The 72089-nt window shown below is 43.4% G+C and overlaps 2 protein-coding genes and 1 pseudogene across 2 annotated transcripts; all 3 read left to right on the top strand.

The window, feature by feature from the left end:
* The first annotated feature begins 33929 nt into the window (after positions 1-33929).
* LOC141146092 (dynein axonemal heavy chain 5-like) lies at positions 33930-34886 on the top strand. The gene is made up of 2 exons (XM_073632845.1): positions 33930-34136; positions 34687-34886. Exons 1-2 carry the CDS (start codon positions 33930-33932, stop codon positions 34849-34851), a joined length of 372 nt encoding a protein of 123 aa, XP_073488946.1. The 3' UTR covers positions 34852-34886.
* A 10045-nt stretch (positions 34887-44931) lies between these two features.
* LOC141146175 (uncharacterized) lies at positions 44932-47357 on the top strand. Its single transcript, XM_073632911.1, has 3 exons — positions 44932-45373; positions 46628-46786; positions 46867-47357. The coding sequence occupies exons 1-3, from the start codon at positions 45046-45048 to the stop codon at positions 47058-47060; spliced, it is 681 nt and encodes a 226-aa protein (XP_073489012.1). The 5' UTR covers positions 44932-45045; the 3' UTR covers positions 47061-47357.
* A 3922-nt stretch (positions 47358-51279) lies between these two features.
* Positions 51280-71543, top strand: LOC141146091 (TATA box-binding protein-like 1; annotated as a pseudogene).
* Positions 71544-72089: the final 546 nt, after the last annotated feature.

Genomic DNA, 72089 nt, shown 5'->3' with positions numbered 1-72089 from the left:
TGTAGCGGCCCTGGCTCTTGGGGGACGTGGCACTTCAGTGCTGGTAGTTGGAGTTCCTGTGCTGGCATTTGGGCGTGATGCTGCGGAAGTGCTGGTACTGGGCATTTCTTGTGGCCTTTCACTGGCGGCAGCTCTAGGACTGGGCCTTTGGTTTTGTGGTCTATCGCTGGCAGCAGCGCTAGTACTGGGATTTTGATCCTGGGGTATATTGCTGGTGGCTGCCTGGTTTCCAGAGCGCCGTGCTCTTTTAGGAGGGATCCAGGAAAGTACAAATACCCACAAAATGACCCTATTTTGGAAAGCAGACACCCCAACGCATAATCTAGGAGGCATAATGAGTGTTTTGAACGGTTCATTTTTTTCCAGAAGTTTTTGGAAAATGTGGAATAAAAATGAAAACGCATTTTTTTTTCCACAAAGTTGTCCATTTTTAAGATATTTCCAACACATAGCATGTACATAGCAAAAATGACACCCCAAAATACATTCTGCTACTCCTCCTGAGTATGGCGATACCACATGTGTCAGACTTTTACACAGCCTGACCACATACAGAGGCCCACCATTGAAGTAGCACCTTCAGGCATTCTACAAGCATAAATTACACATCTAATTTCCTGACAAACTACCAGGCAGGGATGTGCTTAGCAACAATACTAATTATCCAGGCAGCAGGCAGGAATATTGTCTATAGTCAGCACAAGGATATCGTCAGCACAGCCAAAGCATTTGTCCATAGAAATTGTCCAGGCAGAGACAGCCAACACAGCCATAATATTGGTCCTGGTACACCGTTACCTCCCTGCACTCATTATTTTACCGCTCACCAGCCCTTTATAAACATACTGCCTCTTGCTACAGCTAATTATTTCCATAGTCCAGGTAGCAGGCAGAGGTGTGGTCAGTTTATGCTGCAGGCAGGGGTATGGCGGCAGTAAGTCAGCAGCAGGCTTAGGGCCGCAATCAGGTAAGACCTGTGCACAGGGGTAGAGGCTTCGACCCACCCAAATCTCTATGAAGCCTCCGGACTCCAGACCCTAATCCAGAAATTACGAAACCCGGAGACAACAAAAAAAATTGTTTTCTCCATCGGAAAAACATTTCTGGAGCCCCTCACATGTGAGACCCCTGTGTCCTACAGTAGCAGGGCAACAGATCAGTCCAAGCGGTAGGCAAAAGCAAAGTCCATAAAACAGGCCAGGGTCAGATGACATGCAAGCAGTCCAAGTAGTAGGCAGAAGCGTAGTTGGTAAAACAGGCCATGATCAGTTCACATGTAAGCAGTCCAAACAGTAGGCAGAAGCATAGTTGGTAAAACAGGCCAGGGTCAGTTCACATGAAAGCAGTCCAAACAGTAGGCAGAAGCATAGTTGGTAAAACAGGCCAGGGTCGGTTCACATGTAAGCAGTCCAAACGGTTGGCAGAGGCATATTCAAAAAACAGACCAGGGTCAGTTCACATAGAAGGCAGTGGAATGGTTATTTGAGGAAGCATGGGAAATGGTCAGCACAAATCATGAAAATGGGGAAGTGGTTAAGAATATGGGCTAATATTTAAGGGATGTGTGATATAGTCTGAAGCATTCACCAATGCAAAGGCCGGGTTCAAGGGGACACTGGGGACAATGGTAGCTGGTATCTCTTCGAAATCCTTTACTGCTGCATACTCGATATCTTTTTTGGCGTCTTCGGCCTGCTTCAGATGGGGGAATGTGGTCCGGGAAGTGGCGTTCATGCAGTCGGCTTACAGCATCAGAGTGATGGTTTTCTGGGGGGGTCTTTGATGGTAGATGAGGAACGTGACAACTTCTTCAATGAATTTTAGGAAGTGGGCAGGGCTTTTGGTGGATTTGGTGTAAATTATGTAGGCATTATAAATGGCCAAATGAATTAAATAGAGTGCTACTTTCTTGTACCAGAAATGGGACCTCCTTATTGCTAAATAGGGCTGAAGCATTTGGTCGTTGAAATCCACCCGCCCCCATGTACAGATTGTAATCTTGTACACATTTTGGCTTTACAATGGGACCTCGTCTTCTCTGAACTTCAACTGTAGTGTCGTCATGGATGGTGGACATCATGTACACATTCCTGGTATCCTTCCACCTCAAGGCCAGCACTTCGTTGCATCTCAAAGTTGCTCTTTCTCCCCTTCGCAATTTCTTGTTTACTATGGCTTGTGGGAAGCCCTTTCTATTCTTTCTGGAGGTTCCACAGGCCAGGGTTTGTGCGAGGTATAGGTGTTTGAAAAGGGGCAGGCTGGTATAAAAGTTATCCAGGTATATGTGGTAACCTTTCTTCAGCAGTGGGTAGGCCAGGTCCCATACAATTTTACCAGTTGTGCCCATGTAGGCTGGGCACTCAGGGGGCTGGAGCTGGGAATCTCTTCCTTCATATATGCGGAACGCATACAGATATCCCGTGACTCTCTCGCAAAGCTTATAAAATTGCACTCTGTATTTGGCCCTTTTTCTAGGAATGTATTGTTTTATTCCTAGCCGGCCAGAAAAGGGTACCAGGGACTCATCTACACATATATGCTTATCGGGGACATAGAGTTCTGCAAAACGTTGGGAAAAGAAATTAATGAGTGGGCGAAGTTTATATAATTTATCGTAATTTGGATGATTGCGGGGAGGGCACTGGGTGTTGTCATTGAAATGAAGGAAGCGCATTATCATTTCGTATCGGGACCTGGGCATTACAGAAGAGAAAATGGGCATGTGGTGAATGGGGTGGGTGGACCAATAGGCATGTCCTTCATTTTTGTTGTAAGCCCCATGTTTATGGTGAGGCCCATAAACATTTTGAACTCCTCCAGAGTCAAATCCTTCCACTCGAATGGACGGGCGTAAGAAGATTGGGGGTTGTTGGAAATATGCTGCTGGGCATATAAATTGGTCTGGTCCACGATGAGTTGTAGCAAAGTGTTGGGCAAAAATAAATTAAAACAATCAATTTCAGAAAAATTTGGGGTATTGGCCTGCACACCTGGCTGTGCGGTGAAAGGGGGAATTCTTGCTGATCCTGAGTTGGAAGGCAGCCATGTTAGATTGGCAAGACCTTCTGGGAGATATGTAGCGGCCCTGGCTCTTGGGGGACGTGGCACTCCAGTGCTGGTAGTTGGAGTTCCTGTGCTGGCATTTGGGCGTGATGCTGCGGAAGTGCTGGTACTGGGCATTTCTTGTGGCCTTTCACTGGCGGCAGTTCTAGGACTGGGCCTTTGGTTTTGGGGTCTATCGCTGGCAGCAGCGCTAGTACTGGGAATTTGATCCTGGGGTATATTGCTGGTGGCTGCCTGGTTTCCAGAGCGCCGTGCTCTTTTAGGAGGGATCCAAGAAAGTACAAATACCCACAAAATGACTCCTTTTTTGAAAGCAGACACCCCAACGTATAATCTAGGAGGCATAATGAGTGTTTTGAATGGTTCATTTTTTTCCAGAAGTTTTTGGAAAATGTGGAATAAAAATGAAAACGCATTTTTTTCCACAAAGATGTCCATTTTTAAGATATTTTCAACACATAGCATGTACATAGCAAAAATGACACTCCAAAATACATTCTGCTACTCCTCCTAAATACAGCGATACCACATGTGTGAGACTTTTACACAGCCTGTCCACATACAGAGGCCCACCAGGGAAGAAGCATTTTCAGGCGTTCTACAAGCATAAATTACACATCTCATTTCTCAACCACCTATTACAGTTTTGAAGGCCCTGGAGCCCCAGGACAATGGAAACACCCACAAAATGACCCCATTTTGGAAAGCAGACACCCCAACGTATAATCTATGAGGCATAATGAGTCTTTTGAACTGTTCACTTTTTACCAGAAGTTTTTGGAAAATGTGGAAAAAAAATGAAAACGCATTTTTTTTCCCACAAAGTTGTTCATTTTTAAGATATTTCCAACGCATAGCATGTACATAGCAAAAATGACACCCCAAAATACATTCTGCTACTCCTCCTGAGTATGGCGATACATGTGTGAGACTTTTACACAGCCTGACCACATACAGAGGCCCACCATTGAAGTAGCACCTTCAGGCGTTCTACAAGCATAAATTACACATCTAATTTCCTGACAACCTATTATTTTTGAAGGCCCTTATATTTCTAACACATTGCATTTTCATACCAAAAATTACACTCCAAAATAAATTCTATTGAGGGAAGGGTAAAAAAAAGTGTTACCTGTGGTTTTAGTAGTGTCCCCAGAGGAGAGAATTGGTGCAGGCAGCAGGCAGGGATGTGCTTAGCAACAATAGTAATTATCCAGGCAGCAGGCAGGAATATTGTCTATAGTCAGCACAAGGATATCGTCAGCACAGCCAAAGCATTTGTCCATAGAAATTGTCCAGGCAGAGACAGCCAACACAGCCATAATATTGGTCCTGGTACACCGTTACCTCCCTGCACTCATTATTGTACCGCTCTCCAGCCCTTCATAAACATACTGCCTCTTGCTACAGCTAATTATTTCCATAGTCCAGGTAGCAGGCAGAGGTGTGGTCTGTTTATGCTGCAGGCAGGGGGATGGCGGCAGTAAGTCAGCAGCAGGCTGAGGGCCGCAATCAGGTAAGACCTGTGCACAGGGATAGAGGCTTCGAGCCACCCAAATCTCTATGAAGCCTCCGGACTCCAGACCCTAATCCGGAAATTACGAAACCCGGAGACAACAAAAAAAATTGTTTTCTCCGTCCGGAAAAACATTTCTGGAGCCCCTCACATGTGAGACCCCTGTGTCCTACAGTAGCAGGGCAACAGATCAGTCCAAGCGGTAGGCAAAAGCAAAGTCCATAAAACAGGCCAGGGTCAGATGACGTGCAAGCAGTCCAAGTGGTAGGCAGAAGCGTAGTTGGTAAAACAGGCCAGGGTCAGTTCACATGAAAGCAGTCCAAACAGTAGGCAGAAGCGTAGTTGGTAAAACAGGCCAGGGTCGGTTCACATGTAAGCAGTCCAAACGGTTGGCAGAGGCATAGTCAAAAAACAGGCCAGGGTCAGTTCACATAGAAGGCAGTGGAATGGTTATTTGAGGAAGCATGGGAAATGGTCAGCACAGATCATGAAAATGGGGAAGTGGTTAAGAATATGGGCTAATATTTAAGGGATGTGTGATATAGTCTGAAGCATTCACCAATGCAAAGGCCGGGTTCAAGGGGACACTGGGGACAATGGTAGCTGGTATCTCTTTGAAATCCTTTACTGCTGCATACTCGACATCTTTTTTGGCGTGTTCGGCCTGCTTCAGATGGGGGAATGTGGTCCGGGAAGTGGCGTTCATGCAGTCGGCTTACAGCATCAGAGCTAAGGTTTTCTGGGGGGGTCTTTGATGGTAGATGAGGGACGTGACAATTTCTTCAATTAATTTTAGGAAGTGGGCAGGGCTTTTGGTGGATTTGGTGTACATTATGTAGGCATTATAAATGGCCAAATGAATTAAATAGAGTGCTACTTTCTTGTACCAGAAACGGGACCTCCTTATTGCTAAATAGGGCTGAAGCATTTGGTCGTTGAAATCCACCCCCATGTACAGATTGTAATCTTGTACACATTTTGGCTTTACCATGGGACCTCGTCTTCTCTGAACTTCAACTGTAGTGTCGTCATGGATGGTGGACATCATGTACACATTCCTGGTATCCTTCCACCTCAAGGCCAGCACTTCGTTGTATCTGAAAGTTGCTCTTTCTCCCCTTCGCAGGCTGATATAAAAGTTATCCAGGTATATGTGGTAACCTTTCTTCAGCAGTGGGTAGGCCAGGTCCCATACAATTTTACCAGTTGTGCCCATGTAGGCCGGGCACTCAGGGGGCTGGAGCTGGGAATCTCTTCGTTCGTATATGCGGAACACATACAGATATCCCGTGACTCTCTCGCAAAGCTTATAAAATTTCACTCCGTATTTGGCCCTTTTGCTAGGAATGTAGTTTTATTCCTAGCCGGCCAGAAAAGGGTACCAGGGACTCATCTACACATATATGCTTATCGGGGACATAGAGTTCTGCAAATCGTTGGGAAAAGAAATTAATGAGTGGGCGAAATTTATATTATTTATTGTAATTTGGATGATTGCGGGGAGGGCACTGGGTGTTGTCATTGAAATAAAGGAAGCGCATTATCATTTCGTATTGGGACCTGGGCATTACAGAAGAGTAAATGGGCATGTGGTGAATGGGGTGGGTGGACCAATAGGCATGTCCTTCATTTTTTTTGTAAGCCCGATGTTTATGGTGAGGCCCATAAACATTTTGAACTCCTCCAGAGTCAAATCCTTCCACTCGAATGGACGGGCATAAGAAGATTGGGGGTTGTTGGCAATATGCTGCTGGGCATATAAATTGGTCTGGTCCACGATGAGTTGCAGCAAAGTGTTGGGCAAAAATAAATTAAAACAATCAATTTCAGAAAAATTTTGGGTATTGGCCTGCACACCTGGCTGTGCGGTGAAAGGGGGAATTCTTGCTGATCCTGAGTCGGAAGGCAGCCATGTTGGATTGGCAAGACCTTCTGGGAGATATGTAGCGGCCCTGGCTCTTGGGGGACGTGGCACTCCAGTGCTGGTAGTTGGAGTTCCTGTGCTGGCATTTGGGCGTGATGCTGCGGAAGTGCTGGTACTGGGCATTTCTTGTGGCCTTTCACTGGCGGCAGCTCTAGGACTGGGTCTTTGATTTTGTGGTCTATCGCTGGCAGCAGCGCTAGTACTGGGAATTTGATCCTGGGGTATATTGCTGGTGGCTGCCTGGTTTCCAGAGCGCCGTGCTCTTTTAGGAGGGATCCAGGAAAGTACAAATACCCACAAAATGACCCTATTTTGGAAAGCAGACACCCCAACGCATAATCTATGAGGCATAATGAGTCTTTTGAACTGTTCTTTCTTTTTGCAGAAGTTTTTGGAAAATGTGGGAAAAAAATGAAAACGTATTTTTTTTTCCACAAAGTTGTCCATTTTTAAGATATTTCCAACGCATAGCATGTACATAGTAAAAATGACACCCCAAAATACATTCTGCTACTCCTCCTGAGTATGGCGATACCACATGTGTGAGACTTTTACACAGCCTGGCCACATACAGAGGCCCGCCAGAGAAGTAGCACCTTCAGGCATTCTAGGAGCATAAATTATACATCTCATTTCTCAACCACCTCATTTCTCAACCACCTATTACAGTTTTAAAGGCCCTGGAGCCCCAGGACAATGGAAACGCCCACAAAATTACCCCATTTTGGAAAGCAGACACCCCAATGTATAATCTATGAGGCATAATGAGTCTTTTTAACAGTTCATTTTTTTCCAGAAGTTTTTGGAAAATGTGGAAAAAAAATGAAAATGCATTTTTTTCCCACAGAGTTGTCCATTTTTAAGATATTTCCAACACATAGCATGTACATAGCAAAAATGACACCCCAAAATACATTCTGCTACTCCTCCTGAGTATGGCGATACCACATGTGTCAGACTTTTACACAGCCTGACCACATACAGAGGCCCACTATTGAAGTAGCACCTTCAGGCATTCTACAAGCATAAATTACACATCTAATTTCCTGACAAACTACCAGGCAGGGATGTGCTTAGCAACAATAGTAATTATCCAGGCAGCAGGCAGGAATATTGTCTATAGTCAGCACAAGGATATCGTCAGCACAGCCAAAGCATTTGTCCATAGAAATTGTCCAGGCAGAGACAGCCAACACAGCCATAATATTGGTCCTGGTACACCGTTACCTCCCTGCACTCATTATTTTACCGCTCACCAGCCCTTCATAAACATACTGCCTCTTGCTACAGCTAATTATTTCCATAGTCCAGGTAGCAGGCAGAGGTGTGGTCAGTTTATGCTGCAGGCAGGGGGATGGCGGCAGTAAGTCAGCAGCAGGCTTAGGGCCGCAATCAGGTAAGACCTGTGCACAGGGGTAGAGGCTTCGACCCACCCAAATCTCTATGAAGCCTCCGGACTCCAGACCCTAATCCGGAAATTACGAAACCCGGAGACAACAAAAAAAATTGTTTTCTCCGTCTGGAAAAACATTTCTGGAGCCCCTCACATGTGAGACCCCTGTGTCCTACAGTAGCAGGGCAACAGATCAGTCCAAGCGGTAGGCAAAAGCAAAGTCCATAAAACAGGCCAGGGTCAGATGACGTGCAAGAAGTCCAAGTGGTAGGCAGAAGCGTAGTTGGTAAAACAGGCCATGGTCAGTTCACATGTAAGCAGTCCAAACAGTAGGCAGAAGCATAGTTGGTAAAACAGGCCAGGGTCAGTTCACATGAAAGCAGTCCAAACAGTAGGCAGAAGCGTAGTTGGTAAAACAGGCCAGGGTCGGTTCACATGTAAGCAGTCCAAACGGTTGGCAGAGGCATAGTCAAAAAACAGATCAGGGTCAGTTCACATAGAAGGCAGTGAAATGGTTATTTGAGGAAGCATGGGAAATGGTCAGCACAAATCATGAAAATGGGGAAGTGGTTAAGAATATGGGCTAATATTTAAAGGATGTGTGATATAGTCTGAAGCATTCACCAATGCAAAGGCCGGGTTCAAGGGGACACTGGGGACAATGGTAGCTGGTATCTCTTCGAAATCCTTTACTGCTGCATACTCAACATCTTTTTTGGCGTCTTCGGCCTGCTTCAGATGGGGGAATGTGGTCCGGGAAGTGGCGTTCATGCAGTCAGCTTACAGCATCAGAGTGAAGGTTTTCTGGGGGGGGTCTTTGATGGTAGATGAGGGACGTGACAACTTCTTCAATGAATTTTAGGAAGTGGGCAGGGCTTTTGGTGGATTTGGTGTAAATTATGTAGGCATTATAAATGGCCAAATGAATTAAATAGAGTGCTACTTTCTTGTACCAGAAATGGGACCTCCTTATTGCTAAATAGGGCTGAAGCATTTGGTCGTTGAAATCCACCCGCCCCCATGTACAGATTGTAATCTTGTACACATTTTGGCTTTACAATGGGACCTCGTCTTCTCTGAACTTCAACTGTAGTGTCGTCATGGATGGTGGACATCATGTACACATTCCTGGTATCCTTCTACCTCAAGGCCAGCACTTCGTTGCATCTCAAAGTTGCTCTTTCTCCCCTTCGCAATTTCTTGTTTACTATGGCTTGTGGGAAGCCCTTTCTATTCTTTCTGGAGGTTCCACAGGCCAGGGTTTGTGCGAGGTATAGGTGTTTGAAAAGGGGCAGGCTGGTATAAAAGTTATCCAGGTATATGTGGTAACCTTTCTTCAGCAGTGAGAAGGCCAGGTCCCATACAATTTTACCGGTTGTGCCCATGTAGGCCGGGCACTCAGGGGGCTGGAGCTGGGAATCTCTTCCTTCGTATATGCGGAACGCATACAGATATCCCGTGACTCTCTCACAAAGCCTATAAAATTTCACTCCGTATTTGGCCCTTTTGCTAGGAATGTATTGTTTTATTCCTAGCCGGCCAGAAAAGGGTACCAGGGACTCATCTACACATATATGCTTATCGGGGACATAGAGTTCTGCAAATCGTTGGGAAAAGAAATTAATGAGTGGGCGAAGTTTATATTATTTATCGTAATTTGGATGATTGCGGGGAGGGCACTGGGTGTTGTCATTGAAATGAAGGAAGCGCATTATCATTTCGTATCGGGACCTGGGCATTACAGAAGAGAAAATGGGCATGTGGTGAATGGGGTGGGTGGACCAATAGGCATGTCCTTCATTTTTTTTTGTACGCCCGATATTTATGGTGAGGCCCATAAACATTTTGAACTCCTCCAGAGTCAAATCCTTCCACTCGAATGGACAGGCGTAAGAAGATTGGGGGTTGTTGGCAATATGCTGCTGGGCATATAAATTGGTCTGGTCCACAATGAGTTGCAGCAAAGTGTTGGGCAAAAATAAATTAAAACAATCAATTTCAGAAAAATTTTGGGTATTGGCCTGCACACCTGGCTGTGCGGTGAAAGGGGGAATTTTTGCTGATCCTGAGTCGGAAGGCAGCCATGTTGGATTGGCAAGACCTTCTGGGAGATATGTAGCAGCCCTGGCTCTTGGGGGACGTGGCACTCCAGTGCTGGTAGTTGGAGTTCCTGTGCTGGCATTTGGGCGTGATGCTGCGGAAGTGCTGGTACTGGGCATTTCTTGTGGCCTTTCCCTGGCGGCAGCTCTAGGACTGGGCCTTTGGTTTTGTAGTCTATCGCTAGCAGCAGCGCTAGTACTGGGAATTTGATCCTGGGGTATATTGCTGGTGGCTGCCTGGTTTCCAGAGCGCCGTGCTCTTTTAGGAGGGATCCAGGAAAGTACAAATTCCCACAAAATGACCCTATTTTGGAAAGCAGACACCCCAACGCATAATCTAGGAGGCATAATGAGTGTTTTGAACGGTTCATTTTTTACCAGAAGTTTTTGGAAAATGTGGAATAAAAATGAAAACGCATTTTTTTTCCACAAAGTTGTCCATTTTTAAGATATTTCCAACACATAGCAAAAATGACACCCCAAAATACATTCTGCTACTCCTCCTGAGTATGGCGATACCACATGTGTGAGGCTTTTACACAGCCTGGCCACATACAGAGGCCCGCCAGCGAAGTAGCACCTTCAGGCGTTCTACTAGCATAAATTACACATCTCATTTCTCAACCACCTATTACAGTTTTGAAGGCCCTGGAGCCCCAGGACAATGGAAACGCCCACAAAATGACCCCATTTTGGAAAGCAGACACCCCAACGTATAATCTATGAGGCATAATGAGTCTTTTGAACTGTTCATTTTTTTTGCAGAAGTTTTTGGAAAATGTGGAAAAAAAATGAAAATGCATTTTTTTTCCACAAAGTTGTCCATTTTTAAGATATTTCCAAGCATAGCATGTACATAGCAAAAATGACACCCCAAAATACATTCTGCTACTCCTCTTTAGTATGGGGATACCACATGTGTGAGACTTTTACACAGCCTGGCCACATATAGAGGCCCGCCAGGCAAGTAGCACCTTCAGGCGTCCTACAAGCATAAATTACACATCTCATTTCTCAACCACCTATTACAGTTTTGAAGGCCCTGGAGCCCCAGGACAATGAAAACGCCCACAAAATGACCCCATTTTGGAAAGAAGACACCCCAATGTATAACCTATGAGGCATAATGAGTCTTTTGAACGGTTCATTTTTTTCCAGAAGTTTTTGGAAAATGTGGAAAAAAAATGAAAACGCATTTTTTTCCCACAAAGTTGTCCATTTTTAAGATATTTCCAACACATAGCAAAAATGACACCCCAAAATACATTCTGCTACTCCTCCTGAGTATGGCGATACCACATGTGTGAGACTTTTACACAGCCTGGCCACATACAGAGGCCTAACATCCAAGTAGCACATTCAGGCGTTCTACAAGCATAAATTACACATCTCATTTCTCAACCACCTATTACAGTTTTGAAGGCCCTGGAGCCCCAGGACAATGGAAACGCCCACAAAATTACCCCATTTTGGAAAGCAGACACCCCAATGTATAATCTATGAGGCATAATGAGTCTTTTTAACAGTTCATTTTTTTCCAGAAGTTTTTGGAAAATGTGGAAAAAAAATGAAAATGCATTTTTTCCCCACAAAGTTGTCCATTTTTAAGATATTTCCAACACATAGCATGTACATAGCAAAAATGACACCCCAAAATACATTCTGCTACTCCTCCTGAGTATGGCGATACCACATGTGTCAGACTTTTACACAGCCTGACCACATACAGAGGCCCACCATTGAAGTAGCACCTTCAGGCATTCTACAAGCATAAATTACACATCTAATTTCCTGACAACCTACCAGGCAGGGATGTGCTTAGCAACAATAGTAATTATCCAGGCAGCAGGCAGGAATATTGTCTATAGTCAGCACAAGGATATCGTCAGCACAGCCAAAGCATTTGTCCATAGAAATTGTCCAGGCAGAGACAGCCAACACAGCCATAATATTGGTCCTGGTACACCGTTACCTCCCTGCACTCATTATTGTACCGCTCACCAGCCCTTCATAAACATACTGCCTCTTGCTACAGCTAATTATTTCCATAGTCCAGGTAGCAGGCAGAGGTGTGGTCAATTTATGCTGCAGGCAGGGGGGTGGCGGCAGAAAGTCAGCAGCAGGCTGAGGGCCGCAATCAGGTAAGACCTGTGCACAGGGGTAGAGGCTTCGACCCACCCAAATCTCTATGAAGCCTCCGGACTCCAGACCCTAATCCGGAAATTACGAAACCCGGAGACAACAAAAAAAATTGTTTTCTCCATCGGAAAAACATTTCTGGAGCCCCTCACATGTGAGACCCCTGTGTCCTACAGTAGCAGGGCAACAGATCAGTCCAAGCGGTAGGCAAAAGCAAAGTCCATAAAACAGGCCAGGGTCAAATGACGTGCAAGCAGTCCAAGTGGTGGGCAGAAGCGTAATTGGTAAAACAGGCCATACTCAGTTCACATGTAAGCAGTCCAAACAGTAGGCAGAAGCATAGTTGGTAAAACAGGCCAGGGTCAGTTCACATGAAAGCAGTCCAAACAGTAGGCAGAAGCGTAGTTGGTAAAACAGGCCAGGGTCGGTTCACATGTAAGCAGTCCAAACGGTGGGCAGAGGCATAGTCAAAAAACAGGCCAAGGTCAGTTCACATAGAAGGCAGTGGAATGGTTATTTGAGGAAGCATGGGAAATGGTCAGCACAGATCATGAAAATGGGGAAGTGGTTAAGAATATGGGCTAATATTTAAGGGATGTGTGATATAGTCTGAAGCATTCACCAATGCAAAGGCCGGGTTCAAGGGGACACTGGGGACAATGGTAGCTGGTATCTTTTCGAAATCCTTTACTGCTGCATACTCGACATCTTTTTTGGCGTCTTCGGCCTGCTTCAGATGTAGGAATGTGGTCCGGGAAGTGGCGTTCATGCAGTCGGCTTACAGCATCAGAGCGAAGGTTTTCTGGGGGGGTCTTTGATGGTAGATGAGGGACGTGACAACTTCTTCAATGAATTTCAGGAAGTGGGCAGGGCTTTCGGTGGATTTGGTGTAAATTATGTAGGCATTATAAATGGCCAAATGAATTAAATAGAGTGCTACTTTCTTGTACCAGAAACGGGACCTCCTTATTGCTAAATGGGGCTGAAGCATTTGGTCGTTGAAATACACCCCACCATGTACAGATTGTAATCTTGTACACATTTTGGCTTTACAATGGGACCTCGTCTTCTCTGAACTTCAACTGTAGTGTCGTCATGGATGGTGGACATCATGTACACATTTCTGGTATCCTTCCACCTCAAGGCCAGCACTTCGTTGCATCTCAAAGTTGCTCTTTCTCCCCTTCGCAATTTCTTGTTTACTATGGCTTGTGGGAAGCCCTTTCTATTCTTTCTGGAGGTTCCACAGGCCAGGGTTTGTGCGAGGTATAGGTGTTTGAAAAGGGGCAGGCTGGTATAAAAGTTATCCAGGTATATGTGGTAACCTTTCTTCAGCAGTGGGTAGGCCAGGTCCCATACAATTTTACCAGTTGTGCCCATGTAGGCCGGGCACTCAGGGGGCTGGAGCTGGAAATCTCTTCCTTCGTATATGCGGAACGCATACAGATATCCCGTGATTCTCTCGCAAAGCTTATAAAATTTCACTCCGTATTTGGCCCTTTTGCTAGGAATGTAGTTTTATTCCTAGCCGGCCAGAAAAGGGTACCAGGGACTCATCTACACATATATGCTTATCGGGGACATAGAGTTCTGCAAATCGTTGGGAAAAGAAATTAATGAGTGGGCAAAGTTTATATAATTTATCATAATTTGGATGATTGCGGGGAGGGCACTGGGTGTTGTCATTGAAATGAAGGAAGTACATTATCATTTCGTATTGGGACCTGGGCATTACAGAACAGTAAATGGGCATGTGGTGAATGGGGTGGGTGGACCAATAGGGATGTCCTTCATTTTTTTTTGTAAGCCCCATGTTTATGGTGAGACCCATAAACATTTTGAACTCCTCCAGAGTCAAATCCTTCCACTCAAATGGACCGCGTAAGAAGATTGGGGGTTGTTGGCAATATGCTGCTGGGCATATAAATTGGTCTGGTCCACGATGAGTTGCAGCAAAGTGTTGGGCAAAAATAAATGAAAACAATCAATTTCAGAAAAATTTTGGGTATTGGCCTGCACACCTGGCTGTGCGGTGAAAGGGGGAATTCTTGCTGATCCTGAGTCGGAAGGCAGCCATGTTGGATTGGCAAGACCTTCTGGGAGATATGTAGCGGCCCTGGCTCTTGGGGGACGTGGCACTCCAGTGCTGGTAGTTGGAGTTCCTGTGCTGGCATTTGGGCGTGATGCTGCGGAAGTGCTGGTACTGGGCATTTCTTGTGGCCTTTCACTGGCAGCAGCTCTAGGACTGGGCCTTTGGTTTTGGGGTCTATCGCTGGCAGCAGCGCTAGTACTGGGAATTTGATCCTGGGGTATATTGCTGGTGGCTGCCTGGTTTCCAGAGCGCCGTGCTCTTTTAGGAGGGATCCAGGAAAGTACAAATTCCCACAAAATGACCCTATTTTGGAAAGCAGACACCCCAACGCATAATCTAGGAGGCATAATGAGTGTTTTGAACGGTTCATTTTTTACCAGAAGTTTTTGGAAAATGTGGAATAAAAATGAAAACGCATTTTTTTTCCACAAAGTTGTCCATTTTTAAGATATTTCCAACACATAGCAAAAATGACACCCCAAAATACATTCTGCTACTCCTCCTGAGTATGGCGATACCACATGTGTGAGGCTTTTACACAGCCTGGCCACATACAGAGGCCCGCCAGCGAAGTAGCACCTTCAGGCGTTCTACTAGCATAAATTACACATCTCATTTCTCAACCACCTATTACAGTTTTGAAGGCCCTGGAGCCCCAGGACAATGGAAACGCCCACAAAATGACCCCATTTTGGAAAGCAGACACCCCAACGTATAATCTATGAGGCATAATGAGTCTTTTGAACTGTTCATTTTTTTTGCAGAAGTTTTTGGAAAATGTGGAAAAAAAATGAAAATGCATTTTTTTTCCACAAAGTTGTCCATTTTTAAGATATTTCCAAGCATAGCATGTACATAGCAAAAATGACACCCCAAAATACATTCTGCTACTCCTCTTTAGTATGGCGATACCACATGTGTGAGACTTTTACACAGCCTGGCCACATATAGAGGCCCGCCAGGCAAGTAGCACCTTCAGGCGTCCTACAAGCATAAATTACACATCTCATTTCTCAACCACCTATTACAGTTTTGAAGGCCCTGGAGCCCCAGGACAATGAAAACGCCCACAAAATGACCCCATTTTGGAAAGAAGACACCCCAATGTATAACCTATGAGGCATAATGAGTCTTTTGAACGGTTCATTTTTTTCCAGAAGTTTTTGGAAAATGTGGAAAAAAAATGAAAACGCATTTTTTTCCCACAAAGTTGTCCATTTTTAAGATATTTCCAACACATAGCAAAAATGACACCCCAAAATACATTCTGCTACTCCTCCTGAGTATGGCGATACCACATGTGTGAGACTTTTACACAGCCTGGCCACATACAGAGGCCTAACATCCAAGTAGCACATTCAGGCGTTCTACAAGCATAAATTACACATCTCATTTCTCAACCACCTATTACAGTTTTGAAGGCCCTGGAGCCCCAGGACAATGGAAACGCCCACAAAATTACCCCATTTTGGAAAGCAGACACCCCAATGTATAATCTATGAGGCATAATGAGTCTTTTTAACAGTTCATTTTTTTCCAGAAGTTTTTGGAAAATGTGGAAAAAAAATGAAAATGCATTTTTTCCCCACAAAGTTGTCCATTTTTAAGATATTTCCAACACATAGCATGTACATAGCAAAAATGACACCCCAAAATACATTCTGCTACTCCTCCTGAGTATGGCGATACCACATGTGTCAGACTTTTACACAGCCTGACCACATACAGAGGCCCACCATTGAAGTAGCACCTTCAGGCATTCTACAAGCATAAATTACACATCTAATTTCCTGACAACCTACCAGGCAGGGATGTGCTTAGCAACAATAGTAATTATCCAGGCAGCAGGCAGGAATATTGTCTATAGTCAGCACAAGGATATCGTCAGCACAGCCAAAGCATTTGTCCATAGAAATTGTCCAGGCAGAGACAGCCAACACAGCCATAATATTGGTCCTGGTACACCGTTACCTCCCTGCACTCATTATTGTACCGCTCACCAGCCCTTCATAAACATACTGCCTCTTGCTACAGCTAATTATTTCCATAGTCCAGGTAGCAGGCAGAGGTGTGGTCAATTTATGCTGCAGGCAGGGGGGTGGCGGCAGAAAGTCAGCAGCAGGCTGAGGGCCGCAATCAGGTAAGACCTGTGCACAGGGGTAGAGGCTTCGACCCACCCAAATCTCTATGAAGCCTCCGGACTCCAGACCCTAATCCGGAAATTACGAAACCCGGAGACAACAAAAAAAATTGTTTTCTCCATCGGAAAAACATTTCTGGAGCCCCTCACATGTGAGACCCCTGTGTCCTACAGTAGCAGGGCAACAGATCAGTCCAAGCGGTAGGCAAAAGCAAAGTCCATAAAACAGGCCAGGGTCAAATGACGTGCAAGCAGTCCAAGTGGTGGGCAGAAGCGTAATTGGTAAAACAGGCCATACTCAGTTCACATGTAAGCAGTCCAAACAGTAGGCAGAAGCATAGTTGGTAAAACAGGCCAGGGTCAGTTCACATGAAAGCAGTCCAAACAGTAGGCAGAAGCGTAGTTGGTAAAACAGGCCAGGGTCGGTTCACATGTAAGCAGTCCAAACGGTGGGCAGAGGCATAGTCAAAAAACAGGCCAAGGTCAGTTCACATAGAAGGCAGTGGAATGGTTATTTGAGGAAGCATGGGAAATGGTCAGCACAGATCATGAAAATGGGGAAGTGGTTAAGAATATGGGCTAATATTTAAGGGATGTGTGATATAGTCTGAAGCATTCACCAATGCAAAGGCCGGGTTCAAGGGGACACTGGGGACAATGGTAGCTGGTATCTTTTCGAAATCCTTTACTGCTGCATACTCGACATCTTTTTTGGCGTCTTCGGCCTGCTTCAGATGTAGGAATGTGGTCCGGGAAGTGGCGTTCATGCAGTCGGCTTACAGCATCAGAGCGAAGGTTTTCTGGGGGGGTCTTTGATGGTAGATGAGGGACGTGACAACTTCTTCAATGAATTTCAGGAAGTGGGCAGGGCTTTCGGTGGATTTGGTGTAAATTATGTAGGCATTATAAATGGCCAAATGAATTAAATAGAGTGCTACTTTCTTGTACCAGAAACGGGACCTCCTTATTGCTAAATGGGGCTGAAGCATTTGGTCGTTGAAATACACCCCACCATGTACAGATTGTAATCTTGTACACATTTTGGCTTTACAATGGGACCTCGTCTTCTCTGAACTTCAACTGTAGTGTCGTCATGGATGGTGGACATCATGTACACATTTCTGGTATCCTTCCACCTCAAGGCCAGCACTTCGTTGCATCTCAAAGTTGCTCTTTCTCCCCTTCGCAATTTCTTGTTTACTATGGCTTGTGGGAAGCCCTTTCTATTCTTTCTGGAGGTTCCACAGGCCAGGGTTTGTGCGAGGTATAGGTGTTTGAAAAGGGGCAGGCTGGTATAAAAGTTATCCAGGTATATGTGGTAACCTTTCTTCAGCAGTGGGTAGGCCAGGTCCCATACAATTTTACCAGTTGTGCCCATGTAGGCCGGGCACTCAGGGGGCTGGAGCTGGAAATCTCTTCCTTCGTATATGCGGAACGCATACAGATATCCCGTGATTCTCTCGCAAAGCTTATAAAATTTCACTCCGTATTTGGCCCTTTTGCTAGGAATGTAGTTTTATTCCTAGCCGGCCAGAAAAGGGTACCAGGGACTCATCTACACATATATGCTTATCGGGGACATAGAGTTCTGCAAATCGTTGGGAAAAGAAATTAATGAGTGGGCAAAGTTTATATAATTTATCATAATTTGGATGATTGCGGGGAGGGCACTGGGTGTTGTCATTGAAATGAAGGAAGTACATTATCATTTCGTATTGGGACCTGGGCATTACAGAACAGTAAATGGGCATGTGGTGAATGGGGTGGGTGGACCAATAGGGATGTCCTTCATTTTTTTTTGTAAGCCCCATGTTTATGGTGAGACCCATAAACATTTTGAACTCCTCCAGAGTCAAATCCTTCCACTCAAATGGACCGCGTAAGAAGATTGGGGGTTGTTGGCAATATGCTGCTGGGCATATAAATTGGTCTGGTCCACGATGAGTTGCAGCAAAGTGTTGGGCAAAAATAAATGAAAACAATCAATTTCAGAAAAATTTTGGGTATTGGCCTGCACACCTGGCTGTGCGGTGAAAGGGGGAATTCTTGCTGATCCTGAGTCGGAAGGCAGCCATGTTGGATTGGCAAGACCTTCTGGGAGATATGTAGCGGCCCTGGCTCTTGGGGGACGTGGCACTCCAGTGCTGGTAGTTGGAGTTCCTGTGCTGGCATTTGGGCGTGATGCTGCGGAAGTGCTGGTACTGGGCATTTCTTGTGGCCTTTCACTGGCAGCAGCTCTAGGACTGGGCCTTTGGTTTTGGGGTCTATCGCTGGCAGCAGCGCTAGTACTGGGAATTTGATCCTGGGGTATATTGCTGGTGGCTGCCTGGTTTCCAGAGCGCCGTGCTCTTTTAGGAGGGATCCATTCTTCCTCTGAATCGTTTGCCGATCCACTACTTTCGATCGGTTCAAATGCTGAATTTGATTCACAATCGGAATTGGCATTTGAATCTGATGAGAGCTCCCCGCTGCTCTCATCAGTCATGGAGAGGATCTGGAACGCCTCCTCACTTGTATAAAATCTTTTGGACATTTTTTCTGATGGGCTGTGTGACAGGTGACAAATTACGGTTACTGATGGGCGACAGGTGATGGGTGACAGGTGACGGTCACAGATGGGTGACAGGTGATCGTTGACAGGTGACGGTCACTGATGGGTGACAGGTGATCGGTGACGTGCGACGGTCACTGGTGGGTGACAGGTGACAGGTAACGGTTGACATTCACTGATGGCAGTCTCTGATGGTGACTGGTGAACTTTATTGGACTGATAGGTGACAGATGAGGGTCACGGATATGTCACTGATGACGGTCACTGAAGGTTGACAGGTGCACTGCTGACGGCAGTCTCTGACGGTGACAGGTGCACTTTGTGGGCACTGATGGGTGACAGGTGCACTTTGTGGGCACTGACGGGTGAGAGGTGCATTTTGTGGGCACTGACGGGTGACAGGTGCACTTTGTGGGCACTGACGGGTGACAGGTGCACTTTGTGGGCACTGAAGGGTGACAGGTGCACTTTTATAAGTACTGATGTGGTGACTGTTGGGTGACAGCTGTAATTGGGGGGGGCGATGTGACAGGTTCTCTTTGTGGTGTTGGTGCAGTACACTACAGAACACACATAGATCGGTCACTCACTGCTCCTGGCTCTTCTCTCCTCACACTGGAAATGGTGTGTGAGGAGAGAAGAGCCGGTGACAGCTAGTAACCGGTCTATGTTTACAGTTAGTGATCGGCTGTGAATGGATCACAGCCGATCACGAAGTTAACAGCCATTGGCTGTTTACCCTTGTCGGTGACAAACAGTGTTCCTGGGAACACGCCGCCACCGACGTGACCGCGCTGCGCGCTCCCGATCGCGCGCGCGGTCTAAAGCGGGGAATACCCTTTGTGATCGGCCATGACGTAATCGCGGCTGATCACATGGTGAACAGCCATGCCCAATGACTGTTCACCCCTGTCGGTGATGCGCTGTGTCCCGGGGACACGGCGACACCAACAGAGCAGGGCTGCGTGCCTGCGATCGCGCGCATGCCCTGTGTAAACCAGCCGCCAGAAACCAGAAAAACCAGAAAAAGAGCCGCACCGCTCCGCCGTCATATGACGGTGGCCGGACGGCAACAGGTTAAAAATGTAATTTTGTGCAGGGACTGTTTTAAGCATGGGAAACATGCGCCCCTTTACAGGCATACTATAGACACCCCCCAGGTAAGATATTTAAAGGAATATTTCACTTTTATTTTTTCACTTTAAGCATCATTAAAATCACTGCTCCCGAAAAAACGGCCGTTTTTAAAACTTTCTTTTGCATTGATACATGTCCCCTGGGGCAGGACCCTGGTCCCCAAACCCTTTTTTAGGACAATAACTTGCATATTAGCCTTTAATATTCACACTTTTAATTTCTCACGTTCGAGTCCCATAGACTTTAACGGTGTTTAAATGTTCGCGTGAACTTTCGGTCTGTTCGGATGCGAACCGGGGGGTGTTCGACCCATCCCTATTTATGAGCTGAGAAGGAAGGATCATCTAACCTACAGCAAAAAATCACTGCAGCTTTGGGCTCCACTAATCCTCAAATGTTTTTTTCCCCTCACCGCCCAAAAAAACGCCAATAAATGTGCATGAACGGCCGTTAATTAGCGTTTGGCGTTTTTATGAAGTTGGAGCTTAAAAAAAAGTTACAGGAAATCCTGTGCATACAGGAAGCAACATTTGACCTCCCATCCACCCCTCTTGAGCAGATCACCTCCTCTCTTGCTGCACACACATCTGCCGAGTCGTCCTCCTGTGCATACAGGACAGGAAGCAAAATGGCAAAAGATGTTTCTCAATCGCAGCTCATTGCTGCAGTGCAAATGCACCCTGCAATTTGGGACTTGTCTCCCCCTCGACATGGGGACCGTGTTTCCAAAAGGAACAATTGGAATGAAATCTGCTAATCTAGCATGAAGAAAGATCGAAGAAGGTGCATATGTGTGCTTGAATATATTTTTTTTAATGTGTATATTGTATATAGTTTCAAAAATACTTAATGTACTTTTTTTTTTTTTGTCAGTTGCGGCTTTGCAGTCTCGATGGAAGTCACTAGTTGACAGAATAAGGAGGGAAGTTAAGGATAAGCTGCTTACGGAGCGCAGTGGAGCACCTTCAAATATTAGACCGCTGAAGAGCTTTCCTTCCTAAGATGCTCCATGGAGTCGATAGTGTAAGTAATTTGTATTGAAGTAAAGGGCCAGTGGGGTGATGTACCATTGTTATTGAGTATATTTTTATGTTAATTTTTTTTGTTACGATATTTTATAAAAAAAATCCAAAGTTTAATTTTTAGAAATATTAATATTTAGAAAAAATTATTATTTTTTTTACATTTGTTAAAATATGTTTTTTTTTAATTCAATTTTGGCTTTTTCAAAAAAAAATCAGAGTTTTTAAATATTTTTTAACCAATATTAATAATCAATTATTAATTTCTTTTTTTAATTTGAAAATTTCTTTGAGAAAAAAACATTAAAATATTACGTCAAGTATGTATTGAAATATTAAGTTTTTGAAATATTTTTTAAATTCAATAAATATTGTAAATGATTTTTTAAAAAATTAAATTTTCCTTTTTTTTTTTTAGAGCTTGATTTTGTAAATTTAAAAAAAATAATATTATGTAATTTTTTTACAAAAAAAATGTAAGTTTCAATGCATTTGTACCCAGCTTTCTCTTTAGCAATTGCAAGAATACTTGTAATTAATAATAAATAATAATAATTAATAATAATAATAATTTGATATAATGGTTTTTTTCATAACCATGTTTGCAGAATGGCTTTTTTTAGTCAGATAATTCAGAACGTTCTAGAGAAATTTTGTATATGCTAATGTTTAGGGGAGGTCTGTTGTAGCAACCTGTTCCATCTATTTTCTGCTTTCGAACTAGCGTTACAAATACTGCATGGATCTAACCAACCTATGTTCACCTGTTAACTGTCCTACATTGGTGGCCAGTGGCCACCCACAGGTTGTAATTTTGAATAAATATAATTGTTTTATATTTTATTGTAAAATATACTTTAACATTTAAATTGCAATGGCCTAGAACTTTATACTTAATGGTTATCTGGTAATAAAATATTAGAACAACAAACGAAATTGTAAGGCAACTCGTGGAGCAAAAGGGCTTCTACAACCTAGAAAAACCTGGTGAATTCACTAGTGTCGTTGACATTCAATTTGCGGCAGCCGTGATTCACCCCGGAGGAGGTCGAAATTACATTCCCCAGTGATTAAAGCGCCAGTTTACAGTCTTTAATTGCACTCTACCATCAAACTCCTCTATTGACAAAATATTTAGGACAGTGGCTGAAGGCTATTTCTGTGAACAAAGGGGATTTCTTCTTGAAGTGTGTAAGCTGGCATCTGCATTGGTCCCTACGCAGAGTGTGGCAGGCAACTAAAATTAAGGTAAGTGTCACGTACCTGGTGGTGGAGCCCAGAATGCAAGGAGTAGCCTCTCGTGTGCCTCTGGTTCGAGAGCCCCTGATAGAGAAGACAGGGACTCAAGAGCGCAGGGGGCCACAAGTGCTTGGTAAGTGGCAGGTGTAGGGTTGATCCGGACCTCTGGTGCAGCAGCAGAAGAACTATCAGGAACACTGGATCCACCGACAGGAACTCAGGAACAACAGGCAACTGGGAGGTGTTCTGTAGTACAACTGAAGCACTGGAACAACTGGTAGATGAACCGGAACTCTTGGCAGGAACACTGGAACTGTTGACTGGATAGAGAAGCACTGAAGCTAGTAGACACCCACGAACCAGCAAACAGCAGGGAGGTGTTCTGTAGTACCACTGGAAGCACTTAACGAAGTCAGACAGGCCGGGTCAAAACACAGGTAAGCAGAGCAGGTACAAAACGGAACCAGGAGAGTAGTCAGGGCACGGACCGGGTCGGCAACAGACAGGCAGGTAATAACTGAAGGATGAGGCAAGAGAATCGTCAGACAAGCCGAGGTCAGGGACTGGCAGCAAACAGGAGAAGTCAGGAACGAGCCGGGTAACAGGAATCAGGTAAACAGGTATACTGGAAGCTTAGGGTCACAGGGAACGCTGTAGACCGGACAGCAAGGAAGCATGCTGACAGGCACCTTTAAATAGGCCTAATGGCGCCAAAAGCTGTCACACCGCACGTCTGCGTGCCGCCGCGTGCACACGTGCACGCCCGAGTACCGATCGTACGTGCCCGTTCGTCTCATCGTGTACCCGCGTACACCCGCTCGTATTAGCGCGCACCCGCATGCGTCCGTTCGTGTCAACGCGTCTCCGAACGCGTCCTCTGGTTCTACTGACAATAGTTCTGTTAACCGATCTTCCGCCGACGGCTGAACTAACAGGACGTCTTTCATGACATTGCCCCCCCCAAGGGGCAGCCTCCGGATGCCCAACTGTGCCATCTTACTTGGATGAGATCTTTTAAAGGCAAGTATCAATCTCCTAGCATGGATGTTGGACTCCGGCTCCCAGGAGTTTTCCTCAGGCCCATACCCCTTCCACTTTACCAAGAACTGGACTTGGTTACGTCTCTTCCTACAATCCAGAATGGACTCGACCTCATATTCGGTTTCTCCGTCAATGATCACGGGTTCAGGGGGATTGACCCTCCGGTTGACAAAAGGATCAGGAACTGCGGGTTTGAGTAGGGCAACATGAAAGACCGGATGAATCCGGAATGATTCTGGTAGCTTTAGTTCGTAGGCCACATTATTAATTTTTCTTGTCACTGGAAAAGGACCCACGAACTTGGGACCCAATTTTTTGGAAGGACAGGCCAATCTTAGATTCAAAGTAGATAGCCAAACCAAATCTCCAGGTTTAAGATCAAGCTCCCCCCTTCTCTTCTTATCAAACACCTCTTTGTTGTAGTTCTGGGTCCTTGCCATAGTCTCTTGCAGAAGCTTATTATTCGATTCAAAGAAGTTTAGGTTTTCTTGAACAGCTGGTACTGGACACTCCGGAATGTTAGTGGACAAGAACAGAGGATGGAACCCATAATTTGCAAAAAATGGTGTTTGTTTTGTAGCGGAATGAACAGAGTTATTGTATGCAAATTCGGCAAGGGGAAGAAGCGGAGCCCAATCATCCTGGGAGAACGAGGAAAAGCAGCGCAGATACTGCTCCAGCGTCTGATTCGTTCTCTCCGTCTGGCCATTTGTTTGGGGGTGATAGGCAGAAGAGAAGGCAAGATCAATTTTCAGGGATTCACAAAGAGCTCTCCAAAACCTCGAGGTGAATTGTACCCCCCGATCGGAAGTAATATTGGCAGGGATGCCATGAAGCCTCACCACCTCCTTAATAAATGTCCTGGCAGTTTCAACAGCAGTAGGAGTACCTTTCATTGGTAAGAAATGTGCCATCTTGGATAATCTATCCACAATTACGAAGATCGTAGTGTAACTTTCAGAAGGTGGCAACTCGACAATAAAATCCATGGAGATCATCCTCCATGGTTTCTCCGGGACAGATAGTGGTTTTAACAGGCCCCAGGCCTTAGACTTGCTACCTTTATTTTGGATACAGGTGACACATGCTTCCACGTAGTCCTTGCAGTCCTTTCTTAATGATGGCCACCAGAACGTGCGCTGAAGAAGTTCAGATGTTTTATGTACTCCAAAGTGGCCAGCTAACATATGGTCATGGCAAGAACTAAGAGCTGCCGTTCGCACCTCCTGAGGTACGAAGATCCTATCCTTAAACCACAGAAGATCATCTCTGGCCTGTAGAGTTGTATCAGGTGGAGCAGAAACGCTCCTGGAGGCTTGCTTAATCTGTGACAGTAGATCCCCTTGGAGTAACAGAAAGTTCCCTGCGGACAAGATGGTATCTGGTGGGGAAGGTGCTTCCGAATCGCTGTACATCCGTGACAGAGCGTCAGGCTTGATATTTTTTGACCCGGGGCGGTAGGTAATATGGAAAGAAAATCTAGTAAAAAACAGTGCCCATCTGGCCTGTCGTGGTTTCAACCTCTTGGCAGTCTTTAAATATTCAAGATTCTTGTGATCTGTATAAACAAGAATCGGGTGGGCTGCTCCCTCTAACAGGTATCGCCATTCCTCCAACGCAGCTTTGATCGCTAATAATTCTCGATCACCCACGTCATAGTTCCTTTCTGCTTCTGATAATTTACGGGAAAAAAAAGCGACTGGGTGCAGAAGAGCCCTAGGCCCCTGTCTTTGGGAGAGTACTGCACCAACCGCTATCTCCGAAGCGTCCACCTCCAGGATGTAGGGTAACGTGGAATCAGGATGTTTTAAAACTGAAGCTGAGACAAACAGATCCTTCAGTGTAGTAAAGGCCATCTGAGCTTCCGTAGACCAGTGGAACTTGAGGCCCTGTTGGGTCAATCTTGTAATGGGAGCAATGATGGTGGAGAATCCCTTGATGAATTTTCTATAAAAATTCGCAAATCCCACGAAACGTTGAATCCCTTTCTTGTCAGTGGGAGCGGGCCAGTCCAGAATGGCGGAGACCTTCTGAGGGTCCATTTTGATGCCTTCCACAGAGATAATAAGACCAAGGAACTGAATACTCTCCTGCTCGAAGACACATTTCTCAGGCTTGGCGTAAAGGCCGTGCAGGCGAAGTCGGGTCAAAACGTTTCTGACATGTTCACGGTGTTCAACTAGGGAAGAAGAGAAGATTAGAATGTCATCTAGATAAATAACAACAAACAGGTCAAGGTAGTCTCTGAAAATGTCATTTACAAAATGCTGAAATGTGGCAGGAGCATTACAGAGTCCGAAAGGCATAACTAAATATTCGAAGTGCCCAAACCGGGTACGGAAAGCAGTCTTCCATTCGTCTCCCTTGCGAATGCGGACAAGGTTGTAGGCACCACGAAGATCTAATTTTGAAAACACTACTGCAGACCCCAGCCTCTGAAAAAGTTCTGGCACTAATGGTAAGGGATAGCGGTTCTTGATTGTAATTTTAGTGAGTGCCCGATAATCTACACAAGGGCGCAAAGAATGGTCTTTCTTTTCCACAAAAAAGATTCCTGCTCCTGCCGGAGATGTGGAAGGTTGGATGAAGCCTTTCTTAAGATTATCGTCAATGTAAGTTTTTAATACTCCTAGTTCTAACTCTGATAAAGGAAATATTCTCCCAAAAGGAATCTCTGCCCCTGGGAGAAGCTCAATCGTGCAGTCATATGGCCGGTGGGGAGGAAGGGTCTCGGCCCCTTTTTGACTGAAAACGTCCAGAAAGCTATGGTAGACTTCCGGTACAACTTGACGGGTCTCGGCATCAGTTTCCATGCACAACAGGGCAGAGGGAGCTTGAGTAACTTCTGGTAGACAGTGTTGGTGGCAATAAGAGGAAGGAAATTCAATTTTCCCTGAGGCCCAATCAACTTGTGGATTATGGGCCTTGAGCCAAGGCATGCCCAATATGATGGGGAATAGAGGAGATTCAATGACGTCCAGACAAAGTAGCTCTTGATGAGTGCCAGCAATGGTGGTGAGCATGGGTACTGTTTCCTGGGTTACTGGTCCTGATCTGAGGGTAGAACCATCGGCCAGATATACTGAAAGTCCTTTCGCCCTGGGCCGGATGGGAATATGATGTCTGGAAGCGAAGGACAAGTCTATAAAGCCGCTGCAGGCCCCGGAATCAATGATAGCGCTGGTTGGTATATTCCCTCCTGGGAGCTGTAAAAGAAGCGGGACAGCCAGGTGAGACATATTATTCAGTGAAGCTGGGGTAAGAGCAGGAGAAACAGAGAGGCACTTACGAAGCTTGGCCGGGCATGTCCGTACAAAGTGTCCGGGTTCCCCGCAATATAGGCACAGGTTACCAGCCCGACGGCGTTGACGCTCTTCAGGAGTGAGGGATGGCCGTAAGAGTCCCAGCTGCATTGGTTCTGGTGTATCTGAAGTCATGGTAGTAGAAGCTGGAGGAGCGGAGTGGGGAGAACTAGGCACCCGGGGCAGCATCCAGACAGGACGAGCAGGGCCAGAAGATCGCTCTGTACGTCGTTCTCTTAGGCGTCTGTCTATTTGGATGGAAAGGTCTATGAGGTCCTCTAGAGTCTCAGGAAGGCCCACTCGGGCTAGTTCATCCTTCAAGGATTCTGAAAGGCCCATACGGAACTGATACCGTAGGGCGGCATTGTTCCAATTTGTATCAGAACTCCAGCGTCTGAATTCTGATGCATAGTCCTCAACAGGTCTGCGGCCTTGCTGTAGGGTGTGCAAGGCTGTCTCTGCCGTGGCAGTCAGCTGTGGGTCTTCATATAGGGATGACATAGCCCGAAAGAAGGTATCCAGAGTATCAAGTGAGGTGTCTTTCTTTTCTAACAAGCGATGGGCCCAGGACTGGGGCTCGCCGGTCAGCAGCGAGATCACGAACCCCACCTTGGTGGCTTCCAGGGAGAAAGTCCTTGGTTGAAGGGCAAAAAAGAGCTCACATGAGTTGCGGAAGGACCTGAATTTGCTCCGGTTACCCGAAAATCTTTCAGGCGTGGGGACCCTGGGTTCAGGCGGCAACATGACCACTGATGGTGAAGCAGAAGTCCCGGATACTGGAGGTGTAGAAGCTGCTAGGGCCTGGACTTGGCCTTCCAGCTGGGTGTAGCCTTCTTGTAGGCTCTTTACTGCCTGGGTAAGTCCAGCAAGATGGCGGCAGAGTTCATCCATAGGAGAGGCTCCCTGCGTGGGCTCAGACATGGCTGTCCGGTACTGTCACGTACCTGGTGGTGGAGCCCAGAATGCAAGGAGTAGCCTCTCGTGTGCCTCTGGTTCGAGAGCCCCTGATAGAGAAGACAGGGACTCAAGAGCGCAGGGGGCCACAAGTGCTTGGTAAGTGGCAGGTGTAGGGTTGATCCGGACCTCTGGTGCAGCAGCAGAAGAACTATCAGGAACACTGGATCCACCGACAGGAACTCAGGAACAACAGGCAACTGGGAGGTGTTCTGTAGTACAACTGAAGCACTGGAACAACTGGTAGATGAACCGGAACTCTTGGCAGGAACACTGGAACTGTTGACTGGATAGAGAAGCACTGAAGCTAGTAGACACCCACGAACCAGCAAACAGCAGGGAGGTGTTCTGTAGTACCACTGGAAGCACTTAACGAAGTCAGACAGGCCGGGTCAAAACACAGGTAAGCAGAGCAGGTACAAAACGGAACCAGGAGAGTAGTCAGGGCACGGACCGGGTCGGCAACAGACAGGCAGGTAATAACTGAAGGATGAGGCAGGAGAATCGTCAGACAAGCCGAGGTCAGGGACTGGCAGCAAACAGGAGAAGTCAGGAACGAGCCGGGTAACAGGAATCAGGTAAACAGGTATACTGGAAGCTTAGGGTCACAGGGAACGCTGTAGACCGGACAGCAAGGAAGCATGCTGACAGGCACCTTTAAATAGGCCTAATGGCGCCAAAAGCTGTCACACCGCACGTCTGCGCGCCGCCGCGTGCACACGTGCACGCCCGAGTACCGATCGTACGTGCCCGTTCGTCTCATCGTGTACCCGCGTACACCCGCTCGTATTAGCGCGCACCCGCATGCGTCCGTTCGTGTCAACGCGTCTCCGAACGCGTCCTCTGGTTCTACTGACAATAGTTCTGTTAACCGATCTTCCGCCGACGGCTGAACTAACAGGACGTCTTTCATGACAGTAAGTCATCTTTGTACCACATGCTGAAATTTTAGATAAAAGACTACAGTGTTTTTCATAGCATGTGTAATATGTACATTTGAAGTTTATTGTAACTTTCTTAAAAAAGCATAACCAAACAGATAATTTTGTCCAGGACAGTCATTAATGTGCCTTCATTTTCTTTTCTTCCTTTTTGTTTCATTCTATGAGATACTCCCCCCACCCTCTGCCACATGGCGTGACGCTGGTGGGCAGTATCGTGGTGGCGCTTATATGGAGGTTCCTCTGGGCGGTCCTGGCACTCGAGACCCTCTATGTACTTTAATCCACTTGGAATCTTATGATGGTTACCTAGTCACCATGGGGTAACCCCATGTGCTCTTCACTGTTCACCACTGTTTCACTCCTTCTCCCAGGTATCTACTGGGGACCTTGCTTCACATTACGGTACTTCCTTCTTTGTATACTGCACAGGTGCTTCTGTGGTCATTTTCCCTTCCAGCACCATCTATCTCAGTGCACGGGCTCTGTCCTTTGCTACTCACCCTTTCACTTGTTGCGACACCCATACTCACACTTATCTGGCGCCACATTCTCATAGGGTTACCTCGTTGTTTTCCATAAACGTCTGGTGGTCGTCCGCGTGGGTTGCCCCCGATAAACCGTCCGCCACGGCCCACCGGTTGGAGGTGTCTCCTGGAGCCATGCTATGCCTCGCCACCACATCATCAACCTACACACCAGTAGTAAGTTTTTATCATCAAACTGGGGGTTTAACACCCTACCCCCACCGTTATCTCCATATACATATTTTATATGCTTATATCCTTTTTATATATTTTTTTTAGCCATACCATGCGCATTCTTCTGATGAGTTGCCTATTAGGCACGAAACGCATTGAGCTATTAGATGCCGTGTACCCTAAATTTCATCTTCAACCTATCATCATTATTATGAAACCCCTACCTCTACAGGCTGAGCGAGGCCATAGGTCCTGCAGGCATTATCTTTTATTATGATTGTACACAACCTCATTTGTGGTGACCTAGGGAATTTGTTACCCGTTTTAGCTCAAGACTTTGAGTTTTTATCGTGAATACTGGTTTTAATCATGTATAATGTTTACTTTACATCAGTGGTTACATCATGAGACTCCATGTTATCACTTTGTCTATTGTTATTATCATGTTTATTGTATACCTCAATGCTAACACTGTCTACATGCTTAATCAACTTTTACCAATAAATTCCCAGTGTTCACCTATTTATCTGTTCGCAACCATGTGCTTCATTTAAAGTCCCACTTCCCGTGCTCCCCCCTTTTGATGTTATATAAGGGACCATGATTTCACTCAAAGTCCCGAGGGATGGAAATACACAACCTTACCAGGTCATGGCTTCCTTAAAGTCCCTAATCCTTTTCTCCTTTTTTCTATGAGATACTATGAAATTATAGTATCAGGAACCTGCTTGTGGTGGGTTTGCTTGGCAGTCATCTGGAAGTTGCTTCTCTCTCTGTGGCACAATCTGGTATTAGGACTTAGCAAACCTGCCCTGTTTATCCATTAACATGAGCCGTGCACATGAAGGGTGTGTATATCTCCCGATTGGTCCATATTTGTATTAGCTTGCAATGACTGCTGTCTCCATGATGCCTTCATTTGTACATGCTCCAGTCTTCCTACACCCTGCTACATTCCTGCTTCTGATTTCCTTGAACCTACATTGTCATGACCTCTGATCTGCTGGACTCGTTGGATCTGACTGCTTGATCATATGGTTTGTCCTTGCCAGTTTTTCAACTGCCCTGACATTACCCGTGTTTCTAACTACATTTCTGCGCCATGCTCTAGTTTACATGCCAAGAATTTAGTGACCTCCATACCAATCTTAGGTAACTCTGTTAACTACATATCTGTCTTCTTTTTACCACCTACTCTTTTCAGCTAAATACAGTGAATTCTCAGTTGTATAACTACTTGCCATTTCCTAGCTCACTCATGTTGAGGAATGGTTGCATTGTAAGGCCAGATAAACTGAAGCTTAAGTTCCTATAATGCAGCCAAGTGCCAGTACATAAATATAACGTTATTTGAAAAGGTGGAGCCTTAAGGGGCTACTGTACAAGACATTTAAGAAGTGCCCTCTTCAGAATTCTATTGATATTTACAACTGGCAGACTGGATAATGGCGTTACGTTAAACCTCAGACTTTGCCTTTAGTTTTGAACAAACCTGTTTACACTCTCCCAGATCACCTAGACTAATTTATGTTATATACGCTATGCTGAATGGCCATAGAATGAGATCATGCAACCCCTATATACCTTGGTGCAAAGCCTGGTCGAATATAGCAAACATGACAATTCTAGAATCAGCATACAAGGTTCTCTTCGGATGGTACTGGGTGCCTGCCCGCATAGCTCATGTGAACCCAAATTATAGTGATAGACGCTTCAGAGGCTGTGGACATTGTGGTGATGTTTTTTGGTCTAGAATCTTTGGACTATGTCAAACTCAGTTTCACCTAATAATCCCTGAGGATGCCAAGTTTGCTTTACTACACTGCCCAATCCTAGGCCTCTTCTCCTATTAACAGAAAATGGCCATCTACTTATTTTTGGCAGCCAAACAGGTGACAGCCAAAGCCTGAAAGAAATCCTTGGTCCCCTTTCAGAAGTCAAAGACCATATGACCACACTGATGATTAATAAACAAATGTCTAGCTTCCTTAAGGACTCTAACTCGACATTTCTCAAAACCTGAGAACTGTAGCTTAACTATGCCTTACCCTTTGTGGAACCTTCCAGTCTAAGCTATCAATAATTGCATGTCCTAACCTGTACCCAAGTCTGTAGGGAATTTAGCCCACATTTCCCCTTCCCTACCTCCTTGCTCTCTTTCTCTCCATTCTCTTCCTGTACCTTCTGCTCACTTACTTGTCCTTTCATGTCCTTTATCTTACTCTAGAGAGTGTACACTCACCAAGATGACTAGATATCACTGGATCCTGGCTGTCTTCATGTTGGCTCCATGGTCAGCCCCTCAGAGGGTTGACTTTAGTCATCCTGTTGGTATTTACTTTCCAAAACGTTCAATTATTCTATGCAACTATTTTGTCCCTTTTTCAAAGTCAAGTGTCTGGTGATAAAACTGGTCGGGAGGACCCAGTGACAAGCAGTGCTGTGTGTACACTGTTGGCATGTGAGGAGATCCCAGCTGTTAGCTGTATGCAACTGACCTTATCATATGCGATTTATTCTGCTGAAAAGTGTGAGTGAATTTTTACCCTTAGTTTATAGGGATTACATATCACACTGCCTGCGCAATGGTCTTTCTTTTTTTGTTGTTTCATACTGCAGAATTTCTTTGAAAGCCAGAAGCCAGCCCATGCTAATGAGCAGCTGAATATATGAGCAAGCCAGCTATCACTGGGGATTACTCATTGAAACCTGTCTATATTCATCAAATCACCAAAGACGTTATATTTTTTCACAGCAGTATGCTGTCCTATTGAGATACCTGTGCACTGTGGTTCATCACATTAATATATCTCATTTTTATTTTTCTCTTTTTAATTGTGTTCAATAATTTATTATCACATTGATATTTAGTTATAGGATTTTGTTATGGTGAAGGATGTTATGTTATTTATAATAGGCTCCATTTGATTATTTTGCATATGATTCACTGGTTAATCATTAAGAGATCACACCGTGTTATATTGGGAGGTTAATATTAGCGCATTATACATTCTGAAAATATTATGTTTATATTACATATTATATATAAACGTGAGGGGCGTGAGAGAAACCAATACCGATGACACTATTCAACCTGTTAGATTTGTCACACAATTTCACAACAGATTTAAGAAAATGGAAAAAATCTTTACCAAGCATTGGTCCATCTTGTGTGAAGATCCGCATTTAAAATATTTTTATATATAATATGTTATATTTTATATTACATATTATATAAAATAATTTTTTTAATAACAATTATTTTTTAATCTTTTAATTCCTTAAACCTTTCCCCCTTCTTATCTTAAATAATTTGTCTGAATATGTACAACAGTAATTTTAATACAATAGTCATTCCCTTTATGATATACATTTTTCCTTATTTAGATATATATATATATATATATATATATATATATATATATATATATATACATCGTTTATAAATAATGTTTTTTGTACATATGTCTTATATAGATGTCATTCCTTGATCCCATCGGTTGCTTTCATATAATTCTAGTAAGTATATACTATAAAATAGTATATAGTGATATATATTTAAAGTATTTTAAAATTAGAAACCATGTTCATTAGACTTGTGCACAATAGGGAAATTTCGTTTCGTTTCGTTGTCATTCGTAAAATACATTATTTCGTTCTGTTATATTCGTTATGTTACATTAATTTGTTTTCGGATAATTTGTTATTATTTGTAGAGTGTTGATATTCAATATAATAAATCTCGAATCATGTCGAATTCATTTGTTATATCCGCTATAAATTCTTTCGTATTAGTTGAAATTCGATATTTATGTATGTATATATTCGTTATAATGATTTGTAGTTTCGAAAGTTGTTTGTTTATTGAATCCATTAACACACACAATGACAATATGTCTTCTCCTCTGCTCAAATACAATACAACATCCTTCTCACTCAGTTCTCGGGAATGCACTTTGCCAGTAATCCAACCTCCAGCACAAAATTAATCAGCTGATTGGACTGTAAGATTTACTTTGAGTTGACCTTTTGTTTCATTAGATCTTTAACGAATCACCGAATCATGTCAAATTCATTCGTTATATTCGCTATAATTTCTTTCGTCTTAGTTGAAATTTGTTATTTTTTTATTCGAACATTCAGCCTGATGAAGGAGGATGCATTCTCCGAACGTGAAGCACTGCCCGCCGACCCCGTTCCCGGATGTGACAACATCACGACATCGCGGAGCATCACAGAGCATCTACGACCTGTGTCCCAGCCACCCGGAAGCGCTGTGCGCATACAGTATCACCAGATAGCTACAGGACACACCGGCCCATGAGACACACACCATTCGGGAACATGCGGAGGAACTTGTACATTGCCAATAATGCTGGAATATACCTGCTCTCATGTGAGTGTTTTTAATCTACTTGTAATAAATTCATTGAAAAACACGCTGCACTTAGAGGGCGCCGTCCTTCTTTCTACTGTTACGTTTACTACTGGATCACCACCCACGTGTACAGTCAGCTTACCCACTAGGCAAAATATTATAAACTAATGTACATATGCCGTCTTTGGAAGAAGATTCAAAACACTCTCACCTTGGTAGAATAATGTCTTCTTGCCATATTTTTGCTATGTATGGATAATATATTCTTTTAGAATTGTATTTAATTCCATTCTCCAGATGTTACCGACCCCAGCAAAATTCCATTACATCTTTACATTGCGGGACTTGAGCCGTATTTGGCAGGGGATCTTGACAGTTACATCAGAGGTCTGTCGCAGCACTGACATCATGGTGGCACTTTTCCAACATGAATGCACATGTGTGAGTGCAGATAGGTTTGTTGACCAGAAAGATAAGGACTGGTTCGAGAATACTCTGCATAAGGTAATGATGTGTAAATTTATACTATTCATTTAATGTTCCCATAAGCATCATGTGGTAGTAGTTGCTCTGAGGAACAGGTTTAGAACATTCTTTCAGAGCATTATTTGTGATTTTATATATAAACATTTGTCAAGTTCCTGTTAAAAAAAATGCCATAAGTTCATAATTACGTGGCATTTAACAAAAAAGCATGGTTGTATCCATTTCCATTCATCTTCATTTGCACATTCTATGAACATGATTGCCCACTATCTCCCAAATATAAATAGCTTAAAAAAAAATAGTCAGGAACAAGATGGGCCATAGATGGCATTTGTAGTGGGCTAGGGTATACTTTTGTTGGATTTTGAGAGCCTAGCCTTCCCATGTGACAGCAGTGAGGCATGGTGACTTCACCTGCACTTTCCTGGAGTGTTGGAAGCTGGAGCTGAGGTTTTAAAAAAAAAATTACTTTTATTTTGGCAAATTTTAAAGCTACTTATATTTAGGAGATAGGGGCTTTCAATAAACCAGATATTTTTTCTCTAAACTTTTTTTTTTTTACTTTTAGACTGCTTCAGAAGATCACGGACAAGAGCTGTTGCAGAGTGTACCAAAAGAGTCCTACTTTGTAGTCTTCTTCCGAGATGCACCAGAAGCTACTGGTGATGAACCAGATGATGCAGATTTGGAAGCACCTAAAATCTTTGAGCCTGTCCCTTCATTTGAACAATGATCAAACGGGCTAGACATGTTCATGCAACAATACAATGAAGCAGTTAGGCCTCATGCACACGAGACGCTGTTAATCACGCGTTCAGAGGCAGTTGGACACTTTTTTCAACTGCCCCTGAACTCATTCAATGTTATCCTATGTGTCCATGTACACAGTCTCGTTTTTTGGTGTGTTTAGGCAGTTGAGTTTAACCTCGTTTTTCCAGAAGCAAAAAAATGGGTTCAGACGCAAAAGTTTTCCATGTTTCAGATGCTAAACGTGGCTAAATGCCGGTACCGCGTTTAGCTGCATTTGCGTTTATAAGTGTTTTTAAAGGAACCCTATTTTTTGGACCAGCCAATGGCTGCGCTGCTATCAATCTATCCAATGAAGAGCCGAGAAGAACAGCCGACAAGACCGGACCGACATCAAGCGCGTTCTCGACGTGGGAATTTCGAGTGCTCAGGTAAGTAACCGGGTGGGGGGGGGGCTAGGGGGCCGCTAATCGTCGAATGTTTTTTCCCCCTTAATGCATAGGAGGCATTAAGGTAAAAAAACATGAACCTTTACAACCCCTTAATGAGCAATGGAGTTTATGGGCTTTTTTCTAAACGCCAGAAAATCGCGTTTAAAGTGCCGTTTTTCACCGCCCAAAAAAGGGTAAAAAAAATGCCAAACGCCGATAAATGCGCATAAACGGCCGTTAATTAGCGTTTGGCGTTTTTATGAAGTCGGAGCTTAAAATAAATTTACAGGAAATCCTGTGCATACAGGAAGCAACCTTTGACCTCCCATCCACCCCTCTTTAGCAGATCACCTCCTCTCTTGCTGCAGACACATCTGTCGAGTCGTCCTCCTGTGCATACAGGACAGGAAGCAAAATGGCAAAAGATGTTTCTCAATCGCAGCTCATTGCTGCAGTGCAAATGCACCCTGCAATTTGGGACTTGTCTCACCCTCGACATGGGGACCGTGTCTCCAAAAGGAACAACTGGAATGAAATCTGCTGCAGACTAACGGAGGACTGGGATGCAATGAGCCATAGCATGAAGAAAGATCAAAGTAAGTGCATATGTGTGCTTGAATATAATTTTTTTTATGCCTATATTGTATATAGTTTCAAAAATGCTTAATGTACCTTTTCTTTTTTGTCAGTGGCGGCTTTGCAGACTCGATGGAAGTCACTAGTTGACAGAATAAGGAGGGAAGTGAAGGATAAGCTGCTTACGGAGCGCAGTGGAGCACCTTCAAATATTAGACCAGACCCCTTAGGTGAGCTTTCCTTCCTAAGACGCTCCATGGAGTCGAGAGTGTAAGTAAATTGTATTGAAGGGAGGGGCCAGTGGGGTGATGTACCATTGGTATTGAGTATATTTTTATGTTAACATATCAGCGGCCATACTGCTGATAAGTATAATGAGTTTATATTGGAACTATTGAAAATCATTTTGACAAGGAATGTGTTTATGTTTGGTCACTCGCACTACCTCCAGGTGCAGGGGGTTGCGATGGGGACATGTTGTGCACCATCGTATGCCAACCTGTACCTGGGGGGGTGGGAGAGAGACCTATTTGCCAGGGAAGATAATAAAATATATCTAGATCAGATAGTAACCTTCCATCGTTACATTGATGATATATTTATGATATGGCTTGTAGGAAATGCGATATCTGACGATTCATGTTAAATGATACTAAAGTTAAACTACCGAATTATTGTATTTATACAATTAGACATAGACTGACCTGTCAAACCCCTGGAGTTGTATATATGATGCAATGCACATGAAAGTGTTTTTATATCGGGAAAACAAAACGTCCTTTCTTCAAAAGAATTAATGATCATGTATCTCATTAGAAAACGTAGAATGGAAACTCCAATTAGTCGCCATGTTGGACTATTCCATGGATTTAGACTGGATACTATAAAATTTATGGCTTTAGAGCATATCCCCACTGACGTCAGAGGAGGCAGTAATGATCAAAGGTTATTACAATTGGAATCACGTTGGATTCATCTATTGAAAGCCACAGCTTATCCTGAGCTAAATGAAATGTTAAGCTACAAACCTTTCCTGTAAGCATTGTATTTTTGCATTACTGCCTCCCCTTGACCCACTGGTTCTGTTCCTTTTGCTTTAGTTCTAATCTTCTTTCACTATTTCTTCCTTTTGTTTCTTCCCCTTATTTTCTTTTCCTTCTTTGTTTGCCCCATCCCCCTTCCCTTTCTCATTCTTCTCTTCTCCCCTCCCCCACTTCCTTTTTGTCCTTTCTTTCTTTTTCTATTTTATTTTCCTTCTTTCTATTTTTTTTGTCTTCTTTATGTCCCTTCCCTCCTCAGCAGCTATGGGTCTAAACATCATTACCCCCCCCCCCCCCCCCCCCCCGTTTTGGCACGCTTAGTGGTATCTGATTGGCACTAGAATTATATAATTAGTTACTCTACAATTTGTTCATTCAAATGGTCTGCTTTTTTATATATTAACATGAGTAATTGTTGAAGATTGAAATATTTTATACATTCAAAATATTTATTTTTGTTAATACTTATCCTGCAGGTAACGTTGTTGTATTTATACATATACACCTGCTTAATGTATGTAATGAAAATTATTGTTGTAAATACAAGCGTGTCTTCGCACTTCGGACGCTGCTTTATCTTATTGACCATATTTCTCCCTAAATGTAGTTACCCGATTCCACATTTTTTTTAGATTTCTGTGCCTTTGACCCTTTGTGTAATATAGGCGATTACATGGACACCCAGGGCGTCCCTGCATAGCTGCAGGGCGCCCGGTTTACTGCACTGCTCATGCGTTGTTCGTCTGACTTCCCCTCTCTCCCTAGGGGATTTCTCCATGTTTACATGGACAATTTTCCCCTCCCACCACCAGAGAGAATCAATCCCTTGTCCTCACAGCCGACCCTTAGGACCCGGAGATGATGGACGGAGTGACAAGAATGACGCGGCTCGCGCGACGCAGCTTCTACGTCCGCTTCCGGTCCTCGGACCGGATGAGGGTTATATAAGGCCGCCGGCGACAGCAATTACACGCTGCTGGAGCCCTTGGGATACAAATGCACTGTCAGTTAATATCAGGTAATCACTTGCAAACTTCTAATGTTATGGTACATCTTTTGCTCCTTCTATTCTCTTCTGGTGACATTTAGAGTTGATTTATGACTACTTCTGGTTAATGTGCTGAGGGTATCAATTCCCCATTAAAACTGATATAGTTTGTTGTATTTCTACTGTTAAATTATCCTTTCATTCTTATGTGCAGGCTGTTTTGCCTCTCTGAGAATTAATAGTTTTGCCTATATTCTTTTCTACTCTCTGAATAGTCTTGAAGACCAATATTGGAGTTTACTGACAGCCTTTTTTGAATCCCGTGGAATTAAGTCTATTGCAGATTTAATTTTTGTAAGTTGATTTTTTATTTCTGTTTCAGTCTGGGAATTAATTTCCCCACTTGACATATATATATTTTTTGATATCTCTTAAATACATTTTATAGCTGGTCCTTCTATTCCCCCTGTGGCCGCCTGTCACATTTGGTCCCTTTGGCGCAGATATTTGTCCGGAGAGGTGCGGTAACATTGTGATCTACTATAGGAGATAAAGGTAGGGGATGCTGCCCTGAGATCGGAGACACATGTGCATATAATTCACTGTTCTGTTATGCATTTCTTAATGATCAATGCTATGTAATTAAAAGTTAATTGATTGTGATATATATTTTTTCTTTTTTGTTCTTTTTGTTAGAAGGCTTGTACTTCCAACGGGACAGCATCTCCTGGAGAAGCCCGACATATGGGCGAAACATGTTGGGAATCCATTTTACAGTGCTGTCTTGCTATTACTGTTGTTATTGTAATTACCATTTTTATTGATATTTTCTATTTTGTTATTCAAAATAAAAAATATTTTTTTTTTAAATAATATATTTGCTGTATTCTTTTGCACCTTAAAAATCCCCATTACCTCATCTTGTTTTTCTATATAATCATGGGATGTGGTGCTAAATCTAAGTTGGTTTTTCCACGATCCAAAAAACCTGTTCATGCTTTAAATGTATGCATTCATAACAGATTGATTTTTATAACAGTATGTTATCTTTTATAGATCTTCTGGATCTTCAAATAATCTTCTGGATGACCTAAAGCTGTTGTATCGTACAGCTGGGCAAAAAGGAAAAGGAATAACTTTCATATTTACAGACAATGAGATTAAGGACGGATCATTTCTAGAGTACATGAATAATGTGCTGGCTTCAGGAGAAGTGTCCAACCCGTTTGCAAGGGATGAGATTGATGAAATCACACAAGATTTAATTCCCGTTATGAAGAAAGAATACCCACGAAGAACTTGTACGATTACTTCCTCTCTCGTGTTCACAGTAACTTGCATGTGGTGCTTTGCTTCTCTCCAGTTGGGGAAAAACTCAGAACCAGAGCTCTGAAATGCCCTGGTCTTATTTCTGGGTGTACCATGGACTGGTTCCAAAGGTGGCCACGAGATGCTTTGGTTGCTGTTGCCCATCACTTTTTGGCCTCTTACAAAAAAGAATGTACAGAAGAAGTGAAGCATAGTGTTGTGAACAAAATGGGTACATTTCAGGACATTGTGGAAGAAAAATGTGTGGAATATTTCGAAAGGTACAGACAGCAGACATATGTCACCCCAAAATCTTATCTGTCTTTCATCAGTGGCTTTAAAGCAATATATGGGGAAAAATACGAAAATGTAGGAAATCTGTCCAACCTCATGAAGACAGGTATGTTTGATGTATGTCATGTTAATAGGTTTTAAATCAATGCAGCTTGTATTTTTTTTTCACTTAATATAGTCAGTTATATATAATATATTAAACATATGGTTTTCTCCTCTCTCAAATATTACCAAAAGCTAAAGTTATTTATAGGATTGTTACATTCAAAAATTAGATTTTTTTAAAATACTATATCAGATGTTTCATGTTTTATGGAGAGGCCACATGCAGAGCCACGTGGGCCTTGTGTAGAATATCTGGAATAAAGATGTCTCTGTGTTGTTTATGTATTGCATGTTAGAAAATAAAAGCAACATTTGAGAAGTTGCTTTGTTTATCATAGACACTCCCCTTTCAGGATTTTTATTCATGAGACCTTGTTTGACCTGTGTAACAAGGAAAAAGCGCAGAGACATGGTATTTCATTGGAATTTGCATTTTTCGTGGCCTGTTTATTTCATTCTTTCTGTCTGATTTGATGTTTGGTCTCTCAAATCTCATTCGACTCTCTCTTTTCTAAAATTATTGTTGGCAAGTAACATAGAACTAGGAAAGATCTATCACTGGTGGAGAAATATAAACAATGGTGCCTCTAAAACGCTGGATCGATTATGCCCAGTGGTATTTCTTGATCCAGGCCCCTGAGGAACATGGCCCAGATTTTTGATAGGGGTACAAAAAAATCATGGGCCATCTGCTTCCAGGCTACAGATTGCATATGTATTGTTCTGCTCCCCAGCATGGTTAATTGTCACAGTGGAATGTAGTGTTCCACAGTCATCCAAAATGGTATTCTAGATTATTTTGTTATGCACTGAATATACTGTACACATTTACTACAGTCCTTGTACCTACAAAATATTGTTTTGTACAGTGACTTTCACAGACATAAATCTTAGATCTTTGATCACTAGATGGAGCAGGCAGTCACAGTATTAGAGAAAACGTAGGGAAAATTTGTGCTGCCTGGATGATTGCTTGTAACATTAAATTGATGTTCTTATAAATAGATCCCAACTTCATTAACGTAGATTAAATAATATATTTGATGTATTCTTTTGCACCTTAAAAATCCCCTTAAAAAATCCCCATTACCTCTCTTGTTTTTCTATATAATTATGGGATGTGGTGCTAAATCTAAGTTGGTTTTTCCACGAGCCAAAAAACCTATTCATGCTTTAAATGTATGCATTCATAACAGATTGATTTTTATAACAGTATGTTATCTTTTATAGAACTTGTAGAACAAATAATCTTCTGGATGACCTAAAGCTGTTGTATCGTACAGCTGGGCAAAAAGGAAAAGGAATAACTTTCATATTTACAGACAACGAGATTAAGGACGGATCATTTCTAGAGTACATGAATAATGTGCTGGCTTCAGGAGAAGTGTCCAACCTGTTTGCAAGGGATGAGATTGATGAAATCACACAAGATTTAATTCCCGTTATGAAGAAAGAATACCCACTGCTGAGAACCTGTACGATTACATCCTCTCTCGTGTTCACAGTAACTTGCATGTGGTGCTTTGCTTCTCTCCTGTTGGGGAAAAACTCAGAACCAGAGCTCTGAAATTCCCTGGTCTTATTTCTGGGTGTACCATGGACTGGTTCCAAAGGTGGCCACGAGATGCTTTGGTTGCTGTTGCCCATCACTTTTTGGCCTCTTACAAAAAAGAATGTACAGAAGAAGTGAAGCATAGTGTTGTGAACACAATGGGTACATTTCAGGACATTGTGGCAGGAAAATGTGTGGATAGATCCCAACTTCATTAACGTAGTTGGGGAATACTTAGAAGCGAGCAACTCTTGATGCCTCCTTCACTGCTGCTAGTTGGTGTAGAGTGTTCCTCAGATTGATTTCAGAGGGAAGGGACACTGAGGGTAGAAATGTCAATGTTATATAATTAAAAGTTAATGGATTGTGATATATATTTTTTTCTTTTTTGTTCTTTTTGTTAGAAGGCTTGTACTTCCAACGGGACAGCATCCCCTGAAGAAGCCCGATATATGAGCGAAACATGTTGGGAATCCATCTTACAGTGCTGTCTTGCTATTACTGTTGTTATTGTACTTACCATTTTTATTGATATTTTTTATTTTGTTATTCAAAATATAAAATAAAAAAAAATTTTAATAATATATTTGATGTATTCTTTTGCACCTTAAAAATCCCCATTACCTCTCTTGTTTTTCTATATAATTATGGGATGTGGTGCTAAATCTAAGTTGGTTTTTCCACGAGCCAAAAAACCTGTTCATGCTTTAAATGTATGCATTCATAACAGATTGATTTTTATAACAGTATGTTATCTTTTATAGAACTTGCGAAACAAATAATCTTCTGGATGACCTAAAGCTGTTGTATCGTACAGCTGGGCAAAAAGGAAAAGGAATAACTTTCATATTTACAGACAACGAGATTAAGGACGGATCATTTCTAGAGCACATGAATAATGTGCTGGCTTCAGGAGAAGTGTCCAACCCGTTTGCAAGGGATGAGATTGATGAAATCACACAAGATTTAATTCCCGTTATGAAGAAAGAATACCCACTGCTGAGAACCTGTACGATTACTTCCTCTCTCGTGTTCACAGTAACTTGCATGTGGTGCTTTGCTTCTCTCCAGTTGGGGAAAAACTCAGAACCAGAGCTCTTAAATTCCCTGGTCCTATTTCTGGGTGTACCATGGACTGGTTCCAAAGGTGGCCACGAGATGCTTTGGTTGCTGTTGCCCATCACTTTTTGGCCTCTTACAAAATAGAATGTACAGAAGAAGTGAAGCATAGTGTTGTGAACACAATGGGTACATTTCAGGACATTGTGGCAGAAAAATGTGTGGATAGATCCCAACTTCATTAACGTAGTTGGGGAATACTTATGCCGCGTACACACGAGCGGACTTTACGGCGGACTTTGCCCGGCGGACTGGATTTCGTCGGACAATTCGATGTGTGTGGGCTCCAGCGGACTTTGTTTTCTCAAAAGTTGGACGGAATTAGATTTGAAACTTGTTTAAAATTTATCCGACGGACTCTTCTTTCTAGCGGACAAACCGATCGTCTGTGTGCTAGTCCGACGAACTCAAACTGACGCATGCTCTGAAGCAATTACAAGACGGAAGCGCTCGGTCTGGTAAAACTAGCCTTCGTCTTGAAGCTAGCACATTCCTCTTCTGTCGTCTTTTAATACAGCCTTTTTTTAGAATCGATAATGCGAGAGGAATGAAGTTGTTTTTCTGCTTTATATTCACACAGAGTTCTCACAAACTTCTTTCTTCATGATTTATCCTCCTGCCATGACTAATTTAATATTTTGTAACAGCCAGATCTCCATAACTTTAAAATTTTAAAATAGATTTTTTTTTTTTTCTTTTACTTGCACAGGATTGGGTACTCTTTGCAAAGTCAAGCTTTTAAATAATTTCTGATGCTCTGGAGCAATTGCACTTGCAGAGGGCAACTGCCCTCTGCAAAGTGCACAGACTATTTGCTTTTCTCAAATCAACCCCATAGTCTTTTCGACCTGTACCTGCCTACTCCCAAACAAAATGGCGTTTTTTAATCAAAAGACATAGGCAAGAATGTAAGGTAAACCAAAATGTATTTATTTTATTCCCACAAAAATTAGGAAGGCAACACTGGACACACTTTTAGAATCTGGGAAGCCTTTCGTCCCCCAGGACACACATCAAGTTTGAGGACAAGAAAATAGGTATCTTGCGACTATAGGGAGCACAGGGAGCACAGTCAGACCAGACAGAAACCAGGCAATCACTTTCGACTCTTCCGTGGAGCCTTCCCTCCACGCTTCTCTGCAGCCTTCCCTCCACGCTTCTCTGCAGCCTTCCCTCCACGCTTCTCTGCAGCCTTCCTCGGAGGTTGTGCCTCTGGTGGTGTACTTGGGGCAGGAGGAGGAGGAGGAGGAGGAGGAGGAGGATTGGCTTCATCTGCTAGATAGGTTGTAGTAGTAAGCTCCCCTCTCAAGCCCTTCTGGTAAGCCTGGAAAATTAGACCCTCACAGAGGAGGCGTTGGCCCTTTTCCAACTCCAGTAATCTGCTGGCTATATAGGTGCCATACGCCTCCTCTGCATTGGGAGGTTTGCTCAGGATCCGGCTTGCTTCCCGTATGAGGTCTAGGGATTCCTGCTCTGTTGGTGTCATTCTACTGGGCCTTTTGTGGAGAATGCGGAGGGGAGGCACCTGACACTCTGTGCGGCTTCTACTTGGCCCAGCCACAGCCTCCTCCTCTCTCCCACTGGGCAAGGCCTCCTCCTCTCTCCCACTGGGCAAGGCCTCCTCCTGGCTGAGGTCATCCTGTGTAAAAAAAGGGACATAGTTGTAATTTTCTGTTATGCAATCACACACAATTTTTAGCTCCTAACTTTCAAATATAATTACACAAAATAGTAAAGGCTATCTATTTGACCACACCATTATTTCAGATGATCAACAAGATCTGAAGTTACGTATATATTTGGCCACTACTGTCTAGTGATATATCTACATATTACTCTTTGTGCAGAAGTTATTTTTTAGGAAGCACTTTCAAAATTAACACCTTAACATCATTAATAACATTTACACAATCCCCAAATCTAAAAAAAAAGTATACCTGGCTGAAGCTGGGCGCATCCACTTCATCAATGGTGAAAAGGCCCAGTTCATCCTGGGACTCCTCAGCTGGGGTGGAGGTGGATGGAAGGCTGGAGGGAAGAGTGGATGGAAGGCTGGAGGGAAGAGTGGATGGAAGGCTGGAGGGAAGAGTGGAGGGAAGGCTGGAGGGAAGGGTGGGGGGAAGGGTGGAAAGTGATTGCCTGGCTTCGGTCTGCTCATCCAGGAATTGCAGTTTGTGGTAATACCACAACTTGGGTACATATACTTGGTCAGCTGCTGCCCCGGATCTGAGCGACTCCTGGATTTTTCTGTGTTCCCGCTTATACATGTTACGCAAGATACCTATTTTCCTGTCCACAAACTTGAGGTCTGCCTGGGGGAGTCGAGTCTTCACAAACTCTAAAAGTGTGCCCAGTGTTGCCTTCCTAACATCCCGATTATAATATAGGGGGTGTTTGACCTCCCACGGGTTTTTCTTGTCCTCATAGAGCTCAATAAAATGGCACAAAAATTCTTCCTCTTTAAAGGGATTCATTTTTTCTGGAAGACAAGACACAAGATCCCAACTTAAATGTCAGGCCCAAATCTCAGGATTAGTTTGTGTTGTAATCTAGGGGACACACACACACACACACACACACTCTTTAATCTTACCTTCGTTTGTGACGGTCGCTACTTCCGCACGGACATACGTAGGCCATCGTAATAGCTTTATATACACTGCGCATGTGTCATGCTCCGCCTGCGTCGCCCGCCCCTGACGTTCGTAAGTACGATTTGGCCCCGCCCCTTCACTCTTCGTTGCGCAGTGGGAGTAGATAGCAAAAGATGGCGGAGCGATTAAGTGAAAGTAGCGCGGAGGAAAGCCCGGAGCCCCAAACATCCACATCCCGGAGGAGATATAAGGCCACCAACATGTCTTTTGAAGAGATGGTGGAGATGGTGTCCATATTGAGAAGGGAGGACTACGATGGCAAAAAAGGACCGTACACACGACCCAATCTGAGAAAGGACAAAATAATGTCCTCAATTGTCACCGCTCTTGAAGGGAAATTTGGGACAAAACGTTCGAAAGAACAATTGCGGAAGCGGTGGTCTGACATAAAAAGTCGGGAGCCAGACCAATATTGGCGAATAAAGAAGCTGCTTAAAAAAAGTAAGTACTTGTGTTTTACTATTGAGATACAGAACTTGCATGCTGATCCTTATTTTTGGCGGTTTTTCTGCAGCGTTCGTAAATACCGTTCTTTGGAATAGATATGATACTTTATAAAGTGACGTTATTTTTTCGCCAAATACGATGGGACAGTGTTGGACATACATTTATGGCTTGATAATTTGTCGAATTCCCACAATGAGTTGATGTGGTGTAGATGTGTTTGAAAATATAATGCTTCCTCAAAAATGATTCAGTGTAATGTAGGGACAGGACACAGCAGCTGTTTCCACATCTGGACTCACGAGCACTATAGTTTGTGGGAATGATTTAGCAGTCCCACTATTGTTCTTCGATTTTATTTATTTTTAAATTTACTTTTAATTTTATTCCGTACGTTTTTTGGCTCTGCGTAACTTCTGCATACTTTCAGCTATTAAAACCATTCAACTATTAAAATGTTCGTCTCTTTTAGCTGATGTGTGGTCTTTTTCAACTTTTTTACTACCATTTATACGTTTTTAAATATTAAGGTTTTTTTCACTTGTTTAAACATTGAATTCAATGGGAGCATGCTTGAAATCCTTAAATTCTTCTTCCGCTCCCAAAAGTTTCAGCTCCTTCATACTTTCACCTAGAGACACCAAACAAACTTTACAATGTTCAATAAATATTCAGCTATCTGGCTATATCCTTTCAGTTTGATATTTTTGTAATTTTTGGAGAAAAAGCTTTTTGTTTAGAGGTCATTTCGTGAAATTTTAGACATTAATCAGAGTGTACTGTGTTTGTTTTGTTGCCATGGTTACCAAAGCTTCTGTTATACACAGGGGGGGAGGTGGCTGGAGCATCTCAGCTGATTACAGAGCCCGGGGGAGGGGACAGACACACCATGTACTGATTTATAATCGAGGAATATGATGGGGCAGTTTTGATGGCGGTCATTTTAGCAATTTAGCTATTCAGCATTCCCACGCATTTTGCGCAGGAAATGCATTTTCTAGTGTACTATGTGACCATCACTAAATTTTTGAGGGGTAATACACATAGGAGATCATTGAGGTGTCAGCATCTGTGAAACTTGCCCGAAAATAAGCATTCTTTATAATTGTTGTTCATAGGTAATGTTCATCCTGTCAACAACATTTATTATGATGCAAAATTGGCAAAAAATCTTAACCAACGTTTTACTTTATTTATTAAAACCTAAAAGATCAGTGTGTTTTAACTATACCTTTTTTTCAAATCTCATAGGGGAGAAAAGACTCAGACAACAGTCCAAGGATCTCAGGACCCCCCCAAGTCACCAGCCTGAGGCCGAACCTACCCCAAGCCCCAGCCCAAGACCACGCCCACCCGACGACCTTGAGGAAGGAGAGGTGGAGGAAGTGTGCGAGGTTTCAAGCCCACCAAGTGAGTGACTGACACCCCAGCTTGAGTTACTGTATTTTGGCGTGCATATTGTAAACCTTGTTTTTATTCACTCGTTTTAGGTGAGTTTCTGGTTGTGGAAGGCCAAGCGGCAGAGCACTTCACCACAGACAGTGCGCAAAGATTAATTGGCCAGATTATGCTGTGGAATGGCCACATAGATCAAATGCGTGAACAAATTCACAGCATGAAACTTCGCCTGGACTCCATGCAACAGGAAATGAAGAACATGATTGATGTTTTGGGCCGAATATAATCACGTTTGGCCTAAAAACATCAATCATGTTCTTCATTTCCTTGGGAAGTTATTTTGTTATTCAAAATTTTTTTACAATTTTGGGGGTATAACCAAATTTACAATGTGTGATGCACACGGTGTGTCATCATGTGCTATCTTCCATCATGGGTTAGCAATGTACTTGTTTTGTGTTTGCAAACCCTTCATCCTGAAAAATCTTTGGTGGTGAGAGGAACCAAAAATGGGATTGCACACACAAAACACGTACATTGCTCTCCCATGATAGGAGATAGCACATGTTGACTTGACCCTTTAGTAAAGCTCAATTTTGAGCATCTTATAAATGACAAATTTCTGCAAGGGTGACATTACATGCACTGTTCTAGAAATATTGAACTTTGTAAGTTCATTTATTGTAAGTTTTGTTTCTAAAAACACTGTTGTGTATGTAAATCTTGTTAGATAAAGGTCTATATATTTGTTAAAAAATGGCTTGAATAATTTAGTAAAAGATAATTTTTTTACACAACGTAAAATATTTTTGAAAAAAAAAAAATATGGTAAAAAATGCACCTTTCAATGTGCACCAAGTAAAATTTTTTACCCTATACAATGTGTGTGGCTGTTTCTTGAAGTCCAAATTTGGGGTTTGTTTTTGTGGGCCTGATTAACTAAAGCTAAATGCACTTGACACTACTACAAGTGCACTAGGAGACAGACATAACTTAAAGGTAAACAACAATAAAAACAAGATATTTAGATAAACCAATTTTCTTTTTTATTTTTTAAACAAACTTACAGCTGTTGCTGAATAGCAATGGCCCCCCGACCATTAAAATAATTCACATAACGGTCACGCACTTGACGTGCGGTTCGGGGGGCCAAGCCAATACGGCCAATTTCTAGGCCTGTGAAAGTGCTAGCCTCTTCCAGTCTGGCCTCAGGCCCAACAGAGGATAGATATGTAGCTAAATGTCTCCTTAAAAAGTTATGTAAAATGCAGCAAGCAAGGATGACGTGGTTGATTTTATAGTCCGCCAAATTAATAGCCGTAAGGAAGATACGGAACCGGCTGGCCAGAATACCAAAGGCATTCTCCACAACCCTTCTTGCTCTGGCCAGCCGATAATTAAATACCCTCCTCTCAGGGGTGAGTGTGCTTAGGGGGAACGGCCTCATCAAGTTCTCACAGAGAGCAAATGCTTCATCAGCAATAAAAACTGAGGGGAGTCCATCCACATTATCGTCATCAGGTGGCAATTCCAGGCCACCAGTCTGGAGACGATGGCACAGCTCGGTCTGTGCAAAGACTCCTCCGTCAGACATCCGGCCGTTCTTACCCACATCCACAAACATAAACTCCAAATGTGCCGAGACCACCGCCATCAAAACTACACTATGGAACCCCTTGTAGTTAAAGAAATAAGACCCCGAATGCGGTGGTGGCACAATCCGGACGTGCTTCCCGTCAATCGCCCCTACACAGTTGGGAAAGTCCCAACGGTCAGCGAACTGGGAGGCCACAGTCTGCCATTCCTGTGGACTTGAAGGAAACTGTGGAGTGCAAAAAAAAATAAGATAAGGACTTTAATAAAAAAATTGTATATCAGATTACACCAAAACATTAGTAAACAACAGCAGTCAAATATTATGAATATGTGTGTTTGTAATTGAAATGTGGAAAAACATAAGGCACACTTATAAGATTACTCACCCCCTATGATGGCCCATTGATACATTTGAATGTGGGGGGAGGGGTTCTAATTAGGTTAACAAACACACCTGACTGGCTCAAACATTTGTGGGGTGGGGGAGGGGTTCTAATTAGGTTAACAAACACACCTGACTGGCTCAAACATTTGTGGGGTGGGGGAGGGGTTCTAATTAGGTTAACAAACACACCTGACTGGCTCAAACATTTGTGGGGTGGGGGAGGGGTTCTAATTAGGTTAACAAACACACCTGACTGGCTCAAACATTTGTGGGGTGGGGGAGGGGTTCTAATTAGGTTAACAAACACACCTGACTGGCTCAAACATTTGTGGGGTGGGGGAGGGACAAACAAGACAATGGAGCAGACAATATACATTGTTCAATGGACTATAGGCTAGAGAAAAAAATGGACCCAGCATTGCATGGTGGGGAGGTTAATGAAAGAAATTATGCATGTAGGGCAATAAATGATTAAAATAGGCATGCACGAAGATAAAGGGGACATTCACAGCAGATTGAAAGCATGGCAATTAGGTAAAGAGGACAGTTCTACAATACATCTAAAAACAGTTAATACATATCATGTAATGTTAAAGGATAAAACTTACCTTCATATATTCCTTCTGCAGGACCTGAATAATAGCAGAACAGGTCTCTGGGATTATGATCCCCAGAGCCTGGGGGGAGATGCCTGTCGAGAACTTTAAGTCCTGAAGACTTCTCCCTGTCGCCAAGTAACGTAACGTGGCAACTAGCCTCTGCTCCGCACTGATGGCTTGCCTCATGCAGGTATCCTGCCTGCTGATATAGGGGGTCAGCATAGCCAGCAGACGCTCAAAGACGGGGTCCGTCATCCTGAGAAAATTCCTGAAATCCTCAGGATTATTCTCACGGAGCTCACGGAGCAAAGGCATATGACAGAACTGGTCACGCTGGCGCAACCAATTCTTGGTCCATGAACTCCTCCTCACCCTGTTCATGGACTGGACTCGGGTCAAAGTATTAACCCCAACACCAAGTCCCCACACAGCACGAACTCGAGAACGTCCACTCGACATGGCTTCAAAACGGTCGGCTGCTCAAACAAACAAACTTATAACAAACGCACTGAAGAACAGCAAGGCCTATGAAGAACGACCTGAAAATCAGGAACGAGCGGACCAGAACGGCCTGCAAGGCAGGTTACGAACTGACCAACACGCACTGAAAAGCAGATACAAACCTCACAAGCACAAACTGAACCGCAGAAAACGAACGAAATAAGCTGAAGTGTGAAAAGCGCGAATCGTCTCTAACTAAACTTCTACTAACACGAGATAAACACGAGATTAGCAGAAGGAGCCCAAAGGGTGCCGGAGTGGGGCTTGGACTTCCTTTTTCTAGTCCCGTCGTACGTGCTATACGTCACCGCGTTCAAAACCAGCGGACTTTTGCAATGAGCGTGTGTGGCCAAGTCCGTCCGTTTTTAAGTCCGGCTCAAGGAGCCAACAAAGTCCGACGAAAAGTCCGCCGGGCAAAGTCCGCCGTAAAGTCCGCTCGTGTGTACGCGGCATTAGAAGCGAGCAACTCTTGATGCCTCCTTCACTGCTGCTAGTTGGAGTAGAGTGTTCCTCAGATTGATGTGGGAGGGAGGGGACATTGAGGGTAGAAATGTTTTGTGGTAGTGGAGGGTAGGGATGTCCCACCATTGGTTTTAGCGGAAGCAGGAATACCTCTTAGATTGGTATAACTGGCAATAAGAATGCCATTTACATTTTTGTCAGTGGTGTGGTGGTGGATTTTGAGATGGTTGGGGGGGGGGGTAAAATGTTGGCAACCACTGAATTGTGGTTGCCTGCAGCCATTTTTACCAAGCCTGAAGTTCTTCTATAATAAGGTATGGATTGTATTAAAAGTAGAATGTAGGTGCAGGGGGGCCTCTCTGGTAATATGGCCTCTTCTAAGACACATTTCTACATTACTGAACACAATCTTTAAATGAATCTCAATTTGGCCACTTTGTGGTATTAGGCATTTTGACCCCTCTGAAAACTGGGCAGAGCACTGCAATATCTTTCTGACTACCAACCCACCATATACTTTGTTTTTTTGTGTGCTAAATTCGTACCAGAAATGCTTTTAAAAAAAAGAATCTGCAGTGTCAGCTACATATAGATACAGTTGAACTATACATTCTTTGATGCAGGACAGTATGTTGGCAGTATCCACTTATCTCCCAGGGGTGCCCCAACAGGGCTTATAGTTTTGACAGGCCTCAAATTGAGACAGATTGATGATATGTTCTTTAATTTTCAATTTTTATTTGTTTTAAAGGTCTGGCAAAATGAATGTAAGCTGAAGTTTCTGTTAATCAGTTGTCAAAAGAACTAGCAGTTAAGGAAAAAGATTTGGCTGTTGCCTCTAAGAAGGCAGATGAAGTCTTCCAGGAAGTGACTCTCAAAGCCCAAGGCCTTAAATTGAGACAGATTGATGGTATCTTCTTTAATTTTCAGTTTTTGTTTGTTTTAAAGGTCTGGCAAAATTAATGGAAGCTGAAGATTCTGTTAATCGGTTGTCAAAAGAACTAGCAGTTAAGGAAAAAGATTTGGCTGTTTCCTCTAAAAAGGCAGATGAAGTCTTTCAGGAAGTGACTCTCAAAGCCGAAGCTGCTGAAAAGGTAAAGATGCAGGTTCAAAAGGTGAAAGACAAAGCACAAGCCATTGTGGATGAAATCGCCATTGCTAAAGCATCCGCTGAAGAGAAACTGGAAGTGGCCAGGCCAGCCCTTGAAGAGGCCGAAGCAGCTTTGCAGGTAACAATTACCGGAAGAGCATATCATTGCCCAGTTCTTTGCCAATCTATACTGTATTTTCTGTGTTCACATTCTGGGTTCCAGTAAATGTGATAAACATTTACTAAGGGTGTATTATTCCGATGCATGTTTTGAATTGCACTGATTGGTTCACCTTCAGTGAACGCTTGGTGTATGTCACATTCACTGCTTTAGAAACATACCCATAAGGGTGGCTTCACACTGCCCTGCTGCACTTTGACTAAAGCACAGCTAACCCATGGTTTTAGTGCGAGTTAGCTGTGCTTTCCCATAGACTTCAATTACAATCCCATGGTTTTGGTGCACTTTCTGTAGCGCAATAAAACCGTAGGACGTCTATGGGAAAGCACAGCTAAATTGCATGAAAATCATAAAATAGCTGTGCTTTAGCCAAAGCACAGCAGGACAGTGTGAAGCAATCCTAATATGTTTTATATTTTATATTAGACTTCTGATTGCATACAATTTGCTTGCTTGCTACATGCTTTTAAAAATGTATATTTAATTTTATTGCACAGATCAATTTAAAAAAATGTTAGTAAAAAAAGCGACGCTTTTCATCAAAGTAACAATTGACATGTTTATATAACTGTCCCTTCTAGATGATGCTTGTTTTTTGTACACATGCATTCTTTAAGGCAAAATATCATTTGTTTTTCAGACTATTATGCCTGGTGACATATCAACAGTTCGAAAACTGAATAGACCTCCTCATTTAATTATGAGAATCATGGACTGTGTTTTGTTGTTGTTCCAAAGAAAGATTGATACAGTGACACCTGTTCCAGAGCGAAATTGCTTGCTTTTTAGCCTCCCCGTTGGAAGAGACTGACAGCCAATCACCAGGAAGCAGCAGCCGAGAAGTGTGGGATAAGAAGTCATAACACAAGGCAAGCTGATTGACTGTTTGAGAGACTAGACCACAAATCCCAGGATGCATCACTAGGAGTGAGGAGGATTGTGGGAGAGACTACAAATGAAGGAAGGGACTAGGCCAGAGCCCCTTGTTTCCTGGATCCCATAAGGAGAGCAGCCGCTCTGGTACTGTGTGCGGGGGGGATTGCGGCCTACCCAGTGACACACAGTCTGCAGCCCAGCCCAGAGGAACAGAACCTGCATGCTCCAGCAAGACGCTCTGCAGCCGCGGAGAACTTTCAGAGGAGAGGCCGTTTCAACAGCTCAAAGACATTGTGAGACACCTGCAGCAGGAGAGTCGATCGATCGTTCTGTGGAGGACCGCTGATTGTGTAAAGTATTGGTGAGGGGGCTTTGCCCAGGAACTTTATTGCATTTCATAAGATACCACACTTGAAGGCTGTGTACAGGCCCTGTTATCTGGAAGACATAAGGAACGCTACATCACAGCACCAGCTACTTACATTCCTCCTCATCACTCTGCTATGTTGAGAGGCCTTTATCCACAGAGCTCCTACATGCCAGTAAAGAGACTAAATGCAAAGCTTTGCTTAGGGTACATTACTGAGGTAACTCTTAAAGGGGACATGCCACGCTTGTTTAGAATCTCTTCCTTGTGTGTATTGGAAGTGTTATAGACCGGTTATGTTCCCCTTTAGCCATTGCATTTGTCACACATCAATAGCGTGTTTAGGGGAATCTACTTAAGCGGTGTATATTGCTATTTCCCCTTTTATTTGTTGCACAGTGTTACTGACTGTTTTTTTTTTTTCTTCTTACTGTTTCAGCCAAGTCCTGGCTATTTACACAGGCCTTGGCTGATAAATGTTAACCTAAACTTTATTCTACTCCAAGTAAACTTGAAGTACAGCACTGTGTTGTGTATTATTATCAGGTTATTCTATTTACCACCTCGCTAGATGTGGCAGAGGGGCTGGGACAGTTCTCTAGGGTTGAGAGGCAGAGCAACGGATTGAACCAATAATCAAAAGCAGCTCCTTCGGAGGTCTGCTACATATGCATGGTGTAAGAATTAAACCTTCAGAGGTGCAGAATGTGTTCTATAAAATGGACTAGAATTAAATTGTCTGTGGCTACTTTTTCTAAGTGAAATAGTGCATAAAGAGACCAAAACTGAGAGACATTTGTCTTTTAAAAATGTATCATGTGCATACCCTAGCTAGTATACAAAATTGTTATTGAGAAAAGAACTAATGTGAAGGGAATGTTATCAGGTTTTGCTTTCTGGTTTCTTTTTATACACCACACCTGTATCCAGTCCAAAATACATGAAACGGAAAAATATTAAGACTTGCCTAGATACAAATATCTTTCACGTGTTTGGACAAGCCACCAAAGCCCTATTGATATAGATTGTATTATATGTGTTGTGATGCATTGACAACAAGTATTTACAAGCCTTGGTCAATGGCTGTTAACTATATCTTCTCCAAATCCAAAATTCAAAAAGTATTGAAACTAATGCTTAGTGGCGGTTCACACTACCGCGACTTGGGATCCGACTTGTCAGACCTCAAGTCGCCCCAAGTCGCTTGACATCAGAAATTCCATGCAAGTGAATGAGAGCCGTCCTAATGTACGCTACTGAAGTCGCTCCGACTTCAGAAAAGGTCCCTGTACTACTTCTAGGCGACTTGTACCCATTAATTTCAATGGAAGACGCCTACAAGTCGGATCGTGGTCTATAGTGAAGCGACTTTACAGGAAGAGAAGATGTTTTTTTCAAGCAAACCCCTCCCTCCCCCAGAGCTGATTGTAGTTTGATTGGCCACTGGAAAGTCGCCTGTCCTGGAGGCGACTTGAAGTAGCCTTGTAAGTCGCCCCAAGTCGCGCTGTGGTGTCGCCCTCAGGTCGTGTCCAGGTCGCCTCGCAAAGTCGCGGCCAGAGTCGTGTTGCCCCTGTGTGAACCGAGTCTTACCCTAACGCTACAAAAACAAACCACAGGTTGTCCGGCAGGTTCACTTGACGTTCACAAATACATTGTTTCATAAATTCCCCACTCAAAAGGAAACAAGCTGTAACTATAAATCTCTAATCCCAAAGGAAAAGTCATTGTATTAAAATTAAATTTACAGTGATGGCAAATATATATAATATCTAGTTTAAAATTGTGCATACTCTCATACTCTCACTTCTGAGTGGCTCCATAGAGTGCCTTCTAATTGTAGGAATCAAACCTTAGAGATGGAAGAATTGTGTGATGTTTAGAGTATCGTGTAACTTTCACCAATCTGGGGGAATAGGAAGGGTTTGAGCACTGGCGTTCTAAAGGAATACAATATATTTCGCAGCTTTACGCTCAAAATGTTATGCAGGTTACAGGAGTCATACCAACTACATCATAATAACTTTTATAAATATTTACAACTGCATCATGCAGCTAACTCGAAGTTTAAAGGCGGCGGAATGAATACAAGATCTTTGCCATTGATGTCTTTATTGGCGGGGGCTAAGGAGAAAAAGAAAGGTCTAATTACATTAGCTTACAACCAACTTATGATGAAGTATCAAGATTTTAAGAATACTCCAGGTAGAAAGGGTTGGGAGAAAGACCTGGGAGGTATAACAGACGATGAATGGCAAAATATTCTGAAGAGGGCCCCATTGGTATCCATATCACACACACAATGTTTATCTCAATTGTTTATTATATATAGGACGCCGGAAAAGTTTATAAGTGGAGGAGGAGGGAAACCCACTGGATTGTTCAAGGTGTAATCAGGCCCCGGCTGATCTGATCCATATGTTGTGGAACTGCCCCAAGCTGGTCAGATATTGGCGAGAGATGGTGTGCACAATTAATGGAGCTTACAATACCAATATAGACTTGTCTACTGGGCTATGTTAATGAAGAGCTATATCCATGGGACAAGTTAACACCAATTGGCAGATTACTATTCATAGCTCGTAAGATAATTGCTAGAAAATGGATGTCCCCTAACCGACCAGTATACGAGGAATGGCGTTCTCAGTTAAATGTGACAATATTAATGGAACAACAGGTGTATAAGAACAGGGGCAGGATAGATATATTAGACAAGTTATGGGGACCCTGGGTAACAGCTCCAGGACTGGCCTTTTTCTCTTTGCCCACCCCCCTAGAATATCATGGCAGGGATCTAGGTTATAACAGGTGGGCAGAAACGGGATAGACAGGATGCCTTACAGTTTAGGGGAGGACCGATAGTGATGGTGGGGAGGGGCGGAGGAGAGGGGAGGGGTGAGGTTTCCCTTTTTCTTTTTTTTCTCCCCTTCTTGTGTGTTGTTTGTTTGTTCATGTGTTTGTTCTGTTAGGAATGTTAAATTGGTATTCTGGAGATTATCTGTAACTAGAGAGAAGTATTGTAAAGAAGTAACGTGTATAATCTGCAGATAATGTAATTTGTCTTGGTGATCAGCTGTAATGTTTGAAAGTTTTAATAAATAATGAAGATTAAAAAAAAAAAAAGAGTATTGTGTAAGTGTTAAAACTACATTTTCTAGAAAACTAAGTAACTGTTCTAGTTAGAGCAGCTTTAATACTTTACATTGTGGAAAAGTGTCATTTCTTCAGTGTTGTCACATGAAAAGACATAATAAAATATTTACAAAAAATGTGAGGGGTGCACTCACTTTTGTGAAATACTGTATGTCAACATAACAATGTTAAAATAATTTTTTCAACCAAAATTGCTATCCCACTTACAGTAAATAAAAAACTATTTGCATCTCCACCCCCAACACATCATCATATGATAAACCCCGATCTCAGAATATTATGGCCAACTGCACAGCATAGAAACGTTTTTCCAGCACATCCCACAGATGCTCGATTGGATTGAAGTATGAAGAATTTGGCGGTGAAGTCAACATCTCAAACCATTCTGAACCATTTTGCAGTGTGGCAGGGCGCATTATCATGCTGAAAGAGGCCACTGCCATCGGAGAATACTGTTTCCATGAAGGGGTGTACTTGGTCACCAGCAATGGTTTAGGTAAGTGGAATTTGTCAAGTAACATCCACATGAATGGCAGGAGCCAAGGTTTCCCAGCAAAGCATCTTCCAAAAGCACCACACTGCCTCTGCTGGCTTGTCTTCTTCCCAGACTGCATCCTGGTGCCACCTCTTTCCCAGGTAAGTGACACACACACCTGGCCATCCACAGAAAACGTTATTCATCAGACCAAGCCATCTTCTTCCACTGTTCCATGGTCCTGATCTAATGCTTATGTGTCCATTGTAGGCACTGTTGGCCGTGGACACGAGACAGCATGAGCACTGTATATTGGCTACACCGGCTCAGACGGTGCACTCACAGGGTGCATTCTTCATGGTTTGTACAAGAATCGAGTAGCCCACCTCAATTGATGCGGACAGCAATGTGGCATTAGATATTTAATCATAAATGTTGTATGTGTGTTTCGAACCAGATGTCATTTAAACAAAAGATTGCATTGGAGGGGGCAAATGTATTACACAAGCGTGAAGTTGGCAAGGTGTTGGTGAAACTGAGGAAGCCTAGAATAACTGCTACAATCTGGTCATCTGGAAAAGTTCTTTGTACAGGAGATACAAGTGAAGGGGAAGCCAAATTTGTGTTGGCTCGTTATTTGCAAAAACGTGGCTTTTTAGTAAAATTTACAGAATTTAAATTTGTCAATGTGTCAGGCATCTGTTGCTAAGCAGAGTGAAGCAGATGGAATATATTGAAATCAATTCCTGACGCAGACTAAGCAACAGTTCACGGTTTGTTTGACAGTCCAGAGGAGAAGGCTACAGAGCGATACCCACTTCTTTTGCTTCGTGCTTTGCCTGTGTGCTGGCCGTGCTTTTACTACATGTGCACACCAGGATTGCAATTCAGTTCAAGCAGAGTGGAGGAGGAGGAAGAACAGTTGTGCCTGCACCAGTATGAATGTGAATGCAGAGGTAGCAGGAGGTCCACATTAAGTGGAGTCCTTTATAGCTTGGAAGACTGCTGATACCAGGTGTTCTTACCGATTGGGTCTTGTAAAAAGCGTATTTGACTGTTCACCATCCTGGCTGGTCTTAGCTCTGCATAACCAGTGTGATCGCTGTGCATCATCCTGGCTGGCCTTAGCTATGTATAACCAGCATGGTCACTGTTCACTTTCTTGAGCTTCCAGAACACACGGATTTGGCTCCGCTCTGCATAGTTGCCAACAGTCCGGATTTTCCCAGGACAATCCCGATTTTGGGACCCTCGTCCCGATCGGAGGCCCCGTCCCGATTCGGGATTTTGCCTTTGTCCAGGGAAATCGGGAATGTTTTTGGCTCTGCAGCAGTTTTGGCTCCAACAAAATGGCCGCTGGTGACGCCTCTTTCCCCTTGTGTTCAGTGGAGAGGGGTGGAGGCTCGATTCGTGCAGCCAATGAATCGGCTTCTCTCTTTACAATTCTCCTGCACACTGAAGCCGGGGATGAGGAACGAGAGGAGACACATGGAGCTGGAGCCAGCCCTCCGTCTCGGCCGTGGACCTGAGCCAACCAATCACTGCACACCTCTCACTGACCCCCATCAGCCACCCTACACCCAGGAGACAGAGGGGTCAGCTGACTCCTCCCCTGGCCTGCACGGTGACACTTTTCCCCACATTCACCTGAGACTCACACCTGCCTGCACGTGCACGCCTTTCCACCTTCATTACAGAGTGCGCGCGCCTCCGGGAGGAATGTCATATGACCAAGCGGCACGGCTCACTGGTGCATGCTATTTCCCAGCCACGCCCCCAGGACTTGTAAAACCGGAAGTGTATGCTTGCCGATTCCTGGCCACATGGTTACCATGGTGACAGCCAGCAACAAGCCGGGACACCAGCATGGGGGATGATGTTTGGAGGAAAGGCTGAGTGTGGATGACAGGTGAGATCCATCCTCTTCCTCATATACCATTCACACACCGATGTGTACATTACTGTGCTACACAATCATTGCATGAGCCAAGTCACAGCTGGACATACATTATACAATCTGATGGTACAACTTTCTGCAGATCTAATAACAGCTGTGTAGTGCAAGAGCCCCCCTAATGATATGGAATGCTGACCATACACTATAAAATCTGATTGTACAACCACCTACAGAGATACTTGCCAACTGTGCCGAATTTCCCGGGACATTCCTGCGATTTAGACCCTTTCCCTGATTTTATTGTGTCCCGGGAAATCCGTTTTTTCCTGATTTTTCGCCGCCGCCGCTAGAGGTCCACGGCCAGCAGAGACAATGTCTCTGCCGGCTGCCATGTTTAAGAACACCAGAAGAACACAGGTGGCTACAATAGAAATTAAGCTGCGGCACCACCCCCGCCCCGCTGCCAGTCCGTCTCTGACCTGTTATGGAAAGGGGCAGGTGTGGGCGGCGGCGCAGCTTAATTTCTATTGTAGCCACGTGGCCGGCTCCGCCTCTATTTTGTTCCCCCTCAGGGTACGGGGAAACCGTAATGGGGGCGCCGACACCACTATACCTGATGTAAGGGGCTCCAATGGGAGGATGACTGATGTAAGGGGGCTCCAATGGGGGGAAGCCTGATGTAAGGGGGGCTCCAATAGGGGGACGCCTGATTAAGGGGGGCTCCAATTCGGGGACACCTGATGTAAGGGGGGCTCCAATGGGGGGACGCCTGATGTAAGGGGGCTCCAATAGGGGGACGCCTGATTAAGGGGGGCTCCAATGGGGGAACATCTGATGTAAGGAGGGACTCTGCTGGGGACGCCTGATGTAAGGAGGGACTCCGCTGGGGACGCCTGATGTAAGGAGAAACTCTGCTGGGGCAACTGATGTAAGGAGGGACTCTGCTGAGGCAACTGATGTAAGGAGGGACTCCGCTGGGGACACCTGATGTTTTAGGAGGGACTCTGCTGGGAATGCCTGATCTGATGTAAGGACGGATTCTGCTGGGGGCACCTGATGGCATCTGGTGGCAGGCGACATGGCAGGTGACACGCTCAGGGGTCCCACTGATTCTGGATTATGGTGAGTTGAATGATTTCATTCTATATTACAATATACAATACAATGTGCTTCAATCATCCTGACACCATAACAACCATGGTGCTGGGTTGATTGAAGCGCTAACACCAGGTGTTTGGAGTATCTTTATCTGCTGATTTGTTAAACTCTGGAATACACATTTCTATTGTGGTGTAGGATCTGGGCCTGCTGTCCCTCCATCCCTCTTTCCCTCCTTCTTTCCTTCTTTCGCTCTCCCTCTTTTCCCCTTTCTTTCTCCATCTCTCATTCATCTCAGACTCTAACCACACCCCCATTTGAACCACGGCCATATAAGCTATCTCACGTAAACTACGCCGCATTTTTCTTTTTTGCTATGTCACGCCTACAATTGCATGCCCCGCCCCCTAATTATAATAAGACCCTGCCTACAGCCAAAAAAGTGTCCCTATAAATTCTTTTACAATGTTGGCAACTATGCGCTCTGTACTGCCTTCACCGGCTCTGCACACAGGGTGCATTCTTCATGGTTTGTACAAGAATCGAGTAATCCACCTAAATAAATGGGGACAGCAATGTGGCATTATATATTTTAATCTTAAATGTCATATGTGTGTTTCAAACAAGATGTCATTTAAACGAAAGATTGCATCAGAGGGGGCAAATGTAATGTTAAGGGGGGCACAACTCTTTGGGCACACCTCCATAGGAATGTGGCTGCTATCCCCCTCTATTAATTTGCAGTAAGTGCATGGTCCTTTAATTTCAGTGGTATCCCAGGTGGGCTATAAAAACCATTGGGAACAACTGGGATTATTATGGGATGCTGGCCCAAAGGTATTTAAGGCAGCTGGATCCAGTTATGGTCCTCTTTGGACCTTCAAGCAAAAGGAGGTCCCTCCCGTGCACCCATTGCGGTACCTTATGTTGTTTATATATATATATATATATTCATGCCCAGATAACTGGGAAATGAAGTGGAATCTGTATTGTATTATTTGATTTTAATTGAAATCTGCTTGAAATAAATTTGTGTTATTTTGGTAAACCAATAAATATACCGCGGCCTTTCCATGCCAATTTCCTGTGTGAAGTGTTTTCCTTTATTATTAGTAAGATTTGTGTTTGTATGTTGGGGGGGGGGTTGTGGCCTACAGTCCCATACACAAGCGTGAAGTTGGCAAGGTGTTGATGAAACTGAGGAAGCCTAGAATAACAGCTACATTCTGGTCATCTGGAAAAGTTATTTGTGAGGAGCTACAAGTGAAAAGGAAGCCAAATTCTAAGCAACAGTCCACGGTTTGTTTGACGGTCCAGAGGAGAAGGCTACAAAGCGATCCCCACTTCTTTTGCTTCGTGCTTTGCCTGTGTGTGTTGGCTGTGCTTTCACTACATGTGCACACCAGAATTCAGTTCAAGCAGAGTGGAGGAGGAGGAAGAACAGTTGTGCCTGCACCAGTACCTCGTGAATGCAGAGGCTGCAGGAGGTCCATATGAAGTGGAGTCCTTTATAGCATGGAAGACTGCTGATACCAGGTGTTCTTGCCGATTGGGTCTTAAAATAAGCTTGTATGCAGTGGTCCACCTCTGATGGTAAGAGTCAGCGTGTGCATTTCTGTTGGTAGAGGATCTTTCACAAGATTTTTTGTCTGGAATGTCTGACTGTAATTGAATGAGTTCACTTTATTTCCTTGAATAACAAGGATCTATTGGCAGGAAGACATCTGTCCTCTTTGCTGGCGTTTCTCCTGAAGGGCGCTCTCATTTTGGTAGCAGATTTATAAGAGGTCCTGTCTATACTCAGCGTTTTTTGTCTGCAGCAGCCATTATTTTATACAACAGCTCCTAAAATATATGTAGTGACTTCAAAGGATGCCAGTGTGCTACCAAGCATGAACTGGATGGAGGCTGGGGAGCTCATCTGACCAGAGGGTGGCATAGGGGGCCTCAGTCAAAGAAAGAGGTGAAAAGATCCTCCAGTCAGAGAAAGTTAACCACTTCTCGTCTGGCCATGACCCCAAATAGACAAAGTGATCATCAATGGACAGAGCCTATTGAGGGGCAAATTGGGCTCAAGCATGTGAGAGGTGTGCAAAGAAACAGAGAATGGTGGGAGGGACAGGCCAAGTGTACAGAGACATCAAGGGGAGAAGATGGAAGAGGAGATTCAGATTTTGGATTTAAAACAAAAAAATCTCTATGATAGGAGATAGGCGTCATTCACACTGGCGATCTCAGACCTGCATTCATGGTACATTTCTAAATACAGATAAATGCATGTAGTGATTTTTCTTTTTTTTAAATTGTATTTTTATTGAAAGTTTATTGGAATACAGATAAAGCAAGTTATACATATTAAAGTCAGAGAAATCAAACATAAAAAGAAATGACAAAGAAATAAAAATAAAAAAACAAAAATATGTTGATCGTAATTGATCTGACTGATTTCTGATTGGGACTCTAAAAGTTAATACTGCAGCTGCAGGAACAGATTCACAGGACTCAATCACTGTGTTTAAAATGTCCGTTCAGTGAAAAATGTATTATTACATGTTATTTTATACATAGATAAGAAAGGGGTGGTGTGAGATGTTATTAAAAACTAACAAATAGAAATATGTTATTAAAAGCTAACAAATAGAAATATATTATTAAAAAACAGCGAATAGAACAAATGCAAAAGTAAAACCTTGAGAAGGGAGGGGGGAGTAGAGAGCGTTTAGTAGGAGAAGTGTCTGTGTGTTAGGTGAAGGTTACAGAACACATTTCAACAGTGAGAACAAAATGGATTCTCTTGTGCTTAAATGTACAGTACAGTGAATGTCCATGTCATTTCCCCCCTTTTGTTTATTTGACACCATTCTTCTCCGCGCAGAGAGACGGCGTCCTGTTCAGCTCTCTCCTAGCTTTCTCACAATAATGGGTTCATCAGGGCTGGTGGTACATTTGTTGGTACAGCGGGTAGTCACACAGAGGCATAGCCTGATGAGGAAGTAAATAACAAATATGAGAAATAGGAACATCACAATGTAAGCGCCTAGTTTCTGTAACCATGTTGCTTTGCCATATAAAAAAATCACCAAAACCTCCTAAACCCTGAAAGGGGTTCCATCCATCTTTAGCAATATCTCTGGCCTTATTCTGTAGTTCTCTTATCTTAGCAAGATGCCCTTTAATAATGTCCTCATTATCAGAAATGTGTATACAACAGTCAGTGCGAAATACCTTACACATCCCACCTTGAGCTGCAGTGAGATAATTTAGCGTTAATCTGTGCTCTAATACTACTTTTTTAAGCTGAGCCATTTCTTCATTTAATAAACCTATATCAGTGGTAGTAAGGTTAATAATCTCATCTACAATTCTAGTGTAATTATTTAGTCTTTTCATTGCTTCCTGTCCAGGAAGGGAACCATGACCATGCCATGTCACCTTCAGTGAACAGCTCTCTTTTGAACACTAAAGGGTATTCTGGACTTTGATCTGGTCGCACTGTATCTTTGCGAACAGCCAAAGCAGGTACTAACTTCCCAATATAACATGTACCTGTAACATTAGTAGGAAGCCAGGCGTAAGCTTTATTTCCACATATATAATAGAACCCTCTACGTATGGACGGTATGCCTGCTCCTAAAAAACTGGAAGCAATAACATGGAATCTCAGGTAACCGATATTTTCACATATTGGGAACTGTGAGCAATTTGTACTATAAAGGGTTCTATTTAGTTCTGGATCTGGGATAAAATAATATTGACCATAGTTTCCTCCATAAACTGTAATTTTTGCTCCGGTGCAATCTGAATTGCCCAACCATGTACATTTAGTGTTAAACGGGCATGTAATGTTTAAACAAATCTGTGGAGTGTTTATCTGTTTCAAAACCATCAAAGTTACTGATCTGTGCTCATTAGCTGTGGAGACTATGTATGAGCCATTTATTCTGGTCCTGTTTAGATCAGTGAAATTGAGAGGCATTGCTATCATGGGTATTGTTCCTGTTTGGGGATGTAAGTGAGAACACACCCAGCAGTTACTAGCGTTGCTATGGGTTGCATACAATTTTAACATTTGGACGAAAGGGTTATTTTTCCATGTATCAGGTCTCACAAACAACAAAAAGAAAAGAAACATCATCATTTTTTCAAAGGATATCATCACTTCAGGATTTTCTTGCAGTGACTGGCGTGAATCCAGGTGGGCTTTCCTTCCAACTTGACAGCAGAACCGGTTGTCAAAAGCACCAAATATGGTCCGTCAAATTTTGGTTCTAGCGGCTTTCTGACGTGTCGCTTGACCACCACCCAGTCACCTGGTTGGATTCTGTGAATACCTGAAAGAGAATCTGGGTCGGGGATAGATTTATAAACACCTTCATGTATTTTATTCAATGTTATTTGCAAAATCTGAACATATTCTAACAGACTAGAGTGAGAAGCCTGTAACTGTTGGGAAAAATATAGCCCTGTTTTGGGTGGCCCTCCAAATAAAATCTCATAGGGGGACAGCCCATGTGGTTGTTTAGGGGTAGTTCGTACAGAATATAGGGCTAATGGCAAAGCTTCCACCCATCCTTTTCCTGTATCTGCTTTAATTTTTGCACATCTGTTTTTCAAAATTCCATTAAGTCTCTCAACTTTACCACTACTTTGTGGATGATAAGGTGTATGGAAAGCTTGCTGTATGTGAAGTGCTTCCATTACCTCTTTCATTACTTCCCCAGTAAAATGGGTTCCTCTGTCACTCTCAATAGTTTCAGGAACTCCATATCTACAAACTATTTCATTCAAAATTTTCTTTGCTGTTGTTTTTGCATTTGCTTTGGCCACTGGCCAGCTCTCGGGCCAACCTGAGAACATGTCAACACACACTAAAGCGCACTCATAGGTGCCTATTCTGGGCATCTGAATGTAGTCTATTTGAATTCTTTGGAAAGGGAAATCTGGCTTAGGAGAATGCCTGTGGGGAACATGGACAGGCCTCCCTGCATTGTACAGAGCACAAGTGAGACATGAAGCACAAAACCTGGCTGCAAATGCACTAAATCCAGGTGCTATCCAATAGCAGTCAGTAAGTGCCACCATCGCGCCCTTAGCAAGATGACTGATGCCATGTGCCAGCTGTGCTAAAACTGGGTACAAACTTCTGGGTAGACACCACCTGTTGTCAGCGCTCCACAGGCCCTGCTGATTTTGGGTAGCATTACATTTGATCCACTTATCCTTCTCTTCATCAGGGGCCTGGTTCTGCAACTGAATTAGAGTTTCTACATCCCACTGCTCTTGATGAGGGGAATCTGTCCCCGCTACCTGGGCGACCCCTACAGTGGATGTGACTCCAAATGCCATAAGGGCAGCATCTTTTGCCGCTTGGTCCGCTAAAGCATTTCCTCTGGCTGTCATGTCACTTCCCCATGCATGCCCTTTTACCTTCAAGATGGCAACTTCTGCTGGTTTCTGAAAAGCCTCAAATAGCCGCTCTATGAGTTTTGCATGTCTCACTGGCTTCCCTGCACTAGTCAGAAAGTTCCGTTCTTTCCAGATAGGCCCAAAATCGTGGCCTATTCCAAATGCATATCTGCTGTCAGTGTAGATGTTTCCCCTTTGATTCTCTAGGAGATGACATGCTTTGACTACAGCACACAACTCCGCTTCCTGTGCTGACATCTGGGGTTTCAATGCTTCCTGATGTAAAATGGTGTCTGTAGTGGTTACAGCAAACCCTGTGTGTGGCTGACCATCATCAGTGTAAAATCTGGAACCATCTACGAATAAGTGTGTGTCACAATCTGATAAAGGCTCATCTTTTGCTGGTGTGACAGAGGCCCTTTCTACCTCCATAAGAGCCATACAATCATGAGAAAAACTCTCAGGTTGTACATCAATACCATTTGTTGCATCTTCTCATCAATTATAGGAAGAAGAGTAGCCGGATTTAAAGTAACACGTCGTTTGATTGTTAAATTCGATGGAGCAAAAAGAGCAGACTGGTACTTGTCAAATCTACTGGCAGACACATGTCTGGTATTTACTTGATTCATGATTTCCTGTACTGCATGTGGCACATACAGGATCAGAGCAGAATCTAGTACAAGCTCCGTTACTTTGTCTAGCAGCAAAATGCAGGCTGCTATGGCTCGCATACAACTGGGGGAGCCTTTGATGACAGGGTCTAATGAGGCTGATACATACATCACAGGCCTCTGTTTGTCTCCATGTAGCTGGGTGAGTACACCTGCAGCAAATCCATTGACTTCATGACAGAACAACGAGAAAGTCTTAGTATAGTCAGGAAGTCCAATGGCGGGAGCTTCAGACAAAATTTTAATAAGCTCCTTCATCTGCAATTCATTGTCCCATGTGAGTTTGAAAGGGTTTCTAGTGGTAGCCTCATATAGAGGAGCCATAAGTTCTGATGCATTTGGAATCCAGTCCCTATAATATCCCACTAACCCCAGGAAGGCACGTAGTTGCCGTAGATTTCTTGGCTTTTCAAAGTTTTGTAGAGTTTTTAACTCGATCTGGGGTTAGGTGACGGATTCCATGTGAAATGCAGTGACCCAGGAAGATCACTTTCTCTTGGCAGTATTGTAGCTTATCTTTGCTAACTTTGTTGTTACTGTTAGAGAAACATGAGAAGGCTTACTGTTTCTCTGCTACAAATGTCCTTTGTATCAGAACAAATAAGCAAATCGTCTATGTACTGAAGAAACACTGTGTTTGGGTGTGAGGGGGACCATTGGTCCAATACTTGCTTTAACGCAGTATTATATTCAGAGGGGCTACTCACACAGCCTTGGGGCAATCTTGTCCATGCTAACTTTTGGGCATCATGGGTAAATGAAAAAATGTGCCAGCAATCTGGGTGCAGGGGCACCGAAAAGAAAGCATTTGCAAGATCAATCACTGTAAAACAGGTGCTGGAGGCGGGTATTCCACTTAGTAAAGTGCGGGGGTTGGGCACGATCGGGGTATCTGCCTCTATTATATTGTTAATGGCTCTCAAATCATGCACCATGCGATATGTCACCTGCCCACCCTTCTTGTCTGGCTTCTTTGCAATTGGGAACAGGGGTGTGTTGACCTGGGACTTAATTGGTACAACAACCCGTGCTGCTTTCAGTTGAGTGATTTGATCCTTTATCCCCTCGGTCTGAGCAATACTCAGTGGGTACTGTTTAATCTGTGGGAGATGGGCTCCTGGTTTATTTTTATCATGACTGGGGTGCAATCCAGAAGACCAACATCATATTTGCTGGTGGCCCATAATTCAGCGGGAATAACTTTCAATTCTGGTGGAAATGGCAGAGTGGAGTCCTGGATTAAAAATACTCTACAGGCAGAATTTAAAACTCCTGACAGACTACTGACCACTTGGACTCCTGTAGGAGTGTAGTCTATGTTTGCTAAAATTTGGTTCAAAATGTCAGCTCCCAAAAGATTGGTAGGAACTGTGTCTGAAACTAACACTTTAGTGACAATTTCTGTTTGCTGTCCTAGCCTGAGTTTAAGTGGCTTGGACTCAACCAAATCAGTAGAGGTCCCGGTTAGGCCAACACCAGAGATGACATTTGTAGATAATAATCCTGGAGGTAAGTCCTCTATATTAAAAACACTTCGGCTTGCACCAGTATCAATTAAACAGGTTAATTCTGTTTCTCCTCCAGGATAGGGGAGTTCTTGTAAAAATACTTTTACTCTGGCCTCGGGACCATTGTCTCCCCTATTTAACATGATTGATACTGGCATGCCATTTTCCTATGCCTGATCCACTGCTTTTTTGCTCATCAGCATGAGGTGCCTCTAAGCTCTTTTATAGTCTACGGTCAGGAAGATGGCAGAATTTGGCTATGTGTCCTTCCCCATCACAATTGTAGCATATAATTGGTCCCCGATTGCCATGATTTCTGAAATTGCCTTTGCCTCTTCCTCTTCCTCTTCCTCTCTGCTTCCCCATGTACATAACTTTGGGTTTGCTGTCTTTTTGGTTAATCCTGTTTTCTATGGATAACAGGATAGGCAGGACGTCTCGAATAGACATATTGCGTGCCTCAGGCCTTGCTGTGAACAACTTTTCTTTCAACTGGGGTATTAAACCATCAAGAAACCTTTGTTTCACCAGTTGTGTAGATGGACTTGCAGTTTCTCCCGCCTTCTCTTTCTCTATTTTAATGCCTGCTTCCTCAGCCATATTGCTTAACCGCCTCCAATAAGTCCCTGCTGCTTTCTCTTTCCCTTGCTTAGCATTCATAAATTCAGCATGTCTGGTTTGTCCATATATTTGGGGCAATTTTTCCTTCAATTTCTCACAAACCTCCCGTCCACTAACCATCTTACCTAGATTTTTGACATCTACACCACATTCTTTAAGTATATAGCCAGACATGTTGCTTCCCACTGCTTTAATAAGAAGCTGATGAATGTCAGTAGCAGAAGCCTTATATGCTTCCTGTGCAGCGCTAAGTTTGTTTGCAAACCCAATTGGATTCTTTCTAGGATCTCCCAATCCCTCTAATATGGCTCTCATATCTTGGGGACTAAAAGGTACATGCCATTTAATTTGAGACTTACTGTCAACAGCATCACCTTCAAAAACTAATTGGGTTCTGACAGGATAAACTGCAACAGATTGCTCTATGCCAGGGGCAGAAGGGCTGGCATCTCCCTTCCTTCTCTCTTCATCTTGCTGCCACAATTTGGAAACTATGGTTTGCTCTGGAAGTTCAGACTCTATCTCTCTTTCTCTGGCCAAAGCCTTAAGTTCAGAGAGATCTAGTTTTGCATATGTGCCTTTTGATTTATGCCAATCATCTGTTTCTAAGATACGAGCCAAAATCCTCTTTGTAGGTTGATATGGGGCTGTTAAACCTCTGCTCTCTACTATATTGCATAGCTCATCTTTTGTGTTCCATGTAATCTAATTCTTTTGCTTTTGTGCGTGGACCCCTTAAAGCCAAACTGGCAGCCACATAAGGTGGGGGGTCCTCCTCTACAGAGTCTTCTGGCCAAACGTAGTAAATTTGGGCAGTACTTTTATTAAATATCTCCGTCAAGCCAGTTTGATTTGCTACTTTAGCTTCTGTCTCCCATGTGCAAGCTATTCTCCACGTTCCTTCACTGCACAGTAGTGGGCCATAATCGTGCAGAAAAGTTTGCCATACTATTAAATCAAAAGTCCCTTCAGATTTTAAAGGTTTAGCTGTTCCCTTTGTCCATTCTACCCATTTATCTAGGGGCTCAGTATAGGCAGAACCGTACCTTCGGTTCATATATTCTCTAGCGCTCATCTTGCGCTGGGCATTTTCTGAAGGCCTCTCTCCCTTAATTAATTTAATGCCCATAATGACTGGCCAGTCTTCTCTACTTGTGCCTATACCCTCTTGCCTCTAAAACAAATAGTACAGCAAATCTGCAGATTTACAAGAATAGTCTCCACTTATCTACGTGGATAGAAGGGGTTTACGACAATAGACAAAACACTCATTAAGAGACCCTCCTCGTCTCTTCTCTTCTCTGTGAGTTTTATCTGACCCTACCATGCGCCTCTGACCCAGGTCGCCCACAAGGAGTCAACGCAGGGAACTGCAGAGGATTTTCCCTATCCACACACAGTCCAACCCATGAAGGGGGACACAAACACATTCACACACACACGTTACCCAACCAGAAAGGTCCGAGAGTGGTCTGGTTTCCTTGAGAACCGACAGATAGGATACATAGGAAAAGGCAGAAATATAGTAAGCTTAAGGGCAGCTTACCTAGCCGGCATTTGAGGTCTGCGTTTCCCGATGATCCTGATCGAAGCGCGGTTCCTTCTGGAGACTCTGCCAAACTCCTGGCTGGCTCGCCAAGCTGATATGACTGATTTCTGATTGGGACTCTAAAACAAAGTTAATACTGCAGCTGCAGGAACAGATTCACAGGACTCAATCACTGTGTTTAAAATGTCCGTTCAGTGAAAAATGTATTATTACATGTTATTTTATACATAGATAAGAAAGGGGTGGTGTGAGATGTTATTAAAAACTAACAAATAGAAATATGTTATTAAAAGCTAACAAATAGAAATATATTATTAAAAACCAGCGAATAGAACAAATGCAAAAGTAAAACCTTGAGAAGGGAGGGGGGTGTAGAGAGCGTTTAGTAGGAGAAGTGTCTGTGTGTTAGGTGAAGGTTACAGAACACATTTCAACAGTGAGAACAAAATGGATTCTCTTGTGCTTAAATGAACAGTACAATGAATGTCCATGTCAGTAATACAGGCAAAACTACTAAAAAGTCTATAGCCAATGACATTTAAGTGTTATCTGGGTGTACACTGGGGACATAGACCTAGGAGGTGTGAAGCAGTGGGCCGTAATGTGTAACCAGGTCAACAAGTAGATAGGGAGGATCGGTGGTGACATGGAACTGTATGCGGGGTACTGGAGGGATTCAGGGAGGAGAACCATACTCGGAATGATCCCTCACATCCCAGGTCCTGTCAAACCTGTCAACAGCATCCTCTACCATGGCTGTCATATACTCCATTCTACGTATGCCAGTAATAGCTTGTAGAAAATGAGCTTGGTTTGGGGGGGGGGGATAGCCAACACAATGGAATGACTCTCTTTGCAGCTAGTAAAATATAAGAAGCCAATCTATTCGAGGTCTTTCCCAGACACGGAAATGGGAGGCCCAGGAGTAGATGTAACGGATCCAGCGAAATGGGGGACTCAAAAATTTGCTGGAGCAGAGACATCACCATGGACCAGAAAGGAACAATCAATTCACACTGCCAGAAGATATGGTAGCGAGTTCCTCTAGTTTTACCACATCTCCAACAAGGGGGGGGGGGGGAGGGGTCAAAATGATGTAATACCTCGGGGGTCCTATGCCAAAAAAATAACACTTTAAATGCTGTCTCTCTCTCTGCGCAACACATCTGGATATTTTGGAAGTTGAGGTCCATATTTTGGACCACTGTTGGAGGGAGTAGTGATTTTTCAATGGTGCCATTCACACCGTGCGTTTACCTGCATTTATATGGAGGTGATTTTAGCAGCATTTAGAAAAAAATAGAATTCTGCGCATCCAGGATCCGATTAGAAACTCCTAACATACTTAAGCGCTTGTACGCTTGTGTGCATTTCTGTTGGTGGAGGATCTTTCACAAGATTTTTTTGTCTGGACTCTGCACTTATTGGACTTTTTGCCTTGAGCTTTTAATAAATAAGCCACGGATAAGGACTCTCTTTCATGTTTTTTTAGCTTTATTTGTTGTTTATGTATTTATTCGCCACCAGTGAATTGTGCTAGCTGCTCAGTGTATACTATTACTGTAAGCGCAGGTATAGCGTGTTTTATTTATTAGTGTGTAATCTGCTATTTGAAAAAAATGCTCCCAGAATATAACAAGAAAAACTGCCCTAATGCAGATAATGAACCTGAACTTTACCCTGCGGTTTGCTATAGAATAAAGACCTTAAGAACTACACTACAGATTTTCTCAGCCGGAAGCCTTATACCCCGTACACACGATCGGACTTTCCGGCAACAAAACCGTGGAATTTTGTCCGAAGGGTGTTGGCTCCAACTTGTCTTGCATACACACAGTCACGCAAATGTTGGCCAACAATTACAAAACGTAGTGACGTACAAGACGTACGGCAAGCCGATAAAAAGGTAGTTCGATAGTCATGCGCCACCCTTTGGGCTCCTTCTGCTAATGTTGTGTTTGGTGAGCATTGATTCCGAGCATGCGTGTTTGTACTTTGGACTTTTGTCTGGTGGACTTGTGTACACACGATCGGAAAGTCCAACATCACACATTTGTTGGCGGAAAATATGAGAACATGCTAGCCAACATTTGTTGGCGGAAAATATGAGAACATGCTAGCCAACATTTGTTGGCGGAAAGTCCGACAACAAATGTCCGATGGAGCATACATACAGTTGGACTTTCCGCCAACAAGCTCACATCCAACATTTGTTGTCGGAAAATCTGATCGTGTGTACGGGGCATAACAGGTCCAAATGTGAAGTCCATTGCTACTGCCGTGGAGCAGATTTACCCTTTTGTTTTTATAAGCGGAAAAGAGATTTTGAAATAACCACTCTATAAGACCCATCCCTTTTAACCACTTCATGGACTGCAGTTTTAAACCCAGGCATCTTTTAAAAAACTTGTAACTTGATGAAAGAAAATCGGATCAATAGAGGGACAACACTTCTTTTTACCCTGTTGTCTGTCGCAGTGTTGCCGCTTTGTGGATTCAGAGACATTTCTGTGTTTTTAGGAAAGGACTGTTTACAAGACGTGGGCCTGCTGCTTTTAAACATCCATGCTATTTATTTGTGATGTAATTCCAATGCATTTTCACGAAGAGACCTGTAAAGGCACATGTAGCACCCTCTACAGTAGTGTATTTAGGTTTTGTGCTGCCCTAGGCCTAACTAAACTCGTGCAACCCCTAATTTAAATATGACCCACCCCTTCCTGTCAAGGCCACACCCCTTGCTGTTTAAGACCCGCCCTGAAATTTTCAAGTGGGGACAGTTGACAGTAAGCACAAATTTCTGATAATTTTATCGAGAGGACTAAGAACATATAACCATGCCAATGGTGCAGCAGAAAACATATAGCACAGTGAGGAAGG

Source organism: Aquarana catesbeiana, linkage group LG05 (genome assembly GCF_042186555.1).
Source record: "Aquarana catesbeiana isolate 2022-GZ linkage group LG05, ASM4218655v1, whole genome shotgun sequence".
Classification (NCBI taxonomy): Eukaryota; Metazoa; Chordata; class Amphibia; order Anura; family Ranidae; genus Aquarana; species Aquarana catesbeiana.
The sequence above is the reverse complement of the archived record's forward strand: the minus strand, read 5'-3'. Positions and strand labels throughout refer to the sequence as shown.

Excerpts from the sequence above, each read along its gene's own strand:
- LOC141146092 (XM_073632845.1), top strand. The coding sequence starts at position 33,930 with ATGTTACCGACCCCAGCAAAATTCCATTACATCTTTACATTGCGGGAC. Across the intron at positions 34,137-34,686 it reads TCGAGAATACTCTGCATAAG|ACTGCTTCAGAAGATCACGG; the intron begins GTAATGATGTGT and ends TTTTACTTTTAG.
- LOC141146175 (XM_073632911.1), top strand. The coding sequence starts at position 45,046 with ATGGCGGAGCGATTAAGTGAAAGTAGCGCGGAGGAAAGCCCGGAGCCC. Across the intron at positions 45,374-46,627 it reads AAAGAAGCTGCTTAAAAAAA|GGGAGAAAAGACTCAGACAA; the intron begins GTAAGTACTTGT and ends CAAATCTCATAG. Across the intron at positions 46,787-46,866 it reads CGAGGTTTCAAGCCCACCAA|GTGAGTTTCTGGTTGTGGAA; the intron begins GTGAGTGACTGA and ends CACTCGTTTTAG.